Consider the following 72,089-nt stretch of genomic DNA (forward strand, 5'->3'; position numbering starts at 1 on the left):
GTGGTCTACAGATCATGCGATATGAAAAGATATTTCGCTGCTACTGTCAAGGAAACCTTGAATTCTTATTTCAGTGTGAAAATGATCTCAAACTAGGCTCTATCACCTTATACCATATCGATGTAGCAAACATAGCTCGTATCCAAAAAAATCGCTTCTGCTTCCTGCATACAGCTATCGACCACCAGACACTCATTTGTATACCACGAGAACAGACAGATCCCAAAAAAAGAAACATAATCACATTCATCATTTATATTCCTTGCAGTACTATGTATTTCCCACGAGGTCGGTCGGTCATCCACCGCAGTCAACGTCAAGAGTAATCTGCCACCGCACACATGCTGACCCGATGCATGATCGGAACACCTTCCATGGACAGCGGGCACTCTCTGTTGTACAGAGGCTGGGATGGTTCCCTTCGGCACAAAGGCGTTATTGTTTCTGGCCCCGACCTGTTTGCTTGCTTTCTGCACCCATCTCCAGACTCTGGGATTACAAGAACATAAGTATTTTCACATGGTGAAACGCGTATGTATTTAGTACAGCGATGGCGAGGCATGACAGAATCTCTGACCAGAGAGTTATTTATCGTTGCTAGTCTGCGCTTGACCGCGCGAGAGTTCAGTTGCATGTAGGGAGTCGGCAGTTGCAGTTGCGGTCGAGTTGCGAGAGAGCTCAGTTGTACGTAGCGAGTCGCGTGAGCATGTAGTAGCGCGCGAGAGACAGTCGGAGTTGCGTGTGAGGAGTCGGCGGGCGTCGACATGGGGCTCTGGTCAAGATTCAGGACGAGGTATATTTTTTAAATAAGGTAATGAAGCGGCATTGCGCTCATCTGATAATGTAATGGATTTTAAGTGTAATTAATTTGTTCAAGAATCGCCCCAATAATAATTTTGTTTTCAAACCAAGCATTTTAACAAAACAAGCATTTTATTGAAAGAAAGATTCCCATACATTTCCTTAAAGAAAAAACTTACTTAAGTTCAAAGAATTTTTGCGATGCATTTCCTCCAAGCTATGGCGAAAAATAAGAGCAGATGCAATTTTACTGAGGTAAGAACAGGGCCTAAGATCGACATTTCGGTCTATTTTCGTTTTCATTGTCACTGAGATTTCATTTTTTATTGAATTGACTTTCATTTTTGTGGGGAGCTTACACATGGCTCAGATTGCTATTTTTTATTTATTGTCATTGTCATTAAATTCCATTGCTGGGAGATTACGCTTAGCTCTATGTCCATTAGCATTTGAATAAGAATACTTATAAAATTTTGTGGGGAGGTTACAATGGTTCGCCATAAAATCATACCATTTTCGCGATACCTCTCGATATCAAGCACATGGAAATAAGCAACCGATCGCTTGCACAGTAGAATTCCGAAGATATAGACGGGATATTATTTCTCCATAATCCTTAAACCTTAGCAAGTGCAGCGAGCTGCAACGTGTTTCAACCCCTGAGTACCTAGCTTATCTCGTCTGCGAAGATCTTTACGTGAAAACTTAGAAAAATAGAGGAAACTGGTAGTTGCACTCGCGAATACCGATGTCAATGATTTAACAAATTCCTATTCATCCTTCTAATTTACAAAGTCAACTAAGGTGTAACTCATGTCTAGAGAAACAGCAAACGTCTCTTCCGGCGGTCTTTCACCACCTAGATGCACACAACACATACACCATCGATGATTTCTCGACCAAATAATGACAAGCAATGTGTAGAAGAAGTCAACTGGACAATTTACATGGGAGGAATAACTGCCCAGCGCAAACACACGCCCGTATTGAATCTTCTCGAATTTCAATGGAGAACACACATGATCACAAAGACTGCTCAGCACATATTCAATATTATTTCGGTATTCACCCGTTTAGAGGGCCACAGCGTTATATCATCTACATTCCTTAGTCCAGCCGTCTTCTCCTGTCCGGACTGCTCCCACCGTGAGCCGGAAATGTCAATCATTGCGGCCACAGGCTGCCGCCGATAGTCGATACTCGCACTCCAGGCAGAATCGTTCTAGGAAATCAGCCACATATTTCCTATCACTGTTCTTAAAATTACATACTACGATTGCAGCCGGAATCTACCGACATTCGAGAACGAGCGAAGTAACGGAAGTACTCCCCTTCATACGACTATGGCTCCAGTGTTCCACTTTAAATCCACATCTTCCCTAGGACAGGACATAGACATGTTCTTTGCACATGTCGGGACGCACAAATACTTTATAAAATCGCTGATAACAGTGCATCTATCACACATCACCTACTAAGTATAATACTTTGCCAATACATGAATACTGGTGATACCAAAAAAAAAATCTAGTGAAAATCCATGGCTAAATACGTCTCATTTGTTTTCCTTGCGAGTGGTAACAGTTTGCGATAGGAACAGAGACGTAATCGTCTTATAAGCGACCAGCTATTAAGAAAACACGATTGAAACGGCTATGTTACTGTCACAAGTGGTCTTTTTTTTACTAGTGCAGACAAGTATCGCTAACGATATCCATGTTAAAAAATATACAGGTTTTATAATTGGAGGTAAGGTATTGCTTCCGACTGAAGTGGTCTTCCATACAAACGACGTGACATTGAATATAGATGATCGTGTGACTAGGGTCTCCCGTCGGATAGACGGTTCGCCTGGTGCAAGTCTTTCGATTTGACGCCACTTCGGCGACTTGCGCGTCGAGGGGGATTAAATGATGATGATTAGGACAACACAACACCCAGTCCCTGAGAGGAGAAAATCTCCGACCCAGCCGGGAATCGGACTCGGGCGCTTAGGATTGACATTCTGTCGCATGACCACTCAGCTACCGGGGGCGGACAATATACATGGTGATCGGCGGGCTGTGTGTTAATAGGCCAAAAGCGCGGAGTGCACATTGCGGGCGGTGTCAGTTCGTAATAAAATCACCGAATTTAAAAACTGAATCGATTAAGGAGCAGGGTATCTTGCCTGTATTTTCATCTCCCTCACGCTGCCGCGAGATATTTCTCCAGTATTTGCAACACATTCTATCTAGGTGCCATGTCACAGGTACTGTGATATGCTCTTGGGTTATAGGCGACTGATGATTGTGAATTATCACGTGCAGTATATAATGTGCTATGCGACGAATCACTTTAAAAAATGCAACGCTAGATTGTTGTGGTAAGGCATGTAAAATCCCACGACGAATACTCTGGCTTTTCAGATCTATCATGTTACAGTTTCTGGTAGAAACGCTGCCTACTATTTGGAATCTAGTCTATTCATATAACCACATACCTGCGTTGGATCCTATGGAGATGTCTTTTAATGATTACAGCCACCAGCGAATGATATTCGTGGAATTCTCACACCTCTAAATGAGTCACCTTTTTCGAACCGATCTGCTACAGTTATATTTCAAGGTGGCTTTTTACATCGACCCTATGCGTCTTGTAACGGTTCCTCAATGTCTGCAAGTGGCCCACCTGTTCGTCCCAATTTAAGTCGAAACTGAGCAGAAGTCTGGGAGTGCTATACCTATCACCATTTGCAACCCGAGCAGAAACAGAGTGAGCTGAGTCAGTGTGACTGGAACGTGTTCTGACCTTTCAGTGGAGATGGGAACATGTTGTCGTAGCTCTGCCAATAACGTACAATGTGTAAGGCCAACGGGAAACGAAGCTTTCTACCACAACACACACCCTGTGTGTCTAAATAAAGGACAGTCGCACCATGGAAACTGGAGTTCTGTGGCATTGCGGAACGTTTCCAAAGGACGAGGATTTTGCTACCGCATCGCGGTGTGCCTCCAATGCTGGTACTGCAGTCCGAAGAAGATCTGCATCCCTCCGGGTGCATTCACGTCTGTCACCCGAACATTCTCTCTATCATCGTTATTTTGTATCATCCAACAAGAATAAGAAAACTAGGAATATAAAAAGTCCGCTAACATCATCTGGGGAAGAACTCAATAAGATTTTACCGCTGCCGGGTCTTCCAATATATATATATATATATATATATATATATATATATATATATATATATATATATATATATATATATATCGAAAACAAATACCGTATTCCTGTTGGTATCGAGCATATGCGCTGATCCCAATTAAATATATAGGTACTGCTCCACTCAGTTACCTGCACATAACAGTGTAAAGTTTCATCGCCTATGTTGTAGGAGGAGGACCGTATCTTTCAGACTACACTATCAGTCGCAAGAGAGGAACCCTGCATTGTTATTTGTCACATAGTCTCTTTCTTCTTCTGCTGTAACACATCCCAGCAGCGTATGACCCACTACTGTACATTGCCGTACATTCTGTCTTCTCCACCACACCGAGGTCTGCGTCACGTTCTAAGCTGACACTAACGTGTTTCGATCCATTGGTCCTCACAGAAAACTGGACAGTGCATGATGTAAATTATGTTGCTGCTGCTCCCACAATAGACACATTGGATGATTTTAAATAAAGACAGACACAAAATATGGAAACTGGAAAAGCTTTGCTGCATTGTGGGACGTTTTCAAACAACTGTCCAAAGGTAACTGGCTGCCTCTAGATTTAAACTCATTTTTCAAAGTGATGGGATAGCTGATAGCTCATTGTTCCACTTCTACTGATTCTTCTTATTGCAGTCATATATGCGATCACTCTTTCGGTGCTAGCAATACCTTGTAGGTGTTTCCCTCCAACAGCATGCCAATGGACGGATGGGGTGGAAAAGTCACCGTCGATGTAATGTAATAATAAGCATCACAGTTCACAGTACGATCAGTCTTAACAATTTTACCGTAATTTCAACACTGACCAATGGTGTGGCAGCATGCTTCCCAATTTCTGATTCATCACTAAACCACCCCTCCATTACTTTGTGAGTACCATACATTGATTGCGAATGTAGATACATGACTGTGCAGTTAAGTCCATTCATTGTTAATTCTCGAACGTATACACCAAAGTATTCCAAACAGCGATGTACATATCTTTAGCACTTCGATCATAGTCCGTTATTGGTGATCCTTCCCTATGCAGTTAGAGAACAGAGCATTCTTGCATCCTTAGGATAAAGTTAGAGATTGAAATATCTCCTCGCATTGTCTTTGAGCGACCCTCCCTACAGCACGGTCACCAATATTATTTGCAGTTGACCAAAATACACCGCTACTTTCTGTGGAAGGAACAGAACTAGCCGAGTCCGTACCTGCTGTACCACACAAATCTTACCCAACGTACCCACCCAAGTGCACAAGATTTCTCCAGATGCGCGCATGTCGAGGAGGTTAGCACCCCTTATCGGCGTATAGAAGATATGAAAGTGATGTGATGTAACAGCAGGCGGGTAAGAGGAAGAACAAACCGGTGGTTTTCTCTATGCATGATAGAGCTCCAAATGGAGAGAGTTTGAAGCGTTTTACGTAAATCAACTGCGCTAACAATTCTAAAGTATTGTTCTAGTGTCTGGGATCAGCATCAAAAAGGTATTGTTAAGAGACAACATAAAGACATGCACTCCTAGGGTTACAGAGTTCTCCAACTAAATTACACAATAATGTTAGAGCAGTGGGGTTCTAAAATGGTTCAAATGGCTCCGAGCACTAAGGGACTTAACATCTGAGGTCATCAGTCTCCTAGAACTTAGAACTACTTAAACCTAGCTAACCTAAGGACATCAGATACATCCATGCCCGAGGCAAAATTTGAACCTGCGACCGTGGCGGTCGCGCGGTTCCAGACTGAAGCGTCCGACACACCGGCCTGCAGATCGGTGGAGTTTCGGATCTGTTTGTAGTGTGGAATGTAACGCTGTTAACATACCAATCTCAGAAACACATTTCCAGCGCATTGCATACGTTCTCCTTGCACTTTTCTCCACGATAAACTCTGGTAGCAAATCGCAAAATGAAAAAACTACTGCCTTAAAACATCGGTACTTTGTGATACATGCACAACATAGCTTTACAGAGATGTACAACGCCCACTGTTCACATTCAATTAAGGTTCAGGCATCATACAAACACCAAAAAAATGTTTGCATTACCTCGGTTCCGGGAGCACAGAAAGTTGGAATAGAGATCACCATACACATCATTTCGCTCTTTTTATTGCTCATGGAAACCACACATTTCACGTTGTACCACCAAATAACGAGAGCTTCCGAGGTGGTAGTCAAAACTGTTGTACTCACCGGTACACCTCATACCCAGTAGCACGTCCTGTTGCATTGATGGATGCCTTTATTCGTCGTATCATACTATCCACAAGTTCATAAAGGCACTGTTGATCCAGATTGTCCCACTCCTCAACGACGACCCAGTGTAGATCTCTCAGAGTGGTTGGTGGGTCACGTCGTCCATAAATAGCCATTTAAACCTATCCCAGGGATGTTCAATAGGGTTCATGTCTGGAGAACATGTTGGCCAGTCCTCTCGAGCGATCCCGTCATCCTGAAGGAAATTCACAAGACGTGCACGATGAGGGCGCGAATTGTCGTTCATGAAGATGAATGCCTCGCCAATATGTTGCCGATATGGTTGCACTATCGGTCGGAGGATGGCATTCACGTATCGTATAGCCGTTACAGCACCTTCCATGACCACCAGCGGCGTACGTCGGCCCCACAATATGCCACCCCAAAACGCCAGGGAATCTCCACCGTGCTGCACTCGCTGGACAGTCAGTCTAAGGCGTTCAGCCTTACCGGGTTGCCTCGAAACATGTCTCTGACGATTGTCTTGTTGAAGACATGTACGACACTCATCGGTGAAGAGATGTGATGCCAATCCCGAATAGTCCATTCGGAATGTTGTTGGATCCATCTGTACGACGCTGCATGGTGTCGTGGTTGCATAAATGGACTTCACCATGGACGTCAGGAGTGAAGTTGCGCGTCATGCTGCCTATTACGCACACTTTGAGTCGTAAACGACATCCTGTAGCGGCACGAAAAGCATTTTTCAACATGGTGGCGTTACTGTCAGAGTTCCTCCGAGCCGTAGGTAGCGGTTATCCACTGCAGTAGTAGCTCTTGGGCGGCCTGAGCGAGTCATGTCATCGACCCAGTCTCTCTGTATCTCCTCCATGTCTGATCAACATCGGTTTGGTTCACTCCGAAACGCCTGGACATTTCTCTTGTCGACAGCCCTTCCTGGCACAAGGTAACAATGTGTACGCGTGCGAACCGCGGTATTGATCGCCTAGGCATGTTTGAACTACAGACAACACAAGCCATTTACATCCTTTCTGTTGTCCGCATCTCGTGGTCGTGCGGTAGCGTTCTCGCTTCCCGCGCCCGGGTTCCCGGGTTCGATTCCCGGCGGGGTCAGGGATCTTCTCTGCCTCGTGATGACTAGGTGTTGTGTGCTGTCCTTAGGTTAGTTAGGTTTAAGTAGTTCTAAGTTCTAGGGGACTGATGGCCATAGATGTTAAGTCCCATAGTGCTCAGAGCCACTTCCTTCCTGTTGGAGTGACTGGAATTGATCGGCTGTCGGAGCCCCTCCGTCAAACAGACGCTGCTCATGTATGGATGTTTACGTCTTTGGGCGGGTTTAGTGACATCTCTGAACAGTCAAAGGGACTGTGTTTGTGATACAATATCCACAGATAACGTCTGTCTTCAGGAGTTCTTGGATCTGGGTTGATGCCAAACTCTTTTGTTGTGTGTACTATGCTCGCATCAGTCCTATAAAACGATCGTTAATAACGGAAAATGTCCCTCACAAGGAAACAAACACATACAGCGATGATCGACATTTTAAATTACACGTCATCCCGCAACTACTTCCGTAAACAGGCTGTCTGTCAAGCAGATGTATGCATGGGGATTGCAGTACCTCACAAATACCTGTCGCAAACTTTGAATCACCGTAGTTATGAAACTGAACACTCGATTTTATGCCCAATATGTGACAGGGGAATGGAGTACTTCGCATAAATCTTAATTCGTCTAGAGGAAAGTGCCGAAACAGATTCGGCATGTTTCATAGTCATTATACATGAAATAGAAGTCCTCTAATGACTCAGACGTTTGCTGTTAACCTTCGCAAGTAGATAGTGCTCTAAGTCACGCGCAAACATCCAGTTTTATACAAGCCGAACGCAGATTATGATTGATATGGCTCTGAGGACTATGCGACTTAACTTCTGAGGTCATCAGTCGCCTAGAACTAATTAAACCTAACTAACCTAAGGACATCGCACACACGTCCATGTCCGAGGCAGGATTCGAACCTGCGACCGTAGCGGTCGCCCGGTTCCAGACTGGAGCGTCCAGAACCGCACGGCCACTACGGCCGGCGCAGATTATGCCCCACAAGTGATGCAACCCGGCAGAACAACGAAAAAAAAATGGTTAGATGACCCGCAGAGACATTTCTCTCTCTCTCTCTAGAATGCGTCATCAGTCTACCTTTAAATGACACCTCGTTACGATTCTGTCTCAACCGATCATTTCATCCAATTTCTGTCTCCCTTAAACGCAAATGCAGATAATTTTAGAGGCAAATGTTTTGTTTTGTCCAATAAAGCATCAAAGATAGCAGTCAGCTCACGTGTATCACTATTATTACAATTGAAATGAAGTAGAATATTGCCATACGTCAACTGTTTCTTAGCTGTCACCGCAGAGTTGTCATTGGCGGAGGGTACAGAGAACCACATTCTGAAGACTGTTTGTTAGGGTTTAAGACACCTAATCAGCCCTGCACGGGGTCAAATACGCGATCCATTCTGTAGTTGTATATTGCAGTAATACAACGCTCTTTAGCTAAGGACACACAGTATCCCGCAATCTGCCGGCCTGCAACACGCGTCGTTTGGCGGGCCGCGTAACACTGGTCAGGAACCGCGCATGGGCAGGCACTAATCCTAGGCACACTTCCTGTCTCTCAGGACGTATCTCAATCTTTCTTCTTTGTGACCACGTAAGGTCAGCAGAAGACCTGAAGCCACACTGTCTTCCTCCCTTAACCATCCGTGATAAACAGACATACAGAAAACAGAGCAAGTGCACTGCAACTGCGTTCAATTGCAGTGCTATACCATATTGACCAAACCAGAAAAATAATGCATTTGCGATAGGTGTTGACGACTGTACTACCACATTTACAAACAGTTCTACAGTATTGGAGAAATAACTAATGGTGGCATGAGAGATTTGCTAATACCTGCTTGATACCGCGTTCCTTAGTCGAATCATTTTCTGAATTAGGCAGTTTTATTAAGAGCTTCCACCGCAGGTGACGTGCACCCCGCGCCTTCGGCCTCATAAAATACAGCCCGGCGATCACCATCTACATTCAATGTCGCGGTATTTGTTTGGAAGACCACTTCCTTTGGAAGCAATACCATACCTCGACTTATAAAACCTGTGTCGTTGTTAACATGGATATCTTTAGCGATACTTGTCTGAGCTGGTAGAAACAAGACCACTTGTGACAATAATATAGCTGGTCGACTATAAGACAATATACTGTACTTATCAGTCGCGTGCCACACTGGACCAGTCGCAAGAAAAACAAATGAGACATATCTGTCCATCACTCACTTTCAGTGTTTGTTACTAAAAGCATTCAGTTATTGGCGAACTGTTATACTTAGTAGGGGATGTGTGATATATTCGCTGTGATTAGCGGGCTTATAAAGTATTTGGGTGTTTCGACATGTGCAAAGAAAATGGCTATGTTCTCTCATAGGGAAGGTATGGATTTGACGTGGAAAGGGAATTGAAAGTTTTTTTACGTGAAAAATTATGTCCAGTCATAAGAATGGTATTGATGTTTATATTTCCAAAGCCACAGTCGTCAGGAAGGGTAATTCCAATACTTCGCTCGTTGTCGAATGTCGTCAGATTGAGACTGCAGTCACAATATTTAATTGTAAGTACAGTGATAAAATATGTCTAGCTGATTTCCTAGGACGATTCTCTCTGGCATGCGAAAATCTCGGAATGTAGTTGACCTAGGCGGGTGAATACCAAACTAATACTTAGCGTATATTGGACAGCCTTCGTGATCACATGTGTTCTCTATGGAAATTTGAGAAGAATCAATATGGGCGTGTGTTTGCGCTGGACAGTTATCCCCTCCCATGTAAATTATCCGATTGACTGCTTCTACACATTTCCCGTCATTATTTGGTTAAGAGAACGTCGATTGTGATATGTGCTATGTGCATCTGGATGGTGAAAGACAGGTGGAAGAGACGTTTAGTGGTTCTCTACACGTAACAAACACTTTGGTTGACTTTGTAAAGTAGAAGGATGAGTTGTTATATCACTGACATCGGTATTCGGAGTGGAGAGTTTCCTCTTTTTTTCCTTTTTTTTTTTTTTTGAGTTTTCACGTAATGACAATCTCCGACGAGGTACGTTTCCAGAAACTCAGTGGTTTGCAGCACGTTCCACCTCACTGCATCTCGCTAAAGTGTTGGGATTCTAGAGAAACAATATCTACTCTTAAGCTTCGAAAATATATTGTGCAAGTGATATTGCTATGTGCTTGATATCAAGAGTATCGCATACATCGTATGATGTTCAGCCTAAGCATTTGAAAATACATGGAGCAGGATACGAATTGTTCTCACGCTGAAAAAAAAAATTATTCAAGTTTTCCTTGACAGTAAAAAAAATGTCTCTGACCACTATGGGACTTAACTTCTGAGGTCATCAATCCCCTAGAACTTAGAACTACCTAAACCTATATATCCTAGGGACGTCAGGCACATCCATGCCCGAGGCAGGATTCGAGCCTGCGATCGTAGCGACCATGCGGTTCCAGACTGGAGCGCCTAGAAGCTCTCGGCCACACCGACCGGCCCTTGATAGTAGTAAAGCAGTGTAATTGAAGAAACGTCTTTCCATATTTCATGATCTGCAGACAACTTTTGCAAGATTTACCTGTCAGATTAATAAGGCTGCTGTAGGTTTTTTTTAAACATCTATACATAATAGTTTTACCGCTGATTGTTGCATCTGCAGAAAACGGAGGACAGTGCTCCCACACCAGCAGCAACAGCCGTTTGGCCAGTCCCACACCGAATAATTCAACCTTTCCTCGACAGTAGCCGAACACTGTAATTGAGGAACTTTGGCAACAGTTTACATATATCATGATCTGTATACTACTTCCGCAGGGCTTAACTGTCAGTGCAGTGTGAGTGCTGTATGCTTTTTTCGATAAGTACAAATAAGTTTTGCCACTGAAAGTCTCGTCGGCAGATAATGGTGGACAGTGCTTCCACACCGGCAGCAGCAGTTTATCTGGTAAATTCAGTAAGTGCCAATCAGAATGCTTCATTCACAAGACATCCTTTGCGCGGGGCGTAGGAGATTCTACAGACTGGCTCCAACAGGACGGGAGAACGGTATCTACTGAAAGGTCTGTGACGTCTGAGAGTAAAGTGATGTCTTCTTTGTTTGAGTGTTCAGAGGCATGCCCAAGCATACCATCCACGTATGGTGGAATGTTGTCTCTCATCCACCATTGTGGCTTTAGAACATCTCCAGACCAGCAGTTGTAGGTCATCGGAATTTCGCCGAAAATTCCAGCATTTTTCTCGTCTGTAGGACAGTGCTTCGAATTCCTTTTGTGTAATTGTTCTGATTTTTTCGGCTGTACTTACACTTCAGTCTGTGCTTCGAGAAATAATGAAAACAACGTCCCTGACTCCAGCAGCATATATTAAACTAAACCCATTCATTGTTTCAGAAAAATGACGAACACCACAACAGCTGTGGGACTCAGAAAATTTTCTCTCTCTCTGGCAGTGCCTTCAACAAGCAGTTAAAACTGGAAACGTTGTGTGAGTCCTGTTTGCAGTTAAGGAGATATGTATTTCGACTTTTATATATCGGCGTTTTGGCGTCCAAAATCAGATATTGCAGCTGATATCGGTTTAGGGATTTGTTTCTTAGAAAAGTGTTTTAAGTATCTCTGGGGAGTTTCACAAGTGTACAGGGATCTCTTTACATTCCACGTTCGAGTGTGGCGGTATATTCCACAAAACTGACAGAAACGACTGTGCAGCGAGCTATTTTTGAAAGTGTATTTAGAGAAATATTCATTTGGGATTTAGTAACTCCTGAAGCAGCCCGTGCTGAAAGACAAGTGTATTTCCCACAAAAGCGCGCTAAGTGTTTCTGGGTTGGTTTCACAAGCTTACCACGATATTTTTAGAGGCTGTGTTCAAGTGTAGTGGAGGTGGTATTCCTCAAAATAAAACGAGTAATTCTTTCAATGTTATCGGGTCATTTGCAATGCTCTCTCTCTCTCTCTCTTACTGTGCAGTGACAAATTTCGTTCCTGTGATATTTTCAAGTTATGTGTGCTACAACATTCCGCAATACCGGATGTAATTACTCCTGAAGCAGTTTGAGTTCAATGACAAACGGCATCTGTGCACCAGGGATGAGGAGGAGGAGGAAGGCTGTGTGTATTTTCGATGCTACAGGAAGTTCGCGGCAACAGCTGCAGATATTGGGTGGCCGTACCATAGGCCGTCGCAGACTGGGAGGTCGGCGCGTGGCCTCTTTTCCAGCAGAGCTCGCGCACTGGAATTAATGTCTTCTGTCCTGCGCTTCGAAAATTGACTGGACTTTCATCGAATGATCTACAGTTATAGCACACACATTTATCAGTATGAGTTTCAAAGTGTAACTTAGCCCCATCGTTCTGCATATTCATTATTTCATAAAGCGTATTCATTTTCACCAAATATCATTGCTATCGTCACAGTCATCATGTGCATCTTTACAGCTAATATACTCCGACATCTAAAGCACAGATATCTCATTCACTGAACGCAGTAAGCAATTACGTATGTCCTCTTAGTCAAGCAGCTAGCCACAGTCCTTTTCCCAACATTTTTCCAACAGCCATCTTTGAATATTTCATGGAAGGGGAGAGGTGGGGAGGGATGGAAGTGCTTTCTGGTGGTGCTGCTGTGAACTATTTCACTTGGACTCCAGACCTCATAGTCAGGACACTGGATGGAGCTACTGTCTATGACAGCTCGGATAGTTTAAATAAGCTCAGACTGAGTTACCAGATGGGGGAGCGAAGGGGATCAAAGTGTAGAATATAAAGGCTTCTCTCCATCCTATCCAGCAACCCAGCACAGACAGTCCTTCTTCTGCCAGTATCTAGCTGAGGTTGGGTGTGGAGGCGAGGGTGACCAGAGGGAGGGAGTGGGGAGGGTTTTAGGTTAATGTAGGTAGGCCAATTGACCTGTTTTTCCGCCAAAAGTTGGACTCTGCAGCATGAGATCACTGCGACATTGCCACATCTATAACCGCCTTCTTGGATCCGCCATCCTGAATAAATTTGGCAATAATGCACAGCAGAGCTGCACCGCTGTTTCCCTTATTTTTTTTGGTCATCAGTCTACTGACTGGTTTGATGCGGCCCGCCACGAATTCCTTTCCTGTGCTAACCTCTTCATCTCAGAGTAGCACTTGCAACCTACGTTCTCAATTATTTGCTTGCCGTATTCCAATCTCTGTCTTCCTCTACAGTTTTTGCCCTCTACAGCTCCCTCTAGTACCATGGAATTCATTCCCTCTGTCTTAGCAGATGTCCTATCATCCTGTCCCTTTTCCTTACCAGAGTTTTCCACATATTCCTTTCCTCTCCGATTCTGCTTAGAACCTCCTCGTTCCTTACCTTATCAGTCCACCGAATTTTAAACATTCGTATATAGCACCACATCTCAAATGCTTAGTTTCTCTTCTGTTCCGGTTTTCCCACAGTCTTTGTTTCACTACCATACAATGCTGTACTCCAGACGTACATCCTCAGAAATTTCTTCCTCAAATTAAGGCCGGTATTTGATATTAGTAGACTTCTCTTGGCCAGAAATGCCTTTTTTGCCATAGCGAGTCTGCTTTTGATGTCTTCCTTGCTCCGTCCGTCTTTGGTTATTTTACTGCCTAGGTAGCAGAATTCCTTAACTTCATTGACTTCGTGACCATCAATCCTGATGTTAAGTTTCTCGCTGTTCTCATTTCTACTACTTCTGATTACTTTCGTCTTTCTCCGATTTACTCTCAAACCATACTGTGTATTCACTAGACTGTTCATTCCGTTCAGCAGATCATTTAATTCTTCTTCACTTTCACTCAGGATAGCAATGTCATCAGCGAATCGTATCATTGATATCCTTTCACCTTCTATTTTAATTCCGCTCCTGAACCTTTCTTTTATTTCCTCTCTGTACAGATTGAAGAGTAGGGGCGAAAGGCTACAGCCTTGTCTTACACCCTTCTTAATACGAGCAGTTCGTTCTTCATCGTCCACTCTTATTATTCCCTCTCGGTTGTTGTACATATTGTATATGACCCGTCTCTCCCTATAGCTTACCCCCTACGTTTTTCAGAATCTCGAACAGCTTGCACCATTTTATATTGTCGAACGCTTTTTCCAGGTCGACAAATCCTATGAAAGTGTCTTGATTTTTCTTTAGCCTTGCTTCCATTATTAGCCGTAACGTCAGAATTGCCTCTCTCTTCCCTTTACTTTTCCTAAAGCCGAACTGATCGTCACCTAGCGCATTCTCTATTTTCTTTTCAATTCTTCTGTATATTATTCTCGTAAGCAGCTTCGATGCATGAGCTGTTAAGCTGAATGTGCGATAATTCTAGCACTTGTCAGCTCTTGCCGCCTTTGGAATTGTGTGGATGATGCTTTTCCGAAAGTCAGATGGTATGTCGCCAGACTCATATATTCTACACACCAACGTGAATAGTCGTTTTGTTGCCACTTCCCCCAATGATTTTAGAAATTTTCATGGAATGTTATCTATCCCTTCTGCCTTATTTGACCGTAAGTCCTCCAAAGCTCTTTTAAATTCCGATTCTAATACTGGATCCCCCATCTCTTCTAAATCGACTCCTGTTTCTTCTTCTATCACATAAGACAAATCTTCACCCTCATAGAGGCTTTCAATGTATTCTTTCCACCTATCTGCTCTCTCCTCTGCATTTAACAGTGGAATTCCCGTTGCACTCTTAATGTTACCACCGTTGCTTTTAGTGTCACCAAAGGTTGTTTTGACTTTCCTGTATGTTGAGTCTGTCCTTCCGACAATCATATCTTTTTCGATGTCTTCACATTTTTCCTGCAGCCATTTCGTCTTAGCTTCCCTGCACTTCCTATTTATTTCCTCAGCGACTTGTATTTCTGTATTCCTGTTTTTCCCGGAACATGTTTGTACTTCCTCCTTTCATCTGTTTCCCTAGTACTATCGTAACTACCGAAAGAGCTGTCGGAAGTAAATAGTAACAGATATGTAACATAGCTGTTTCTATTCACTGATATGGAGGGAAACAAAATCTTTTAGACTTTTAGGACAAAAATTTTGACCCTTAGGAGGACCTCCAGAAGAGTCAGAGGCAAACAAAACGAGAGAAAAGGGTCCAAGAGCCCTGAGAAATCAGTATAGAGGCGGCCAGCACTGGGTACCGAGTCAGTCAGTACCATGAGTTAGATGTAGTCACTACCAGGAACCAATTGCAGTTCTCGGGAGCAGTACCACAGCTGAGCTTCGAAGTCACTGCCGATCGGGATGGCGCAGTGGTTAGCACACTGGACTCGCATTCGGGAGAACGACGGTTCAAACCCATCAGCGGCCGTCCGTGATTTCCCTAAATCGTTTCAGGCAAATGCCGGCATGGTTCCTTTGAGAGGACATGGCCGGTTACCTTCCCAATCCTTCCCTAATCCGAGCATGTGCTCCGTATCTAATGACATCGGTGTCGACGGGACGTTAAACACTAATCTCCTCCTTCTCGAAGTCACTATAGAGTGACACTTCGAGCCTGGCTCCATTAACAGTGACTTATTTAGACCTCAGCCAACATTATTATCCTGATTGTTGCACACGTAGGTGACACAGTCCCCCAGGCAGGTGACAGGTATTGTGCCGGGACACAAGTTGTTTCAGTACCATGCTAGAAGTCCATTACGATAACTCTTCATAGAATATGCACTATTGAATGTGAAAATTGCAGCAAGCGGTAATAAAGGCCCGAATCGCTTCAAAACCGGAGGATGAGTTGAGCAGTAAAATCTTAATAATTAATTAATGTTGCCGAGAGATGGTGTGCATGTGTGCCCAGCAGCGTAGACTGTAAGATGGGTTCAAAGCTGTCTACGTCTACATCTACACTTACATACAAGGTGCCACACTCCGCAAGTCACGGTATCCTATACCACTACCAGTCATTTCCTTTCCAGCTACACTCGCAAATACAGCGAGGGAACAAAGACTGTCTACATACCTCCGTACGAGTCCTGCTTTCTCTTACCTCGTCTTTGTGGTTCTTACGCGATATGTTGATTGGTGGCAGCAGATTCTTTCGCTGTCAGCTACAAACTACAGAACTCTAAATTGGTCAATACTGTTGCTGGACAAGAATGTCTCCTTCCCTTCACGAAATCCTATTTGAATTTCCAAAGAGTCTCTGTAATAACTGCCTGTTGTTCGAAACTACGGGTAACAAATCGTTCAGCCCGCCTCTGAATTACCTTTAATAGAACCTGGTGCGTGTACCAAGCGCTCGAGCCGTCTCAAGAATGCGTCCCACTAGTCCTACGCTTCCCTGAAATTCTCCCAATAAACTGAAGTCTACCGTTCGCCATCCCCTTTGCAACTCTTACATGTTCGTTCCGTTGCATTACGCTTTGCAACGTTACTCCCAGACGTTCAACCAATGTGACCGTATTGCACGTTAGATGTATCTTTTCCTACTCATATGTATTAACTTATATTTCTCTATGTTTATAGCTAGCTGCCATTCATTACACCAACTAGAAATTTTACCTAAGCTTTGTATCCTCCTAAAGACACCCAACATCGGCAACTACCCGTACACCACAACATCATCAGCAAACATCCATAGATTACTACTTACCCTGTCCGTCAGGTCATTTAAGTATACTGAAAAATGCACTCACAACATCATTGTTGTCTCTGACGAACACTTCAGTCCGGAACCGCGCTGTTGCTACTGTCGCAGGTTCGAATTCTGCCTCGGGTACTGATGTGTGTGATGTCCTTAGGTTAGTTAGGATTTAGTAGTTCTACGGGGACTGATGACCTCAAATGTTAAGTCCCATAGTGCTTAGTGCCATTTGAACTGTCTGACGAACATTCGCCATCGAGAATAACGTGTTGGGTTCTGCTACTTAACAAGACATCGAGCCACTCACAGACCTGGGAACCTGTTTGGTATGCTCGTACATTCGTTAACAGTCTATAGCAGGACACCGTGTCAAATGCCATTCGGAAATACAGGAATATGATATCTGTGTGTTGCCTTTCATCTATAGTTCGTATGATATTATGTGAGAAAACGGTAAGCAGTGCTTCGCTTTCTAAAACCAAGCTGATTCATCGGCACAAGCTTTCCCGTTTCAAGAAAATTTATCATATCCGAACTGAGAATATGTTCAAGAATTCTGCAACTAACCGATGTCAAGAATATTGGTCTGTAATTTTGAGGGTCCGTTCTTCCCCACTGCTATTATGCAGGAGTCACCTGCGCTTCTTTCCAATTGCTTGGTAATTTGCACTGGGTGAGAGATTCACAGAAATGTGCAAGTTAAGTAAGAGGCCAATGACGTCGAGTACTCTTCCTAATACCGAATTTCGATTACATCCTGACCTGGAGGCTTATTTGTTTTCAGGACTTTCACTTGTTTCTCTACGTCATGGAGTACTTTTACTACACCGAAGAGCTACAGAAACTGGTATACCTTCCTAACACCGTTTAGGGCCACCGCGAGCACGCAGAACTGCCGCTGTACAACGTGGCATGGACTCGACTAATGTCTGATAAAGTGCTGGAGGGAACTGACACCATGAATCCTGCAGGGCTATCCATAAATCCGTAAGAGCACGAGGAGGTGGAGATATCTTCTGAAGAGCACATTGCAAGGCACCCCAGATATGCTCAACAGTGTTCATGTCGGGGGAGTCTTGTGGCCAGAGAAAGTGTTTAAACTCAGAAGTGTGTTCCTGGATGCACTATGTAGCAATTCTAAATGTGTGAGGTGTCGCTTTGACCTGCTGGAATTGCCCAAGTCCGTTCGAATGCACAGTGGATACGACCGTATGCAGGTGATCAGACAGGATGTTTACATACGTGTCACCTGTCAGTGACGTATATAGACGTATCAGGGGTCCCATATCACTCCAACTGCACACGCCCCACCACGTTACAAAGTCTCCACCACCTTGAACATTCCCCTGCTGGCATGCAGGGTTCACGGATTCGTGAGGTTGTCTCCATACGCGTACACGTCCACCCGCTCGATACAATTTGAAACGCGATTCGTCCGAGCAGGCGAGGCGTAAGGCTTTGTGTCGTGCAGTCATCAAGGGTACATGAGTGGGTCTTCGGCTCCGAAAGCCCAAATCGGCGATGTTCCGCTGAATGGTTCGCACGGTGACACTTGTTTATGGGCCAGCAATGAAAACTGCTTCAGTCTGAGGAAGAGTTGCACTTGTCACGTTGAAAGATTCTCTTCAGTCGTCATTGGCCCCGTTATTGCAGGATCTTTCTCCGACCGCAGCGATGTCGGAGATTTGAAGTTTTACCGGATTCGTGATATTCACGGTACACTCGTGAAATGGTCGTACGGCCAAATCCTCACTACATCGCTACGTCGGAGATGCTGTATCCCATCGCTCGTGAACCGACTATAACACCACCTTCAAACTCACTTAACTCTTGATAACCTGCCATTATAGCATCAGTAACCGATCTAACAACTGTTGTCTTATGTAGGCGATGCCGACCGCAGCACTGTATTCTGCCTGTTTACATATCTCTGTATGTGGATACGCATGCCTTTGGCACTTCAGCGAATGTCTGTGCGGTGGTCAAACGACGGTGCGAACTATTTCTTAAGCCCGTAATTTTAAGCTTCGGCTTTCCTTCTGTTATCTTGTATTGTCACAACAGACTGGTTTACGAGTGACTGGGTAGAAGCCTTAGAGACAGAAGCCTTAAACCTACTTAAAGATTTTACGTAGCACCAGTGTTTTCTCGGATTCTCGGCAAGCTCTTTTGTAAAGTATGACGGTGAGAGTTGTATACTTCACGCGTTGATGTTTTGTGCTCACGAATTCCTACTAATTTTAGTGTGTCATCATTTGCACTTTCTCTTTCCAACCGGCAAAGCAGTAGCTTTTGATTACTCAGCATTTTCCGAATTTCATTGTTAAACCACTGTGGGGCTTTTGCGTCCTTAATCCATTCGGAGCAAATTCCATTTACAATCTGTCTAACCTTTGACCATAATTCGTCCTTGCCCAACATACAAGAATTAAACGATGTCGGTTCATTATCTAAGTAGGATTAACAACAGCTCATCTGTCGTTTGCAGCAGAATTACTCCCCTAGCCTTCTTGACCGATTTATTGAATTAATAACCATACTCGCTATCCTGACATAACGGTCACTTATACCTGTCTGTACTGACGCACTCGTCAAGGCCAGGCTTGTTTGAAGCTACGACATCTAAAATATTTCCACTACATGTCGACTGTCGAACTGTCTGTTCAAGAGAATTGTTGCAAAACGTTATTCAAAGTACTTCGCTAGACTGTCGGTCTGCACCCTCTATGATGAATCCATAGTCTACACTTGGTATGTTAATGACAACTGATATGGCACGGTATTGGTATTTAGCCGCTCACAATCTGTCAGAGACCAATCCAGAGAAGATTGTTTTCCACAGCAGGTTGAGGACAAGCATCTCCACGTCACTTGAGGCCAATCGAGCAAGTCAAGTAATCATAACACGACATCGAGAGGTTCAGCAGGAGTAACATTCTAATGGTATTCCACGCTCATGCCGAACGAGGAATTCTGGGCAGATAAGCGACTGGTGACTAGCCTGACACAATCCACGCAACCATGGAGCGTGTTATGTCGATGACGAAAACTGAGTAGTGAGCGAACTTAACAACTGCGAGTGAAGTAAACTCTAATCAGTACCGATCTACGTCTACACTAGCACTCCAGTTAATACTGTGAAGTGCAGTGCGCAGCTTACAACGATTTAATATTATGAATTTATTTTCCTACTCAAATTCGCATATTGTACTGAGTCGCATAATGTACTTCCCACTGTGCCAGATATTCGGGTTTTTCTCGTTCATGCACGTATGGAGCAAGTGGAGACTGAATTTTTAATCGTTTCTGTGCGTAATGTAATTTGACTAGTCTTTTCTTCGCGTTCATTACTGGAGCGATGCATGGGATACTTGTAGTATATCCGTGGATTATCACTTAAAGTTGTTTCTAGAAACTTTCCAAATACGCTTTCTTACGGTAATATGTATCTGTCTTCAAGCGTTTACCAGTTCAATTCTTTCAAATTCTCCGTGACTCCTAGTGGTCAACCAAACCTGTGAACATTTGTGCTGCTCTTTGTTGTGTACGTGGTACGACTTCCACATACTCGAGCAATGCTTTAGGACAGGTCACAACAGTGTTATGTGTGCAATCTCATTTGTGGACGGATTGCAGTACCCCACTGTCCTACCACCGAACCGCAATCTTACATCTGCTTCACCTACAACTGTGTCTGTGTGATCGTTCCATTTCATATGCGTCAACATTGTTACACGTGATGGAAATATATTGGATCTAATGGCAACAAATAGACCTGACCTCTTTGAGGCTATCCACATGGAATCTGGTATCAGTGACGATGATGCGGATGTGGCAACAATGATTACCAAAGTACAAAGGACAACTAAAACAAGCAAAAAGATATATACATCAGAAAATAGATAAAAATCAGTAGTGTCGTATCTCAATGAGGAACTTGAGACTTTCAGCACAGGTCGGCAGTATGTAGAGAAACTCTGGCTCAGGTTTAAGAGATATGTCGACCACGCACTAGAGAGATAAGTACCAAGCAGAACAGTTTATAACGGAAGTGATCCTCCATGCTGTACGGTCACTGTAAAGAAACTTCTAAAGAAACAGAGATTACGGCGTAATAGGACTAAAACAAAGAGTAGGGCTATAGATGCAGAGATGCTGAATGAAACTCGGTGGTCGTCAAGAGAGCAGTGAGTGATGACTACCGCAGCAGAATATTTCCAAGTGGCAATTAACAAAATCCAAAGAAATTCTGGTCGTATGTAAACGCTATTAGCACCACCAAAGATAGTGTCCAGTTCCTCGCAAATGAGACAGGAACTGAAACTGAGGTAGACAAACAAAAGCTGAAATGCTTAACACAGTTTTCAAATGTCCCTTTACAAAGGGAATCCAAGGGTAATTGACCCATTTCAATCCTCCTCGCACTGAAAAGATGAATAAAATAAGTATTAGTGTCACTGGTGTTGAGAAACAGATAAAAAGGTTAAAATTGAACAACGCTCCATGGCCCGATGGAGTCCATGTCACATTCTATACGGAATTTGCGGCTGAGTTAGCCTCCATCGAAGATCCCTCGAACAAAAAAACCGTCCCCGTTTCTTGAAAAAAAGGCGCAGGTCACACCCATCTACATGAGGGGTAGTAGAAGTGATCTACAAAACTACCGTCCAATATCCATGACATCGATATGTTGTAAAATCTTATAACATATTCTGAGCTCAAACATAATTAGGTATCTTAAACAGAAAGATGCCCTCAATGCCAACCAGCATGGCTTTCGAAAACATCCATAATATAAAACTCAACTTGAACTTTTTTTACATGACATACTGAAAGTTTTCGATCAAGACAACCAGGTAGATGCAGTGTTTCTGGATTTCCAAAAAGCATTTGGTTCAGTACTGCACATAGGCTTATTGTCAAAAGTACGATCATATGGGGTATGAAGTGATATTTGTGACAGTATAGAGGACTTTTTGGTAGGAAGGATGCAGCATGTTGTCTTGGATGGAGAGTCATTGTAAGATGTAGAAGTAACTTCGGGTGTGTGATGTGACCCATGCCGTTCATATTGTATATTAATGACCTTGCACATAATATTAATAGTTAAGTCAGGCTTTTTGCAGATGATTTTGTTATCTACTATCTGAGAGTACTTGCGTAAATATTTAGTCAGATCTTGATAACATTTCAAAGTGGTGCAGAGATTTGCAACTTGCTGTAAATGTTCAGAGATGTTAAATTTTGCAATTCAGAAAACGAAAAAAGGTAGTATCCCATGATTTTTAATATCAATGAGTCACTGTTGGAATCGGCCAAATCGTACAAATACCTGGCTGTAACACTATTATGGATATGAAATTGGATGATCACTTAGGTTCAGTCGCGGGTAAAGCAGATGGTAGACTTCGGTTTATTGGCAGAATTCTGCGAAAGGCAATCAGTCTACGAAAGAGACTACTTGCAAATCACTCATGCGATCGGTTCTAGAGTATTGCTCGAGTGTGTGGGATCCGTGCCTTACAGAACAACGGATATTGAACGTTTACAGAGCGGGGCAGCACGAATTGTCACAAGTTTTGTCGCAGAGATACTGAGGGTACTCAACTGGCACGCTCATGCAGACAGACGTTAACTGTCCCGAGAATGTCTGTTAACAAAGTTTCAGTACTGAATACAGTATGTTTGGGGAACGTAAGTACTAGCGAACTGAGACTTTCTGCAAAATTTTCTGTTGGATTGGGCGGTAAGTCTAGTGGTCGACAAATTCAGTTATAGTTTTATGCTGATACAGAGTTTCTATCTTGGTTGACTTCAGTTTCTCCTCTGCCGTGACAGATACACCGCCTCCATTTGTAATTCCTTATATCCATTCGATACACGCTTCACTGTATTTTAAGATCGCTTCGAACTCTGGCACTTAGCTGTGCTTCGGGTACTGACCACTTGTATTTGAACACTTTCCCCTATGGGTGCAGCAAGTGAAGTGAGTCTCTCTTGCCTTTTTGCAGCTTCAGTGAACGGACAGGACATACTTGTCGGTTAGAGAGACGGGTGGTAGCATCCTGAGTTCTCAATTATCCTCGCCTCCCTGTATAGGGCGCCTAGATACACAATTGACACCCCTTCATGGTCAGACGGACGAGAAATGATCTATCCTGTACTTCTTGTAGAGCAGGTAAGATCCACAGGCGAGGGTAATACTTGAGATACCTTCCATACCTCAGTACATGCCTCTCGGTGGCGCTGCCAACAAACCTATTCGCAGCAGCTTCTGACAGGTTCACAGGAGTCAGTCCGATTTTCAACTGCTTACGAAGAGCAACTGACTTATCCTGTGTACAAGAAGAGTCTGTACATAAATTTCATATAAAATTTATTGTTTCCCTGAAACGTTTATAAGATTGCTGTCATTGACATTTCTAACGCGACAAGATATGTTAGTTACCTACTGTAATTGTAAATCGCAAAACATCAACTTACTATGAAAAAAATTGCACACAACATTTTCTAAAAGGTTTTTGCATGCTTCGGTAACTTTTATTTATTTCTCAAATATGCAACAAAATTAGGTAATGATTGGTTTTGAACGAGAGTATTATTCCCTCTTTAGATACGATAATTTCTATTACTTTCATGATCCCTACACGTTATGTAGGTTAGTAGCGGCATAATAGGACCATAAATGTCGCCCAATCATCTTCAGATACAGGATTTCTACATTTAGCTAGCTAGGTTTGCATTATTATGACACTTTCGTATGTTCAGTGCCAAACTTTTGAAACCTCACTTGCTCGTCGATGAATTCGGGCGGTTGGTCCGAGGACATCTCTGTGCGGCGTAGTCGACTGGGCCCACAGGCGGTCTCTGCGCAGTGTTGGAGTCTGTCTGGAGCTTTCCAATCGGTACGAGCATCGTCGCTCGCCGACCCAGGACATGAAGGGTGAGTAGTTTTGAGGATTACGTTGTTGGTTCCGGCGTTGCTGTTGTGGAGGTTTTCCTGTGAGCAACAACAGGTTAAGTGTTCGAGATAGCCGCCGTCAGGTGGAATTGATTAAATTAATTTATCCACAGTTAAGTGCACAAGCGGAATTTTCTGCCTTGTGGCCGTTACTGTTCTGGTTACCTGCCCTGGACGCTGACGTAATTTTTAGGCATTGTCTTTTCCTAACCAGTTGTTGCTGCCAAACATGGTGTGTAGTTTTGGCTGCTCAGTTCACATACGCGTTTGTTTGGGGATAGTGATAGTTGAAACTTTTTGGGGCCATGAATTCTCGTTTACTCCGTCGTGGCAAGTAAGCGGCTGGTCGGTCATATCGTGACTGTCCCTTGGTTATGTTCCGACGAATCGAGTAAAGGAAGGCAGACCGATCCCCTGGAGGTTCCTGTGTGCTGTTCCCTTAATTATTCTTTGGCAGTGTTAATGTTGTTGTTATTTATTTTAAATTGTACCCGTGGTCTAGGGGTAGCGTCTTTGATTCATAATCAAAATGTCTTCGGTCCCGCATTCGATCCCCGCCACTGCCTAAATTTTGATAAATAATCAGCATTGGCGGCCGAAGACTTCCGGCATAAGAAGTCGGCCTCATTCTGCCAACGGCATTGTCAAAGAGGGCGGAGGAGCGGATAGAGGTTCAGGGCACTCTCTTGTCCTAGGGGTGGGAAATTGCCCCTAAAGGCGGAAGAATCAGCAATGATCAACGTCATGAGGATGCAGAAGGCAATGGAAACCACTGCATTAAAGACACGTAACGTGTATCCACAGGACATGTGGCCTGTAATTGATGAAGTGTCATGATGATCTCTCCATTGGCAAGAGATTCCGGAATAGTCCCCCATTCGGATCTCCGGGAGGGGACTGCCAAGGGGGAGGTTACCTTGGGAAAAAGATTGAATAATCTACGAAAGTATAACGTTCTACGAGTCGGGGCGTGGAATGTCAGAAGCTTGAACGTGGTAGGGAAACTAGAAAATCTGAAAAGGGAAATGCAAAGACTCAATCTAGATATAGTAGGGGTCAGTGAAGTGAAGTGGAAGAAAGACAAGGATTTCTCGTCAGATGAGTATCGAGTAATATCAACAGCAGCAGAAAATAGTATAAGAAGTCAGCCTCATTCTGCCAGCGGCCTTGTCAAAGAGGGCGGAGGAGCGGATAGAGGTTCAGGGCACTCTCTTGTCCTAGGGGTGGGAAATTGCCCCTAAAAGCGGAAGAATCAGCAATGATCAACGACATGAGGATGCAGAAGGCAATGGAAACCACTGCATTAAAGACACGTAACGTGTATCCACAGAACATGTGGCCTGTAATTGAAGAAGTGTCATGATGATCTCTCCATTGGCAAGAGATTCCGGAATAGTCCCCCATTCGGATCTCCGGGAGGGGACTGCCCAGGGGGAGGTTACCTTGGGAAAAAGATTGAATAATCTACGAAAGGATAACGTTCTACGAGTCGGGGCGTGGAATGTCAGAAGCTTGAACGTGGTAGGGATACTAGAAAATCTGAAACGGGAAATGCAAAGACTCAATCTAGATATAGTAGGGGTCAGTGAAGTGAAGTGGAAGAAAGACAAGGATTTCTCGTCAGATGAGTATCGAGTAATATCAACAGCAGCAGAAAATGGTATAACAGGTGTAGGATTCGTTATGAATAGGAAGGGAGGGCAGAGGGTGTGTTACTGTGAACAGTTCAGTGACCGGGTTGTTCTAATCAGAATCGACAGCAGACCAACACCGACAACGATAGTTCAGGTATACATGCCGACGTCGCAAGCTGAAGATGAACAGATACAGAAAGTGTATGAGGATATTGAAAGGTTAATGTAGTATGTAAAGGGGGACGAAAATCTAATAGTCATGGGCGACTGGAATGCAGTTGTAGGGGAAGGAGTTGAAGAATAGGTTACAGGAGAAAATGGGCTTGGGACAAGGAATGAAAGAGGAGAAAGGCTAATTGAGTTCTGTAACAAGTTTCATCTAGTAATAGCAAATACCCTGTTCAAGAATCACAAGAGGAAGAGGTATACTTGGAAAAGGCCGGGAGATACGGGAAGATTTCAATTAGATTACATCATGGTCAGACAAAGATTCCGAAATCAGATACTGGATTGTAAGGCGTACCCAGGAGCAGATATAGACTCAGATCACAATATAGTAGTGATGAAGAGTAGGCTGAAGTTCAAGACATTAGTCAGGAAGAATCAATACCCAAAGAAGTGGGATACGGAAGTACTAAGGAATGACGAGATACGTTTGAAGTTCTCTAACGCTAAAGATACAGCAATAAGGAATAGCGCAGTAGGCAGTACAGTTGAAGAGGAATGGACATCTCTAAAAAGGGCCATCACAGAAGTTGGGAAGGAAAACACAGGTACAAGGAAGGTAGCTGCGAAGAAACCATGGGTAACAGAAGAAATACTTCAGTTGATTGATGAAAGGAGGAAGTACAAACATGTTCCGGGAAAATCAGGAATACAGAAATACAAGTCGCTGAGGAATGAAATAAATAGGAAGTGCAGGGAAGCTAAGACGAAATGGCTGCAGGAAAAATGTGAAGACATCGAAAAAGATATGATTGTCGGAAGGACAGACTCAGCATACAGGAAAGTCAAAACAACCATTAGTGGCATTAAAAGCAACGGTGGTAACATTAAGAGTGCAACGGGAATTCCACTGTTAAATGCAGAGGAAATAAATGGAAATGTCGTGTGGCTAAGGCCTCCCGTCGGGTAGACCGTTCGCCTGATGCAGGTCTTTCGATTTGACGCCACTTCGGCGACCTGCGCGTCGATGAGGATGAAATGATGATGATTAGGACAACACAACACCCAGTCCCTGAGCGAAGAAAATTTCCGACCCAGCCGGTAATCGAACCCGGGCCCTTAGGATTGTTAGTCTGTCACGCTGACCACTCAGCTACCAGGGCGGACAAGTGCAGAGGAGAGAGCTGATAGGTGGAAAGAATACATTGAAATCCTCTATGAGGGTAAAGATTTGTCTGATCTGATAGAAGAAGAAACAGGAGTCGATTTAGAAGAGATAGGGGATCCAGTATTAGAATCGGATTTTAAAAGAGCTTTGGAGGACTTACGGTCAAATAAGGCAGAAGGGATAAACAACATTCCATCAGAATTTCTAAAATCATTGGGGGAAGTGGCAACGAAACGACTATTCACGTTGTGTAGAATATATGAGTCTGGCGATATACCGTCTGACTTTCGGAAAAGCATCATCCACACAATTCCGAAGAAGGAAAGAGCTGGCAAGTGCGAGAATTATCGCACAATCAGCTTAACAGCTCATGCATCGAAGCTGCTTACAAGAATAATATACAGATGAATGGAAAAGAAAATTGCGAATGCGCTAGGTGACGATCAGTTTGGCTTTAGGAAAAGTAAAGGGACGAGAGAGGCAATTCTGACGTTACGGCTAATAATGGAAGCAAGGCTAAAGAAAAATCAAGACACTTTCATAGGATTTGTCGACCTGGAAAAAGCGTTCGACAATATAAAATGGTGCAAGCTGTTCGAGATTCTGAAAAAAGTAGGGGTAAGCTATAGGGAGAGATGGGTCATATACAATATGTACAACAACCAAGAGGGAATAATAAGAGTGGACGATCACGAACGAAGTGCTCGTATTAAGAGGGGTGTAAGACAAGGCTATAGCCTTTCGCCCCTACTCTTCAATCTGTACATCGAGGAAGCAATGATGGAAATAAAAGAAAGATTCAGGAGTGGAATTAGAATACAAGGTGAAAGGATATCAATGATACGATTCGCTGATGACATTGCTATCCTGAGTGAAAGTGAAGAAGAATTAAATGATCTGCTGAACGGAATGAACAGTCTAATGAGTGCACAGTATGGTTTGAGAGTAAATAGGAGAAAGACGAAGGTAATGAGAGGTAGTAGAAATCATAACAGCGAGAAACTTAACATCAGGATTGATGGTCACGAAGTCAATGAAGTTAAGGAATTCTGCTACGTAGGCAGTAAAATAACCAATGACGGACGGAGCAAGGAAGACATCAAAAGCAGACTCGCTATGGCAAAAAAAGGCATTTCTGGCCAAGAGAAGTCTACTAATATCAAATACCGGCCTTAATTTGAGGAAGAAATTTCTGAGGATGTACGTCTGGAGTACAGCATTGTATGGTAATGAAACATGGACTGTGGGAAAACCGGACCAGAAGATAATCGAAGCATTTGAGATGTGGTGCTATAGACGAATGTTGAAAATTAGGTGGACAGATAAGGTTCGGAATGAGGAGGTTCTACGCAGAATCGGAGAGGAAAGGAATATGTGGAAAACACTGATAAGGAGAAGGGACAGGATGATAGGACATCTGCTTAGACATGAGAGAATGACTTCCATGGTACTAGAGGGAGCTGTAGAGGGCAAAAACTGTAGAGGAAGACAGAGATTGGAATACGTCAAGCAAATAATTGAGGACGTAGGTTGCAAGTGCTGCTCTGAGATGAAGAGGTTAGCACAGGAAAGGAATTTGTGGCGGGCCGCATCAAACCAGTCAGCAGACTTATGACAAAAAAAAAAAAAATAATTTTAAAAGGTTTTTTGGGGCTTTACTGTATTTTATGTTTTCAATTGGGCAAAGTTAAATTTGGGCCTTCATCCCTGGAAACATGTTGTCAGAGTTTCCTTGAAGTCCAAACATTATTGCCTTCTGCTCTTGAAAGGTTATTGTAATTTTCTCTGAAAGATTTTACAAGCTATTGTGGGACTTCCTCCGTTGGTGTTGCAAAAGGAAATTTGTAAACTTAATGTATAGTTTTACCGATTGTTGCAACATATTTATTTCTTTAATTTTAACTTTGCGGCCCTCAGCCATCTTATTGCGTTTGTTTATCTCTATCTGTGCACCTTGCGGGCCATCAGACCTTTTAGCATCTTAAAACATAGTGGTCTTCTGCCTTCAGTATGCCGGCCGGTTTGGCCGTGCGGTTCTAGGCGTTTCAGTCTGGAACCGCGTGACCGCTACGGTCGCAGGTTCGAATCCTGCCTCGGGCATGGATGTTTGTGATGTCCTTAGGTTAGTTAAGTTGAGTAGTTCTAAGTTCTAGGGAACTGATGACCACAGATGTTAAGTCCCATAGTGCTCAGAGCCATTTTTTTGACTTTAGTAATCATCATAGTATATATGGAATTTTGAAGATTTAATCCGACGGCCTTCAGCCGCTCCGCATGCTGATCTCATGTACGTATACGATTTACCCTATTACTAAATTTAACTGTGTGTCATGTCATTTCCAAATTGAACTTATTCTAAACCATATGTTTGGAGGCCTTTAGCCACGAAGCAAATTTAATTCTTTTAAAAGTGTATTTGTGAACTAAATTATAATAAATTACAATTGTGAAAAGAATCCGACCCCATTTCCCTTGACCCTTTCCACAACTCTAATTACCTGTTACTCCTGCGTGATTTAGCGGCGTTTCAATAAGAACCAACGGAACTGCTAAAGATAGTCTTTTACGGAAGGTAGAGAAATGAGTAATCCAATAATGCGATATTCACTTACAGAGAAACGTGCGATAGTAATTAGACAACCAAGTCTCATTTATCACTACGATAAGTTTACGTGCCGAACTGTCAGAGCTGACAAAAATATTTCACTCTACAGAGTATCTATAAGGGGTAAGAAATGGTACTTCCCTATTATTGCACCCTTCGTCGTTGTAGCTGAGTACAATGCATGGCAGCTCTACAGAGAGGATGGTGATAAATTATATCACATGGCATTTCGTCGAAGAATCTTCACTGCAATTCTGGAATCGAACTGCCGTGTTGCTACGCAGTGAGGAAGACCATATAAAATGGCAAAAATTTATTACAGATATGACAAGCTGAAATATTATGTTACAGACTTGTCACTACAACCTGTTGAAGGAAAGAAGAAGCAATTCTACTGTCGTGAATATCAAAAAAAAATTACAACGTAGTACTTTAAATGTAGTGTACCACTTCATGTATCATGTTTCATACTGTTCCACAAAAAATTTAAGATTTTGGTTTGCCGTATAGTGTCACTGCATTCAGTCAGTGTGTATTCAGCTAAAGTCCTTCCAGAAGGATGGGCCGTTTTTCAGAATCCTTGAATATAAAAATTGTAAAACTATTATATACATGTAAGTTTCATTGTAATTGAGTAATTAAATAAAGTTATTATTAAATCGCGAACAAAATATAATTCAGCCCTGTTTGGGTTACATACTTGGTCCTAGGCGTAGTATAGCATTCTGTCCTATTTTCTGTTTCCACCCTATAGCAACATTCGTTTTTCGTTTTTTGGAAGTGATAGCGGGCCGGGGTGGCCGCGCGGTTCTAGGCGCTACAGTCTGGAGCTGCGCTACCGCTACGGTCGCTGGTTCGAATCCTGCCTCGGGCATGGATGTGTGTGATGTCCTTAGGTTAGTTAGGTATCAGTAGTTCTAAGTTCTAGGGGACTGATGGCCTCAGAAGTCAAGTCCCATAGTGCTCAGAGCCATTTGAACCATTTTTTGGAAGTAATAAATTCAAGCCGGGTACACTACAGCTATGTCAAACGCAGAACTGCATGTGGAAGGTTGCTTGATTTTGTGTGCGCAACGACCTGATTGGCTAACGTCAATGACAGTTAACTCGAAATCGGCATATTGTATCGAAACTTTTGCTTAACAATTATTTTTGAGCACAACCCACCCAGAATCGCCCTTACAAGCATTTCAGACTGTCTTGGACGTCCCTGTGAGGACCTGAACATATCTCTTAGGTTAGGAATGCCTTGATGATCATAACGGACAACTATATCGCAGCAAGAGTATCCGTGCGGTCATGCTGTCCTCCTAGGTACCAACAGTCATCGGCGTCATGGTGGTAATTAACAAAGTCAGAAGTGTCACATTGAAATGGAAGTCATTAAAATATTCACAAGCTCATACGTAAGAACCTTATTTATTTAATGACCTGGAGCGATCTCTGGAACGTACAGAAAACGGCAATCCAAAATCTTATATTTGTTACTTAATAAATAAATTGCCAGCCAAAGTACCAAACTAATGTTTAAGTAGTCCCTTAGAATTTGGGCACCACAGTTACATTCGGGTCTCTCACTGTAACGTACTGCAATAAAACCATTCCGCACACTTAATAGCAGTTCGCAATCTGCAGGATGTTACAAAAAGGTACGGCCAAACTTTCAGGAAACATTCCTCACACACAAAGCAAGAAAATATGTTATGTGGACATGTGGCCGGGAACGCTTAATTTCCATGTTAGAGCTCAATTTAGTTTCGTCAGTATGTACTCGATTCACCGCCAGTTGGCCTATTTGAAGGAAAGTAATGTTGACTTCGGTGCTTGTGTTGACATGCGACTCATTGCTCTACAGTACTAGCATCAAGCACATCAGTACGTAGCATCAACAGGTTAGTGTTCATCACGAACGTGGTTTTGCAGTCAGTGCAATGTTTACAAATGCGGAGTTGGCAGATGCTCATTTGATGTACGGATTAGCACGGGGCAATAGCCGTGGCGCGGTATGTTTGTATCGAGACAGATTTCCAGAACGAAGGTGACCCGACAGGGAGACTTTCGAAGCAATTGATCGACGACTTAGGGAGCACGGAACATTCCATCCCATGATTCGCGACTGGGGAAGACCTAGAACGACGAGGACACCTGCAATGAACGAGGCAATTCTTTGTGCTAATGTCAGCGTCAGAGAAGTTGCTGCTGTACAAGGTAACGTTGACCACGTCACAGTATGGAGAATGGTACGGGAGAACCAGTTGTTTCCGTACCATGTACAGCGTGTGCAGGCACTATCAGCAGCTGATTGGCCTCCACGGGTACAGTTCTGCGGATGGTTCATCCAACAATGTATCAATCTTCATTTCAGTGCAAATGTTCTCTTTACGGATGAGGCTTCATTCCAACGTGATCAAATTGTAAATTTTCACAATCAACATGTGTGGGCTGACGAGAATCCGCACGCAATTGTGCAATCACGTCATCAACACAGATTTTCTGTGAACGTTTGGGCAAGCATTGTTGGTGATGTCTTGATTGGGCCCCATGTCCTTCCACCTAAGTTCAATGGAGCACGTTATCGTGATTTCATACGGGATACTCTACCTGTGCTGCAAGAACATGTGCCTTTACAAGTATGACACAACATGTGGTTCATGCACGATGGAGCTCCTGCACAATTCAGTCGAAGTGTTCGTACGCTTCTCAACAACAGATTCGGTGACCGATGGATTGGTAGAGGCGGACCAATTCCATGGCCTCCACGCTCTCTTGACCTCAACCCTCTTGACTTTTATTTATGGGGGCCTTTGAAAGCTCTTGTCTACGCAACCCCGGTACCAAATGTAGAGACTCTTCGTGCTCGTATTGTGGACGGCTGTGATACAATACGCCATTGTCCTGGGCTGCATCAGCGCATCAGGGATTCCATGCGACGGGGGGTGGATATATGTATCCTCGTTAACGGAGGACATTTTGAACATTTCCTGTAACAAAGTGTCTGAAATCACGCTGGTACGTTCTGTTGCTGTGTGTTTCCATTCCATGATTAATGAAGAGAAGTAATAAAATGAGCTCTAACATGGAAAGTAAGCGTTTCCGGACACATGTCCACGTAACATATTTCTTTCTTTGTGTGTGAGGAATGTTTCCTGAAAGTTTGGCCGTACATTTTTGTAACACCCTGTACAGCACTTCACTTCAAATTCATGCGGAGCAACAACTTCTATGCAAGTAAACACCCCACTTTTGTGTGGGAGCTACTGCTGAGAACGCAACCAGAAGCCAACCGTCGATTTCATTAATGGTACTAAAATTTTGTGGCAGTCACGCCGCTTTTCATTAAAATTTCTCCCTAGTCGCTTTCCACGGAGACCTCTCGGAAAACAGAGGCGCTCTGCGGCCGCAGGCGCACACCCAGAACTCATTAGAATGCACACGCGGCTGACCTCGGAGGACCGCGTCCGCCCAGCCACAGTTGGTGCGGCGCACACCGACCGTAAAGGAATTTGCGAGTCCTCCGCAAGAGCTCAAGTACGAATTTGCGTTCACGGAGTAGCTGCGCGGCGCTTTTGGCAATGCACTCCTGCAAACCTTCATTCAAAAAACCATGAGAAATTTTTCTCGCTACTCGTTAAACAGCGAACGCTAATTCCTGCAACTAACTGAAAAACAGATGAAGTTATTTTTACAGAAAAATAGTACCTGCAAATATTTACACAGGGGCTTTTTCTTGTAACAGAACTCACCGAATTCAGCTACTGCTTGAAATACTTCGGTTGGTAAATGGAAACTTTAACAGAGGTTAGTGAAAAATTTAAATTAGACTCAAAGAACCGGTGTTTAAGAAGTGTAGTAGGAGTAATCCATCGAACTACAGACCTACATCATTGACGTCGGTTTGCAGTTTTGGAGCATATACTGTATTCAAACATTATGAATCACCTCGACGGGAACGATCTATTGATACGTAATCAGCATTGTTTCAGAAAACATCGTTCTTGTGCAACGCAGCTAGCTCTTCCTTCGCACGAAGTAATGGCCGCTATCGACAGGGGATCTCAAGTTGATTCCGTATTTCTAGATTTCAGGAAAGCTTTTGACACCGTTCCTCACAAGCGGCTTCTAATCAAGCTGCGGGCCTATGGGGTACCGTCTCAGTTGTGCGACTGGATTCGTGATTTCCTGTCAGGAAGGTCGCAGTTCGTAGTAATAGACGGCAAATCATCGAGTAAAACTGAAGTGATATCAGGTGTTCCTCTGCTGTTCTCGATCTATATAAATGACCTGGGTGACAATCTGAGCAGTTCTCTTAGGTTGTTCGCAGATGATGCTGTAATTTACCGTCTAGTAAGGTCATCCGAAGACCAGTATCAGTTGCAAAGCGATTTAGAAAAGATTGCTGCATGGTGTGACAGGTGGCAGTTGACGCTAAATAACGAAAAGTGTGAGGCGATCCACATGAGTACCAAAAGAAATCCGCTGGAATTCGATTACTGGATAAATAGTACAATTCTCAAGGCTGTCAATTCAAGTAAGTACCTGGGTGTTAAAATTACGAACAACTTCAGTTGGAAAGACCACATAGATAATATTGTGGGGAAGGCGAGCCAAAGGTTGCGTTTCATTGGCAGGACACTTAGAAGATGCAACAAGTCCACTAAAGAGACAGCTTACACTATTACTCTACACTCGTTCGTCCTCTGTTAGAGTATTGCTGCGCGGTGTGGGATCCTTACCAGGTGGAATTGACGGAGGACATCTAAAGGGTGCAAAAAAGGGCAGCTCGTTTTGTATTATCACGTAATAGGGGAGAGATTGTGGCAGATATGATAGACGAGTTGGGATGGAAGTCATTAAAGCAAAGACGCTTTTCGTCGCGGCGAGATCTATTTACGAAATTTCAGTCACCAACTTTCTCTTCCGAATGCGAAAATATTTTGTTGAGGCCAACCTACAGAGGTAGGAATGATCATCAAAATAAAATAAGAGATATCAGAGCTCGAACAGAAATGTTTAGTTGTTCGTTTTTTCCGCGCGCTGTTCGGGAGTGGAATGGTAGAGAGATAGTATGATTGTGGTTCGATGAACCCTCTGCCAAGCACTTAAATGTGAATTGCAGAGTAATCATGTAGATGTAGATGTATATGTACCTGTGTTATAAGTAGTTGATATTTTCCATATTGAACACGGCTTAAGCAAATCTATTACTAAAACTGTTTCCTTAATACAAGACGGCTCAGGAACCATACAAACAAAACAATTTGACGTCTTTCACGTGTAAGCTCTGTTGCAGCGGGGCGTGTTGTAACATTCAGTCCATATACTTCGATAGGTTTCTTGTTGTCTGTCCCTTGACTCTGCGTTGGTAGATACTCACTAGTGTTGCCAGATGTTTTTTTAACCCTGTAAGGTACGAATGTTCAGTTGCGCAAAAAAAACGATATTTAATTTTTTAGTCGCCATACATGACAAACAAAATTACTTTTGTGATTTGTTGATCTTTACTATGTTTTAACATGGCTATGTTTGATTTTACATATTTAAAAAAATAAATGCAGTTATAGTCATAGTTTAAAATGGTCATCAATTCACTTTTTATCAAATTCGCGGTACATTTATTTCGTATATTAGTTCACTTTAATTCCATTTGTGAATAAAACCTTTTTGTGAAGCAGATGGAACTGGGCGTAGTAAAGATGAACGACAAGACTTGAAAAATGTAAGGGAATTACATTCTTGGAAAATCCTTCCGTGATTTTCTTCCTTTTCTCAATCACGCCCTTATTTTTGTCAGCAAAGACTTTACTACGTACAGGCTTCTTTTAATTAATTAAGATTCTTTGTACAAGGAGACCATGTTCAGGTGATCGATCCGTAAAAGTTCCACAGCTTTTTGAAAATGATCGCTATTTATTGGTGCTTTTCGGTTTAACATCATCTTGGAAAGGATGTTTTTTTTCCTGAGAAACCATAGCGTGGTAACAAATATCCTACAAAATTGGTGTAGAACTGTAGATCATCGTTCGAATAGATTCCTTGCTTATTTAACCAATTATTTCCTTTGTATTACTAGCGAAAAATATCGTTTTTTATTCTTTGCTCAACCTTTTCGCAAATCCCGAATATTTAAATCATGCATCTCAACAACTAGCCACTATCAGGTGGAAGTTGATGACTGAAGTGGTGGTACCAAAGTTTTCAGACAGTCAGCGTAACCAGTTATGTTGGCCACTCATGCAGTGTATATAGGGATCGTGTCAACTCCTTTTGCCTCACCTACTGCCTGAAAATGGCGCATAAAAGCGCTGAAACTGTTGGCTACAAAATAAATGAAGTCATGAAGACGGCTTTAGGCGTTTCAATATCTCAGAATGCTAAACGGAATTATTCATCAAGAGCCGGCCGAAGTGGCCGTGCGGTTAAAGGCGCTGCAGTCTGGAACCGCAAGACCGCTACGGTCGCAGGTTCGAATCCTGCCTCGGGCATGGATGTTTGTGATGTCCTTAGGTTAGTTAGGTTTAACTAGTTCTAAGTTCTAGGGGACTAATGACCTCAGCAGTTGAGTCCCATAGTGCTCAGAGCCATTTTATTTGAACCATTCATCAAGACTTCCTGTCAAAAGGATGGACATACAAAACTAGCATAGAATCCGATTCAATCTTCTTCATCGTTGTTTCAAACGAAGACGTTACATTATGCATAAACGACAAATACGCCAAGTTTTTCCCTTCTTCTTCAAATGTGATTATCTTTTCTAATACACAAGGATATTTACTGGGGAATTTCAGGAAGTGAAACTATAGTGCAGGCCATAATTTTATAATTTTAATTCTTTCCGACAGCAGGACCAAGAGAAAAAATTCTCGTGGCATCATGTTTTGTTGTTTCTTCGCATTGTATCTCATTCGCTTCAAGTTGGGGTTGCAAGTCCGCTCTTCCTTTCGCAGATTTAATGAAGTGATTGCATATTTTCAGTATCAAATGTTCTAGACCCACCTCCATTTTATCATTACTGTATTTTGCAGCGTTGTAGAGAATACCAACGGGGCAACTAGCTTTGACAATTTTATCACTTGCAGCTAAAAGAAGGGTATAAATGGAATGGTCTCTACCGATGTTTACTTTAGTGTTTTCAGCGCCGAAGACCATTTTTCTCCAGTGTATGTATTAACAACTTGTAAACTTCATATGTGCATTCATCTTTACATTCTAGAAATTCCAGTAGACGGTTAACCACACCAGTATCATCGTCAGAGAATCGTGAGGAAATTGGAAATCTTTATCTATTTTTTTATTACTTGCATCTGTCGCTATACAGAAGTATAGATTTTTTATATTGTATTTAAAATGTTTTCAATAGATTCTTTTGCCAATACATAGGATACAATAGCTTCTGCTTTTCTTCTTCTGCATCGAAAAACTTCCAGTGCTTTTTGAATCTCTGCAACAGATGCGAGTTCTATAACAGTAATCTTCTCGACATCCGAGGCATATGGTTCAGGGTTCGAGAAATATTTGATGCTCAGCTCCTAACAACAGTCGTATGAATTTTAGTAGATGCATTTTGTTATACATCAGCAAACCCTAAAAGAGCACAAGGGAAATGTTTAGTGTGCAGGCGACAGTACGCCTTCTACAAGTCTTCTTTTACTCGCCATATTCAGGAATAACTATTTTTCCAGTTCGGATTATACATAATAAGTCTTTTGGCTTTCTCATAAGGTACTCCGCCACTTACAGACGAAATATCACTGTCATTGTCACTTAAATCACTCATTTAGTCCGTAGTTTTAGAAATAATGTAAGGTGGCTATAATTTCGCCCTTTACAAGCACTCATCTACATACTTTGCCGTGATTGACAACCGGAATTAGGTACCATTTGATAAGTTGTACATCGTATTTATGAATATGTAAGAAAACTCACATTGTAACGTACACCTTGTAATTAGTTGTTAACGCTTATTGCATGAAAGGTGACGGAGTGTCTTTATAATCAAAAGGGTGTAATGAATGATTGCCTATACTAGTAGAGGTACCAACGCCAATGGAAATGAAACGGCAGGCCTAACTCAAGCCCTAGGTTGAAAAGCCCTCACAGGTGTGATGGTCCTGCTTGACACAGGAAGTAACCAAGACGGATGGTCGGGGCAACTGTGCGCTGAAGCACAATATAGCGGCGGCCGATCGGTGTGTGTAGCTGGGACGGAAGGATAATCGGATAATACTTCGGAAACTCTGAAAATCTTTAACGCAGCAGAGAGGAACGAGTAAGCGTTACCTCGGAAATCACGCAGGCTGCGTTATTTTCGAAGATTTTTACTCTGAGAAGCGTACCATTGTATGTATTCCTAATTAACGCTGGATCACAAAAGACTAAAATATAGTTGGTCGGGGTTCGGAAGAATCTGTAGAGAGGGAGAATATTCCGTGGTTTCGAGAATATGATTCGCTTTCAGCAGTTACGAGGGAGGGGAGCCGAGCTTTGCTGGGAAGCCAGCAGTGGAGAGAAAGGTCTTCCGTTTAGAGCGCCCGTGCTTTACGGTCGCTCAGTATCAGCTTTTGTTGGTACAGTTGGACTTCTTGTCTTTGCTCTCAGGAAACTTTACAGTTATAACGGTGAGGCACTGTACTGTTGTGAACTTACACGATTCAGGACTTAGCCTCCGGGTATGGAGTCATCGTTGAGTACAAAGCGTTCAGTGATTGAGAGCACTCCTTCTGTCTATACTCACGTAGAGACGTTACCTGAACTCCGTCCTTGTGGCTTGGAGTTCACGTTTGTCGTCTGTAGAACACAGAGAGGAGAAGGCAGTATTAGATTATACTAGTCAAAGGACCGTCTTCTGCCGTCCTAGTATTTCAAGGAGTTCATTTTATAAACAATTTTAATATATAAAGGGGTTTTAATCTACAATAAATCTAAATGCCTAAACAGCATTTATCATTTTGTAGTTACTAGTTCCCTTAAACATTCATTTATGTTTATGTTGTAATTTATGTGTTAAAGAGCAAAAAAGAGGAGATAATATCACCTTTAAGAGATCCTAAGATCTGCTTCAGTGGATAGTCAGACACGGCCAAATTTTCAGTTTAGAGTTAAGTAGTTTCCGTTGCACACATTCGTTTTACAAACGCCTGGAGTAGCATTTTCAAATAATTCACTAGCATAACACGTTCAATGCTCTAGCAGTTCTCACAGAGCAATGAACGAAGTTTCAAATAAGAATAACATTCAATAATGGAATTAAAAATTACTTCTAGTATTGTTAACATATTGACATAGCATTTAAACGAGTTAGCAACTGACCGAAAATATTAAACTCCAAATTGTAGAAAGAAAGTGAGATGGGTAATAAACCGAAGAATGAAAAACCAACAGAGGCAAACAGAGACGAACGACGTCATGCGAGAAAGTGGGAATCGGTGAACATGGGCCCAGCTGGGCACTGTTATAGACCGATAGCCGAGCTAGTCGTATCTTCATGCAGTATGTGCGTAGAAAAAGGTAGTTGCTGCTTTAGTGCGGAACATTTCGCAATAAGAATCGAATAAGCTCGAAATACCGGCCAGAGGCAAGACGTTTAACATCATGCCAGAAATACTGAGCGTTCCGGATAATACGGACGTCTAGCAGTAATAATACTTACTCAGCCTATGAAAAAGAAACAACGACCAAATACATACCACGCAAAGGCTGCATAACTGAAGCCCGGAAACAGCATATGTAAGTTCATAAGATTTCTGGAATTCTGGATTTGCTTGCTTGAAATGCTTTTTAAATTGCAGCCAACGAGGCTTTATTGAGTCTAAAACGTGTTTTAAACAGCTATGAAGTCCGTATTTAACGTCCAACTGACATTAATGCCAGTTAATGACTGATTTTACAACAAATTCTCCACACGAAAGCAGCCACAAATTTACGAACCCAACTCGAACGTTATTAACATTCCATCAGTCAGTGACGCACAGCTAGTCAGGAGTCGTTCTGTATGCTTATTAACGTGAAGTGCTCGCCATGATGTCTCGTGATGTTCGCGAAACACGCCATGCAGAGTTTGTAGTACTACTAGAAAGTTTACACTCAAGTAACGTCCAAACTACTTCATCCAAAATGTTCAGACTTCCATCAAATTGTCCAAAACTGAAATCGCTTTATACTTACGAAACGAGAACTAGCAAAATGAAAGATTTCCTTCATCTTGATACAAATTTGTGCAGCGCGTTTAACACGGATCGGTACAATAAGATGGTTGACAAGCGACTCAAAAGACACATAAAATAATCATACGATAAGAATTTGCGTTGCCCTTTTCACAGTAAGATAACGTTACTGAAAGCTTCGTGAAACATCCACTTCAAAATGCATGCGTTTGTTAACCTCTTCGAAGTCGAGCTATAGTGTAAGCAATAAGAGTACTTCGGTGAGAGTAAGTAATGTAGGCTCCTTGTTATGGGACAAAATTACAGGTCTGCCGTGAAGTTCCCACATCATTAAAATTATTAACGACAGAACATTAGGGTTCGCTCTGTAGCGTTTAACAGCTCTCAGCGCTTTTTCAATTATGAAAGAATTTCATTCTGTGCCCCAATCGTCCCTTTAGAGCATTAAGGTAATGTTCAAGTTCTGTCCATGTATGGATCAGCGCTGCAACATCAAAGGGTTGTAATAGATTCATTGACTCACACCCGGAATTTAGTAACGCCATTGATTGGTGGTGTGTACACGCGATCCTTGATGTACGCCTGCAAAAAGATGTTTAAACACATAACACTGGAAAAGTGGAGGGAGCATGCGATGGGGCCAGAAAGTGTGTCATTTAACACATGCCATACATTCAAACTATAATGTGGGAGTGCACCATCGTGCTGGAGGACGACGGACGGCTGCAGCTCTTGCATATGTCGTAGCAGGAAATGTTTGCGTATGTCGACGTAAACTTTTCCCGATATGATTCAATCTGCGAAGAAAAATGGGCCTGTGATCGTATCGTGCATTAGAATACACCAGTCATTAAACTACAGGCAATCACGGATGTGTTCGTGGCAGTTATGTGGGTTTCTAGAGCCCCAAATCCTATTATTGTGGCGATCCACATGTCCAGAAATGTTAGACGTCGTGGAAAACAGGCATTTTTCTAGTAATAAGTGTCAGCATCGATGGAGGCCAGCATGCTATATGTCAATGCACAACGCAGAAGCCCATCTTATGGCATTTGCACTCTGTACACAAAAGGCGCAACCGTCCATATTAAACTTTATGAACAGTTGATCTTTCTTCCAACATTTCGTGTAATACATGGCGAATTGAAATATAGGGGCTGTGCTGAAATGCTGCTTGCACTCTGCACATGATTAGGATGCAGACGGCTCTTCAACCTTAGTAAATGGTACCCAGTAATTAAATCCTGGAAGTTGCATCCCTCGCGTTGGAAAATTATTTCAAGCCCAATTTACTAATCCAACACCACGTTTTTCAGTTTTCCAAACTTGGTAAATTAATCAAAATCTAATTAAATAAGGAATTCGCTTGGAATTTTTAATAATAAAATCGCTAAATGCGTTTGTTAACATCTGCAATTCTACAACTTTTTCATTGTGGTAATTTTTATTTCAATCTAATTCTTCATATGAATTACTGTTAATCTATAAGTTAAATCTATAACATCACTCATCTAAACATTCAACTGGTTTTTCTGAATATTCTTTTACTAAACCTGCTTTTGCATCTGAATAATCTGAAGAATTGATGGTACTTGGTATAGTTTTGGGATATAGAAAATAGCATTTTCTTTTATCTGTTTATTGCATTTTTTTACGTCTTCTTCATTTTATTTTATTTCGGATAGTCTCCGAATATAATGCTCCTGAATGTTAGAATATACCTGCATAATCTGAAAAATCGAAAATATTACATTTTTCACCCATGTCATCCATAGTAATTTGTTTTTTAGTTCAAAGACTCAGTAACCCTTAACTGCTCTAGTGGGGTCTCGGAGAACCCAAGACTATAGGATACAATACATAGTACGTGAACGGGCCAACAGATGGCACCTGTGTTCTTGGTAATCCTCAGTGAAGTGCTGCCTTTTAACGCGGAGTGTTGAATGCGGTGTTTCCAGTATTATTGTGTGAGATAAAGAAAAAGAGATCTCAGAATACCCCATCAGAGTATTAACGTAAGTTGCTTTTGACTATATCAATTAGTGTTTTACGCGACTGAAATCTTAGAGTACTTCGAAAACAGCACACTTTCCATGATAACGTTAATTGTTAAGGTTATGTGAGTATGAATGCATTATTTTTCAGAATGGCATCATCGAAGTCATTAACAGATGACGAGTTGGAAATAATAGTGAATGATCCTGCGTTTTTGCAATCTGATGAGCAAACCACAGCAGATGAGGATGAATTTATACTAAGTGATCATGATTCCGCCTCTGAAGCTACATCAGAAAGTAGTTGTGAAGAATCAGATGAAGAGGTGTGCATTAGACCTTCCGCTGACAAATATTTTTTTGGAAAAAAGCGGTGCTACAAGTGGTCAAAAGAAGCTCCTCCTAAAACTCGTACCTGTGCTCACAATATAGTTAGTCATCTTCCAGGTGGTAAACGTGAAGCAAAAACGATTTATTCAACTGACATATTATCTGCTTGGGAACTGTTCATTAGTGAAGATTTATTGCAACTAATACTCATCAATACAAATGTCAAGATACATGACATGTCAAACAAATACAGAGCTCCTAAGCCAGCGTTCATAAAGCCGCTAGATATAATAGAACTGAAAGCATTTCTGGGTCTGCTTTATTTATCTGGAGTAATGAAATCCAATCACGAAAATGTAGCTGCAGTTTTTGCTAATGGCGGAACTGGTCGTGATGTGTTTCGAGCCACTATGAGCGTTCAGAGATTTTTATTCAGTTTGCCTTGTTTGCGATTCGATTGTGCTGCTACAAGAGATGCTAGGAAGGCTGATGACAGACTTGCAGCTATTAGAGATGTGTGGGAACTCTTTATAGACATATGTCAAAAGTATTATACTCCAGGAGCGTATGTGACAATCGGTGAAATGTTAGTACCCTTTCGTGGTAGGTGCAAATTTCGCATATATATGCCCAAGAAGGCAGCCAAATACGGCCTCAAAGTTATGTGCCTTTGTGACTCACGAACATTCTATTTATGCAATGAATTTGTTTACACAGGAAAAGGGACAAATAAAAGTACATTATCAATCCCAACACAGGATGTTTTGAAATCAATAACACCAATTGAGGGAAGCAATATACATGTGACAGTAGACAATTGGCTCATGTCACTTGAACTCTGTGATCAACTAGAAGCCAAAATGTTGACTGTCTTAGGCAGTCTAAAGCAAAATAAACCGTAGATCCCAGAAGAATTCAAACCAGACAGAAAGCGCCCAGTAGAATCTGCATTATTTGGGCATAACGAAGGAAAGACAATTTGTTCTTATGTTCCTCGGAAAAGTCGAGCTGTTGTGTTGCTTTCATTTATGCATCACGATCAGAAAATTTGTACTCAACAGAAAAAACCTGAAATGATCAATGATTACAATGCCACAAAAGGAGGAGTGGACGCACTGGACCAAATGTGCACCAACTATTCGTTATCATGGTGAACACGCAGATGGCCAATGTCTGTATTTTATGCCATTCTAAACATAGTAGGAGTCAATGCTGCTGTCTTGCTTCAGTGCACCAAACAACTTGATGAAACAAATGATTTAAAAAGAAGAGAATTGCTACAAAAGCTTGGAATGGATTTAGTAAAGCCCCATATACAACGTCGAGATGTCCGACCCCTTTCTCGTGAACTGAGAGATGTTGTTTTTAAACTTGGTGGTGCTCCTCTTACCTCAACGTCTTCAGAGCCAGAACCCATGAGGAAAGCATGTGAGCAAGAAATGTGGACAAGAAAACCAAAGTAGTGTGTGAAAAATGCTCAAAACATGTTTGCCCCAACCACAGATTTTAAGTGTGCCAAAATTGTTTGTAATCATATCTCAAATATGTAAAAATGTTTATAATATTCAGCGATATAAGTGCAATTCAACATAAAATTTCCTTAAATTACAGTTTCGTTTTTATTATTTGGGTACTCCGAGACCCCACCAGAGTATTAGTGTATGAGCATTTCACTAGAGTAGTTAAGGGTTAATCCATATGTGCCTTCGAATTATTTTCCGCCACTTTTTAATTTATTGCCATCGAAACCAACTGGAAAACGCCCAACATAATAATTTGTTGCGTTAAATTATGTTTGTTCAAAATATATACACTGGTACTTAGTGGTGCTAGAGACACACATGCTATCGGGATTACAGGCTGTCCATAAAGTCTTACTACCATTTTAAAAACTTATAAGCTAGAAACTATTAGAAAGAAAGAAACATAGTTTGTTGTAAAACGTGCAGCAGCTGTCACACCTGTTGTTGTAGATTTGCTCTGGAGTGTATCAGAATAGCGACAGGACAGTAAAAGGAGCAATTTATTATCTGATACGAAAAATCCAACTATCTCACATTGGTACTGCCATTACGGGTGATCACCACAGGGATACGCAGACATAATGTGGTACATCAAAAACTTCAAAGAACAATCAGCATCAAAGACATTCATGGAAGTGGACGTCCGTCTGCATCTTAATCATGTGCAGAGTGCAAGCTGCGTTTCAGCACAGCCCGAGAAGTCAATTTGCCACGTATCACACGAAACGTAGGAAGCAGGATCAACTGTTCCTAAAGTTTGATATGAGCGGTAGTGCCTTTCTGCGTACAAAGTGCAAATGCCAAAAGATGGGCTTCTGCGGTATGCATTCGCGTATACCATGCTGGCCTGTTTTCCGCGACGTCTAACATTTCTGGACATGTGGATCGCCACAACAATACGATCTGGGGCTCCAGAAACCCACATAGCTGCCACAAACACATCCGTAATCGCCCGTAGCTTAACGACTGGTGTATTGCAATGCACGATACGATCACGGGCCCATTTTTCTTCACAGAGAGAACCATACCGCGAAAAGTTTACCTCGACATGCGCTGTCATTTCCTGCTACGACATATCCAGGAGCTGCAGCCGTCCGTCGTTTTCCAGCATGATGGTGCACTCCCACACTGGAGTTTGAATGTGCGGCATGTGTTAAATGACATACTTTCTTGTCCCGTAGCCGGTTCCCTGCACTTTTCCAGTGTTATGTGTGTAGACGTCTTTTTGTAGGCTTACATCAAGGATCGCGTGTACACACCACCAATCAATGACGTTACTAAACTTCGGGTATGAGTCAATGGACCTATTAGAACGATTGGATTTTGCAGTAGCTAAACAATATATGGACAGAACACGATCATCACCTTAATGCTCTACAAGCGAAGATTGGAGCACAGAATGAAATTCTGGCACAATATAAAATAAACTCTGAGAGCTACTAAACGCTTTAGAGCAAACCACGATTTTCTGTCATTAATAATTCAAATGATAGGGAGACTTCATGGACGATGCATTTATTTGTCCCATAATTTACCCTCGTCGAAACACACTTAATGCTTACACTGCAGCTAGACTTCGGAGTGTTTAACAAACAGATGAGTTTAGAAAAAAAAATGGCTCAAATGTATCTGAGCACTATGGGACTTAACATCTGAGGTCATTAGTCCCCTAGAACTCAGAATTACTTAAACCTAACTAACCTGAGGACATCACACACATCCATGCCCGAGGCAGGATTCGAACCTGCGACCGTAGCGGTCGCACGGTTCCAGACTGAAGCGCCTAGATCCGCTCGGCCACTTCGGCCGGCGAAGAGCTTAGAAATGGATGTTTCACGTAGCTTTCAGTAATGTTATCTTACTGTGAAAAGGGCAACGCAAATTCTCAACTATGATTATTTTAAAATCATATAGTTCGCAACATAATATATGTAAGCATTTTCTAAACGGTAGCACGTAAGTTAATAATTTTGCACAACAGAATACAAAATCCTGTTTTGTCTATTTTGAATAGTTAACACTGCGACTGTGATGAAGAAAGATTTCCTGAAATAACTCCAGCCAGTCGCCTTTTGTGATTCTTCAGTATTTATTTATTATAACCGCTTCCGAATTCCCTTGTTATTCATCATCCAACTGTTAACATTTACTGTATGTCTGGAGCATTTTGGTGGTCTAGTACCTCATGTAATATATGTTTTCCAGTGATGTTAAATTTATAGCACTAGACAAACTTTGCCACCGACAGCAATCTCCCACGTGCTTTGCAGAATGCAAATAAACCAAAGAACGTGACGAAAGTTGTGTCAATTAATATGTGTTGAGGTCGAGACTTTCTTTGCTGAACTTTCGCATTGCATATTATTGATGGTGAGAGAATATAGCGACTTATATTCCACTCGTTGCACAAATGTAACATTTATTCAGTTTGAAAAACTGACATGTGCTAAATACCATGTCTAAGAAGACTACAAAACTGTATTTATTTCAATTTTCTAATTGGAGAGCGCCAGTGAGCTCTTTGTATAGAATTTCATAGTTGACAAATTAGGTACAAAACTGAGAACCAATCAAACAGCATGAACAAAGTGGTTTTCAACAGCAGAAGATACCAAATATAACTCTATAGCTTTCCTTCATAACCTCTTATATGACATTATTGCCTAAACCAGACAAAGTCAAAATAAGTTTCCACATTAACAACAAAATGCAAAACAAAATAGTTCATAACATTACAAAAGGCAACTCACGTTTTCACTTCTCTCGTATATATAAATGAAGTTGTGACAGTTTCTCCTGCTACTACGTTGGGCAAACAGGAAGGAACTTTGAAATCCGATACGAAAAGTGCACTACCCCAGTCTGTTCAAGAAATTTAAATAAATCCGACTTTGCAGACCACCTAGTAGAAAATATTCAGTTGCACACATCAAAACCAGAAGTTCACACTCTTCACACCATAGGGAAAGGAATAAAGATGGACCTCCTGGAATATTAGAGATTTTCAAACATAACAATAAATCATCCCGCATTATCTTAAATAACAAACTGATTTAGCAGATAATGCTTTTCTTATAAATTTTAAATAATCTTTAAACTTGAGAAACTAAACAGTCACTCTAAAGTTAAGTACCCAGGAAAGGCGCACACACACACAAAACCCTCTCCTCCCCATCCATCCCAAAAGTCCACATCAATTTCATTAAAAGACACCACATGCTAAGCTCTGGTGTTTGATTCATAAGCAATGATCAATTTGTACTAAGCAAATAGACGTGTCAATCGTAATTTCAGTACTGAAGTTGTAGATGAAATATTATCACAAACTCATGGTTTGATAAAAGTTGTAAATAACACAAGCCAGCTTTGCAATTAGAATACATGTAAATTTTATACACTGATAAGCCAAAACATTATAACTATCTCCTTAATATCTTGTTTGTCCGTCTTCTGGATCGAAATGCATCACAGATTCTGTGTATCAGGGGTGCAACAGTTGTGGAGGCATGCGGAATTAGATTTCTATGCACAGGCCATTTGATTCGAGTATATAACGGACCGCTGCTTTGCATACGCGGTGACTGCGCCCGATAGCGACCAAGGTGGGTTCACCAAAATTTACGTCAGGAGAATCTGATCTCCGAGACATAAACGTGAGTTCATTATTAAGCTCCTCACATCATTTTGCAACAGTTTTGACTCCCAGACACGGACAAATTTACTGCTGAAAAAGGGCATCGCCGTCAAAGCAAACATTAAGCATGAAGGGATTCAGGTGGTCCGCAACTGTGAGCATGTCTTCAATTAGTACCACATTTCCCATGCAAGCGCAGGAGTATGTGGACTGTAGCATAATACTGCTCCCATCAGCCTGTGTCCGTGCCATGGTGGAAGTTTCGAGCAGCAGCTGACCTCACTGACGGTGTTTGTGGAGACGACCATTGACCTAGTGTAGTACAAACGGGCCACCCGATGAGAAGATACGTGATACGCCCGCTAAACCCGCTGGGCAGAACAGGTAATAGGATTGTGGAAAGGGCCAGGGGTTGAAGTCAGTTTCTGCTTCTAATTGTAATTTACTGTAATTTAGCAACTCTTTCACGGCTGAAAGCCTCCCACTAGAAAATTTAACAAGATATAAATACAATTAAGATAGCAATAAAATAATGTAAAGAAACAACATATGCAAGGATCAGTACCAATGGCTGAGGGCCACAATCAAACTGCAAGATTTCAAAATATATTCCATGATCTTTGAAGGCAGAAGGCCGCAGTGTTTAAGCTTGAAAGATAAATTTAAAAATAAATTTTGCGAAATTTTAAGAAACAAACAATAACCATAAGCCTACAATTTAATATAGCTGACAGGAGTCAATTAAACACCGGTGGCACTCAGAAGGCATCCAGGGAGGTCGGTCTGCCCTCGTTCACTTAGGTGAGACAGGTGGTGAGCCCAACTATACTTGATCCGTCGGAACCCAACCAGGGGACAGCCACGGACCGACCGACAACACGACTTGCTCCAGCCGAATGCACCGCGCGGATATAACTTCCCTCGTCCGCAACAACCGACCGACTGCTTGCTGGTCCGTCCACGACTGCTGCTCCGTCGCGACTGCACTGCTGGTGCGTCTCCCACTCACTTACACGACGGCGGAAATATTGGCTCGGAGCCAACCATGCAGAGGAAACACGCCCACCGGCTAACCGACCTCCCTGCACCAGGAAGGGACCGACTCGAATTCCAAAAGATGATAATTGAAGGGGCCCAGAAGGGCTCAGAGAACCAGTTACATGTCAACCGATGAGACGACCGACCACTCAGAGCTGGTAGCCGACAACATTGAAAATAACTTGTCAAAGGAAATTACGCCAACTACACACACACTCTGACAAACACTTGTACGAAGACCTGAACGATATGCAACAGTCACTAAGCACACAAATGTGGATTCGATGCACACGCACACAGGCGACTCACGGACGATCGGCGGGCCAAAGGGCGTCGTCCGGCAGGACAATCGACTGACGATCCACCAAGACCGTGGCCCGGCTCAGGTGGTGCGTGGCGGCAACGGACGGGCGAGCCACGTCGACGCAGGTCTCGTTGCTACTCCAATCCGACTGCACTAGCGCCGCATTGGAGATACCCGAGTCATAACGATCGGCGAGCCAAAACGCGTCGTCCGGTGGGGCGACCGACCGACGATCCACCAAGACCGTGCCCCGGCTCAAGTAATGCATGGCGGCAATGGTCGGGCGAGCCATGTCGACGCAGACCTCACAGCTGCAACCCGACTGCAGTAGTGTCGCATTGCAACTCCCCAACTGGCACGTCCAGACGGCGCTCCAGCCATGTTCCAACTGACTGGCAGTCCCGAACTCCCGACGCGAACTGCCAATCCGAACTCGGTTACGACAGGGAACGACGGCGAAGTGAATGCAGTCCAGCAAAGATACTACGAGAGGGAATATATCGATAGGCGCTGCTAACGCCGCACACGGTCAAGCAAAGCAGCAACTCAGTGACAGTAGTAATTTTAGATTAACATAGTGAGGTGGAAGTACGTTATAAACTGGGTGTGAAATACATAACGGATGGTACACGAGCCACACACGGCTCAGTACGTTTCCATTGATCGACGGCCGAATCACGATGGTGCCATGCCCATTGGCAATAGTTGCTGACGATGTCGTTGGTTCAACATGTGAACACATAGGGGTGTGCTGCTGCTGAGCCCCATGATGAATTACAGTATGTAGGATGAACGACATGTTCCGAAACACTTGTACGTGCACCAGCATCGTGTTCTTTCTGCACAGATGCCACAGATCCCCATCTATCCTACTCTACGGACCAGCCAAGCCTCCGAACCCCGTGTTCTGTGAAGAGTCATGGACGTCCAACTATTTAGTACCTAGTGTTACCTTCACTGCCCATCTACCTCTTCCGGTAAATGCTCACGACAGGAGCACGTGAACTTCAGACCATCTGCGCTAGGGTGATATCTCGTCCGATTCTGCTCCGCTTACCATACTTTTGCCATCGCGTCGTGTGCCCACAACGTCACCAGGCGGCATTCAACGTTGCGGTGGGAAGTGATCATTGTGTTTCGGCTTATCAGTAAAACATATTCTTTGAACTTAATAAAAGTCAAGTTCTTTGGTTTATTTACATTTTGTAGAGGGTCCCGAGTATGAAACCTGTGGCAAATTTTGCGTAGTGCTATAAACTTAACGTTTTTGGAAGACATACTTTATATTTTTCCAGAGTTATGTGTCCATCAGGCATAAACCAACGGCTGCTAATAACCGTAAGTACTCGATCACGCAACATAAATAATACTCGCCACATTCAGAGCTTACTTGTTTAATTTTTATTTATTGCCAGTTACACGCCCATAACGCTTCAGAGCATCTCATGGTTAACAGCTACGTGACTCGAAACTGGTCCAGTAGCACAAAAATTGAAAATTCAGTAAAGACGACTGATTGCGTTTCTTCCTGCAAACAAGAATTTGTTATTAAATACTTACGTTGTACAGAACTTTGTAAATCGGAGTTGGCCTCATAGCATATGAAACGGTATTTGGAAAAGTTACTGCTTATCCCGCAAGACTATATCTGCATAAACTAAGACAGGAAACTGCGGGAGACATTAAATTATCCATCGACACTAACTTTTACCGTGCTTCGAGTTGTATACTGTCGGTTTATGGGTAGCCATAGAAGTTCCCATGGCGGGGATATCTCGCTCTTCATTATTCAGATGCGTCGCATCGAATTGATTATAAGCCAGTAGCAAAAGCTATGTTGCGTTCTCTGTATCTGCAGATACAGTGCATTTACAATCGAGTGATGTGTTTCTCGTCCAGAGTGCGGCAGTGAGCCTCCTCCAGCCCAAGGATGAATGTAGATGTTTGTAAAAGATATAGGTTTGTAAAACTGAATGCTTCTACTGAAAATAACAGCTTTGTAGTCCTACGACATTTGCCTTACTCATGTTAAAGGTATAGTGCTGTGCAATCAGACGAATCTTTCTAAAACGCCCAGTACTTTATCGGTGATTAAAAAACAATAATTAATTTTTTGTGTGGGCACTTTTTGCACAGATTTAAAGTATTCTCTCGCCCAAGGTTTCCATCACGTTCCATTTTGGCAAGTATTAACGTCAGTAGTAGAATTTATTTTTTATTGAAGCTAACTCTCCGATGTGAATGCTTGAGGCGACTCGTCATCAGTAAAGTCATCTAATGCCATCTTTACCTATAGAAACTGGGGGTGTTCAATAATGCAACACATTTTTCTGGAAACAGCTTGATTTTGTTCAGGATTACAATAGCTCGTATTATTCCCCACTCTATTGCCTACAAAGCTCCATTTTTCAACATGCTGGTCGACATGGTACCGCTCTGCTGCTGCTTCACTAACCTCCTCGTCATACAAGTACTGCTTCTCATGGAGTGCAGCGCTTATTGGTTCAATCAAAGTGTGAGATTCGGGCTGTAGGTGGGCCGTGGTGGCCGAGCAGTTCTATGCGCTTCAGTCCGGAACCGCGCTGCTACTACGGTTGCTGGCTCGAATCCTGCCTCGGGCATAGATGTGTGTGATGTTCTTAGGTTGGTTAGGTTTACGTAGTTCTAAGTTCTAGGTGACTGATGACCTCAGGTGTTAAGTGCCATAGTGCTCAGAGCCATTTGAACCATTTTTTTCGGGCTGTGGGGTGGATGAGGAAGAATAGTTCAATGAAGTTTCGTGACCTCCTGTAGCGTGTGTAGACTCGTGTGAGGCCTTGCGTCGTCATGGAGAAGGAGAAGTTCGTTTGCATTCAGGTGGCGATGAACAGAATGAAGTAGTTTGTTCAATTTCCTGACGGTGGCACAATATACTTCCTAGTTGACCGTTGCATCATGAGAGAGGGCATGAAACAGAATGTTCCCTTCAGAGTCCCAAACGCCCGTCGCCATGAATTTACTGCCTGAGGATAAGGCTTTGAATTTTTTCTTCAGAGGATAGGTAATGTGGCGCCACTCCATAAGCTGCCTGCTTTTTACGTTAGCTAGCTATGAATCTACGATTCTTCGCTTGTGACAATGTTCGACGAAAAGTAGTCGGGATCAGCGTCATAATGCGCAAACAATTCCGCACAGATGGCCCTTCGTTGCTCTTTATAGTCTGATATCCGGCGGCGACCAACCGAGAGGGTATACACCATTGAATAGCCCAACTGCTGGACGATGTGTCGGCAATGCAAGAGAGAGTGAGGTTTTTATTGTAATCCAACGATCACCTCGACAGAGAGTGGCAGCAGTAGCAACAGTTGAGTGCGGCCGGTTGGCCGCCGGAGGTAGGAAAGGTTTGCGCGACCTTGAATCGATGATGGCAGATTCAACATCCAACGATTCGCCGTTCTTTTAGTCTCTGCTAGGTGTCCGTCTACTTTCTGCAAGCACCTATTAATATGTGCGATTCTCTGGTTTTAACCCTAAATAAAGTCAATGATCTCTGCTTGGAGTGTATCTTCCTTGTAGGCGTCACTTTGAAGCCGTCATGGCCGGCCGCGGTGGTCTAGCGGTTCTAGGCGCTCAGTCCGGAGCCGCGCGACTGCTACGGTCGCAGGTTCGAATCCTGCCTCGGGCATGGATGTGTGTGATGTCCTTAGGTTAGTTAGGTTTAAGTAGTTCTAAGTTCTAGGGGACAGATGACCATAGATGTTAAGTGCCATAGTGCTCAGAGCCATTTGATTTGAAGCCGTCATGTACTGAAACTTCCTGTATCTATAGGGGCTGAAGCGGGAATACTCCACAATATTCCACAGCAAATTCCGCATTTTTTCAACCAAAATTGGCCGAGAAACAAATGGGTGGCTTTATGTACTGAACGCCCCTTGTATTTAGCCTCTACAGAAAATATTGTTTTACCGGGACATTCTTGTCGTAGAAACCTCAATTACCTGAGATAACTGTCTGAAAATAGAACTTCACTAGCAACGAGTGTTGTTATGGTTAGCAACTGCGGACGATTGTTTTCGGGGCACAAATATTCGCGTAAGTGTCTAGCGAGAATTACATAAATACTGATGGGACAAAACATCATAACCACATATTTAGTAGCGTGTTGACTCAGCTTTGGAACGCAATAGAGCAGTGATTCTGACTTGGATTTGAGGAGACCGTGGTAGGTTTCCAGTGGTATGTGGCACCAGATGTCTACGAACATGTCACGCAATTCTTTTACTTTAAGGACCACAGTTTTTTATCGTTGCGAATGTGGTGCCGCAGGCACTTGGAATGTGTTCTGTCGGAAATGATATGGCAGACATGGTGAGCGTCAATCTACGGTTGTTGTTCTGAGGATGCTGTGGTGTAAGGGAAGGTGTCATCTTTGAGTGTCTTACGAGCATACAAGAAGACTAAGACAAAATTTCTAGTTCTGTATATAGAGAAATATATACATATAGAGAAATGTAATTCAGTGCAGATGAGTAGGAAAATCAAACCCGTAATGTTGAATACAATGCTGGATCCGAACATTAAAGGACTGTGTTTTAATAATCACCTGCATTAACTTACGTTTTTCTACATTTAGAGCAATTTGCTACTTATCACACCGACAGAAATTGTCTACGTCATACTATATCCCCCATTTGAGAGGAAAAAAATATGAGACTGCAAAATATATAGCCCTATATTAATGCTTTTCTGAAAAACAGGAGAACGTTTCTCGTGGAAAAAGTGCCTAAAATGTCATTTGAACACTTATACATTTACATTACTTTATTTCAATTACTGTTTGCAGGAGTAATTACTGACAATCATTTATAACTGCTGTAGGGCTCCACTCTGTCGTAAATACTCCATATTTTCTGGGTCATGACATATTTGTTTGGTGCTTTAGTTACAGTTAGTGGCTGTTGAGCTATTTCATGTAATTGAGGCCAAGCCACATGATGATGAAATGAAAAAGAGCGCGTTTGTTTTGTTGTTTTAAGGTAACGCGCAACGAATGCAGCAGAGTGTAATGGAAGGGTGTTTGCGAACCCGCAATGGACATTTAATTACTGTATAATTACTGCGTCATTCCTCAATTGTCATTGAACGGTAGGTGTTGCAGTGATCTCGAAATTAAAGGCACAGGCAAATAACTTAGCAGCTGGGACGAATAATGAAAGCTATTTTTCTCCATTGTGTCGGAGTACGACATATCAGATTCTAGTGGTCTGCGGAGAGGATGGAAACACGAATGAAACACACAAAAATGGGGAATAAGAGGTTAAAAACAGAATTAAAGGAATAGTTATTACACAGTTTTGAATAAAAACTGTATAAAATACTGATATTAGTAAAATATGAATTTAACAATGATAAAATGCTCTACAGTTGTAAAAGTTAATTTCCAAAATGGAAAGCACAATTCGGATTCAGATTACATATTGCGTCTTCAGGTATTTATTACAATACTGGCCATTAAAATTACTACACCACGAAGATGACGTGCTAGAGACGCGAAATTTAACCGACAGGAGGAAGATGCTGTGATATGCAAATTATTAGCTTTTCAAAGCATCCACACAAGGCTGGCGCCGGTGGCGGCACCTACAACGTGCTGACATGAGGAAAGTTTCCAACCGATTTCTCATACACAAACAGCAGTTGACCGGCGTTGCCTGGTGAAACGTTGTTGTGATGCCTTGTGTAAGGAGGAGAAATGCGTACCATCACGTTTCCGACTTTGATAAAGTTCGGATTGTAGCCTATGGCGATTGCGATTTGTCGTATCGCGACATTGCTGGTCGCGTTCGTCGGGATCCAATGACTGTTAGCAGAATATGGAATCGGTGGGTTCAGGAGGGTAATACGGAACGCCGTGCTGGATCCCAACGGCCTCGTATCACTAGCAGTCGAGATGACAGGCATCTTATCCGCATGGCTGTAACGGATCGTGCAGCTACATCTCGATGCCTTAGCCAACAGTTGGGGACGTTTGCAAGACAGCAACCATCTGCACAAACAGTTCGACGACGTTTGCAGCAGCATGGACTATTAGCTCGGAGACCATGGCTGCGGTTACCCTTGACGCTGCATCACAGACAGGAGCGCCTGCGATGGTTTACTCAACGAGGAACCTGGGTGGACGCATGGCAAAACGTCATTTTTTCGGATGAATCCAGGTTCTGTTTACAGCATCATGATGGTCGCATCCGAGTTTGGCGAGATCGCGGTGAACGCACATTGGAGGCGTGTATTCGTCATCGCCATACTGGCGTATCACCCAGCGTGATGGTATGGAGTGCCATTGGTTACACATCTCGGTCACCTCTTGTTCGCGTTGACGGCACTTTGAACAGTGGACGTTACATTTCAGTTGTGTTACGACCCGTGGCTCTACCCTTCATTCGATCCCGACGAAACCCAACATTTCAGCAGGATAATGCACGACAGCATGTTGCAGGTCCTGTACGGTCCTTTCTGGATACAGAAAATGTTCGACTGCTGCCCTGGCCAGCACATTTTCCAGATCTCTCACCAATTGAAACCGTCTGGTCAGTGGTGGCCGAGCAACTGGCTCTTCACAATACGCCAGTCACTACTCTTGATGAACCGTGATATCGTGTTGAAGCTGCATGGGCAGCTGCACCTGTACACGCCATCCAAACTCTGTTTGACTCAATGCCCAGGTGTGTCAAGACCGTTATTACGGCCAGAGGTGGTTGTTCTGGGTAATGATTTATCAGGATCTATGCACCCAAATTGCGTGAAAATGTAATCACATGTCTGTTCTAGTATAATATATTTGTCCGATGAATACCCGTTTATCATCTGCATTTCTTCTTGGTGCAGTAATTTTAGTGACTAGTAGCGTAAAATGTGTGTAAATAGTGCACTAATAGTAAAAATAAAACTATTATAACATACTTTTGTGCTCCGTAGGAGCAATTTTCCCGATGATCCTTTCTTTTCCCGGCTACAGACAGGCAACTCACTCACATGGAAGTAACTTTTTGGGTCACCAAAATTTTGGTAGTTTACTTGTGTGAATAAAATAACAAAATTACTTTTACGTCTCAGACCTGTTTGACGTATACACGATGTTTGCATGTACTACGTCTTCGCCTCGCACCGGATTATAAGTGCGTATTTTTCGTGTACAAGTTATTAGATTCACAGTATCTAGGGCCGCCGGAGTGGCCGTGCGGTTCTAGGCGCTACAGTCTGGAGCCGAGCGACCGCTACGGTCGCAGGTTCGAATCCTGCCTCGGGCATGGATGTGTCTGTTGTCCTTAGGTTAGCTGGGTTTAATTAGTTCTAAGTTCTAGGCGACTGATGACCTCAGATGTTAAGTCGCATAGTGCTCAGAGCCAAATCACAGAATCTCGGAACCTAATAAAGACATCAAGAAAATTTGGATTTGCTGCCATTGTATTCATTCCGTATTTGCACTTAAAATTATTGGATATAGGTCCATATTTTATGCGATACACAGATTTTTCTTGTTACCCAAACGTGTTTCGGCAACTCTGTGCCGTCATCATTGTGTTTTGTTCATCGGAAAAATGGATTGTACATTATATGGTTTTGCAGGATCAAATGTATGGTGTGCTGTACGGACAGCTTGTCATGTTTAGTTTTGATTGATCCTTCTTCTTTCGCGTTCTGTCAGCCCTTCGAACGCATATTGCAAGTACTTTATGTGATTTCGGATAGACAAACTCCGTTGTACTTCACAAATTGCGTTATACTCTACGTCGCTGTGCGTCCTAAGGTAGTTGTTGTTAGGACACGCAACAACATCCAGTACACTGCATTTTGTGAAGTAAAATGGCGTTTGTGGGAAAAGGATCGATCTCGGCAAAACATGACAAGTTATCAGAACAACACACCATACATGTGGTCCTGCAAACCCATATGTTGTAAAATCCAGTTTGTCAATAAACAGAACGCAATGATGATGGTAAGAGGTGGCCAAACAAGTTTAGGTAACAAGAAAAAATAATGTTTCTCATAAAAGGCGGAACCTGTATGCAGTAAAATTTCCAAGGTTGTCGAGATCTAGATCTTAAGACAACGTCGTAAAAAGATCAGCAATTTGCTGTGTATAGCTGTCTTGAAACCGGCTGCTCGGTTTTGATACCCAAAGGCCATACGTTTGTGGTGTAACTCGATAACGAATAAATATTTTTGAAAATGGGAAGAGGACACTTCTAGATTAATGCCTAGAGGGTATAACGACGAAATTTGAGTAACTTGCTACTGACGCCAAAAAATTTGTGGAAAACGCTTTCTCAGGTTTTCTCAGAAACCGCCCAAGAACTAAATGAAGCCTCCATTTACAAAGTATGGCACATTGTAGACCCTATGTAATGTAAAAAGGACCAACCGATTTCTCCCATCTGCCTAAGCTAAAGGTGGTATGTAGTATTCAAACTTTGACCTTATACTGTACGATACGTACAGTGAGAAGATCCTGCTGTTAGGTATACGGATTGGCCCATACCAAAAACCATTTGACTTTTTTTTTGTCATCAGTCTTCTGACTGGTTTGATGCGGCCCGCCACAAATTCCTCTCCTGTGCTAACCTCTTCATCTCAGAGTAGCACGTGCAACCTACGTCCTCAATTATTTGCTGGATATATTCCAATCTGTGTCCTCCTCTACAGTTTTTGCCCTCTACAACTCCCTCTACTACCATGGAAGTCATTCCCTCATGTCCTAACAGATGTCCTGTCATTCCGTCCCTTCTCCTTATCAGAGTTTTCCACATATTCCTTCCTCTCCGATTCTGCGCAGAATCTCCTCATTCCTTACCTTATCAGTCCACCTAATTTTCAACATTCGTCTGTAGCACCACATTTAAAGTGCTTCGATTCTCTTCTGTTCAGTTTTCTCACAGTCCATGTTTCACTACCATTCAACGCTGTACTCCAGACGTACATTCTCAGAAATTTCTTCCTCAAATTGAGGTCGATATTTGATACTAGTAGACTTCTCTTGGCCAGGAATGCCTTTTTTGCCATAGCTAGTCTGCTTTTGATGTCCACCTTCCTCCGTACGTAACTGATTATTTTACTGTCTAAGTAGCAGAATTCCTTAACTTCATCTACTTTGTGACCATTAATACTGATGTTAAGTTTCTCGCTCTTCTCATTTCCACTACTTCTCATTACCTTCCTCTTTCTTCGATTTATCCATTCTGTGTACTCATTAGGCTGTTCATTCCGTTCAGCAGATCATGTAGTTATTCTTCACTTTCACTCGGGATAGGTATGTCATCACCGAAACGTTTCATTGATATCCTTCCACACTGAATTTTAATTCCACTCTTGAACCTTTCTTTTATGTGCATCACTGCTTCCTCAATGTACAGATTGAACAGTAGGGGCGAAAGGCCACATACTTGTCTTACACCCTTTTCAATTCGAGCACTTCGTTCTTCGTCGTCCACTTGTATTATTAACCCTACTCATCACCAACAGAACACGAGGAATGACCGAAAGAATCCGGTTTTCATGTGCACGTTTTGGAATATATTCTTAGTGCAGCTGCATCATACGAACCGATTTATCGTTGACAAATCCTCTGAAAGTTTCTTGATATTTCTTAAGTTATTTTCGAAATATGAAGTACGGTGTCATAATTTCATCTCTGGAATTTTTAACTTTCCTAATGCCGATCTTATCGTCAACTAAGATATTTTAAATATTCCTTTCTGTTATTCCGTCCATTTCTTTGCAATCACTTCACCGAATAAGTTCGTAAGTTGACAGAGCGAGATTTCTCATACTGACCTGCCATTCAGATCGTCTGGATTGTGTGGCTGAAATTTCTCCGAATGCCTAAATGATTGTCTTCTGGCTGGCACTTTTAATCACCGAAAATAAAATTTTACTCAGCCACACATTCCTTTGGTAAAGGCAGTCTTTTTCCGCAGATTAATTTTCCATCTTCAGGAATTTGACTTTAGGTGCTTGCAGGTAATCGCGACCAAATAGCATCGTATGGATTTCAAGACACCAACTGTAAGTACTGCGACCGACGTCCGGCGCGTCACGCCGCATCGTCTTCCACGATAATAACTGCACAGATTCTGACTGCCGCATTCTGTATGGTACTGCAATATCACTTCCTGCACGGCTAAGGTCACAAAACAGTAGCCGTGATCAATGAAATCTCGACAGCAGAACGACCGTGAAACAATCTGTAACCCCTCGACTGATCATCCGTTCCTGACCTCTATCTTTTGCTTGTAGGGAGATCCGCCACAATGTATACCATAGATTGCTTAGCTGTAGCGAGATCACCCACAACGTATATCACAGATCGCTCAAGACATCTGTTGTGTCACATAGAGTTCAACTGGTCTTCCCAACCAGTTTTTAGACCTACCAGGTAAAAGATCCGGTTTACTGCTGCTTTCATTTGTACTCTTAATAAAAACTTCGGTAAAACTGACATTGAGTAAATCCTCAAACAGACCACAAACGCTTGTGGGTCCCTGTAACGCCGGAAATGCATGTCCTCCATGTCCTCCTATTTCCCTCTATTGTACTGTAATTTTTTTCCTTATTTTGTTACCTGAAGATATGACATTTCTGTGTCTTTATATATTGTAATTGGTTTACTATATATATGTCGATGTATAATTGGTTTGTTTTGTAAATACTATTTGTATTTTTACACTGGGTCTTGTCTAGGGAAAACTGTGCTATCGAACGATCACATCGATAGGTCGTGTGGAGAACCAAAGTACTTAGGATCTTTGGTAGTGTTAACTCCCACTTGGAGCGCGCGCAGAGCGGAGTCTGACTGGAGTAGGGCGGTGGAGCAGGTGTGTTGAGTGACGCTCCCTCGAGTTGCCGCGCTTCTGGGGTTTGGCAGCATGTAGTTACGCTCGACTTGCTATGATAGTTTCTGGCACGGTGTCGCGGGCGGGAAACATTAGCAGGCACACATCAAGAGTCCGTTTCGCCTGGTGACCGTGTCGAGAAGAAGGCGCGCCAACATCCAGCTTCTGCAACAGCGACGGCCGACAATGAGTGACTGTCACCACCTCCTCGATCGACGACTTCAAACCTTCAATCAACCAACAAGGAAGACTGGTAGCACGTAAGGTTTTAGAACTGTATGGCCGACCTCAGCTTTTCAAACTATTCCATTAGCATCACTAAAATACAGCAACTTAACACGAAATTTTGTTGCTCATTGTCCCAACTGCATTACCAAGCAGGGTCCCTTCCTTTTCCGAAATGACCTCTAGTATCGTTGAAATTCAAACACCAGCATTAAAGTAACGCCGGCCGAAGTGGCCGTGCGGTTAAAGGCGCTGCAGCCTGGAACCGCAAGACCGCTACGGTCGCAGGTTCGAATCCTGCCTCGGGCATGGATGTTTGTGATGTCCTTAGGTTAGTTAGGTTTGACTAGTTCTAAGTTCTAGGGGACTAATGACCTCAGCAGTTGAGTCCCATAGTGCTCAGAGCCATTTGAACCATTAAAGTAACATCATTCGATTTCACTGCTTTAATTTCAATGTTCAGTTAAGTTAGTCATAGCTGGCTACAATGTTTAGATTACACAAGCACAAATTAAGAGAGCGAGTTTTGTTACCACATTTTGGCTTACCTGTGACTGCAGCCCAGCTTGGTACGTACTATATTTTACTATTGTTAGTTGTTCAGAATCATTCAATTCAAGTTCAAAGTTAAATCTCTTATTTCTAAATTGCGTAGATTCAAGTAGCTTTTGAAATGATTTTGAGGTAGCCCAAGACTAACCTTGTTTTACTGAATTTCGTAGTGCTTCAGAAATAGAGTTCACTATTAACTTCAGTCACTAAATTAACTTTCAATTTTCCGGTTTGATTAATTCTTATGCTAAATTAAGTCAGAGTGTAGCGAAATTTATTACTTCTGACAAACATTCAGTTTTCACACAACGCGTGTCAACTTCAGTTGCCACGCATTTAGTGCTAATTATATGTGCAATAACCTTTCTTTTTCAGTTATTATAGTAGTTGTCCACGGTAGTGGCGACCGTAATTTTCCCCAAATCTCAATATCTAATTAACGCCAGTTAATTGTTAACGTAGCGACCGCACATTTACTTTATTTATTAACTTTATGCCTCTTCAAAATTAATTTCCACCAGTTCCATTTGCCTTTTTCCTTTCATTTAGATGCAAACCTTTTCTCCCTCTTTACCGACAGATTTCCATTAGGTACACGCGGTTTAATTTTTATTGTCATTAAGGTCGATAAGTGAGGGGGAGGTTACAACCTTACAAACCTGTCCCGTCTGGACTCAGCCCTGAAGAGTATTTCTGAGAGAAAACACGTCTGTAATGTTGTTGCAATAGCACTGTCCAGGTTTGTTGCCAATGGAGAGATTAAATTTTCTAAAAAGTGTTACTAATGCACATCTCTTGTATATAGTCAATGACTTTTGCTGGAAACCAATCAGAGAAAGCTTAGACTTTCTTCCGGGCATCAGTCCAGTGAAAACTGTGCAGGTACTGCTGTGAATCTTGGATATTAACAATGACTAAATAAAGTTTTCAATATGATATTAATACGTGATTAAATAAAAGTATTCGGCTTAAAACCTAATGATACGCGTTCCACTTCAATCCACGTCAGTTTTCAATAACGTGAAATTCAGTTCTTCCGTGATGTTTAACATGCAGGTTGAAACGCACCAAAGCTGAACATCTCGAGGCATTGCGCCAGTCTCCGCAGTCTGTTCATGGTCGTTTCTATATATCTTTGTTAACAATGTAAGCAATTGCTCAGGTATCTGAGTTTACTAATTATGTGATATTGTTGCTCCTGCAGAGCAGGCAATAAGTCGAAACAGGTCACTGTGAATTGTATACCAATGCGCGAGCAAGACGAACGTTTATGAATAAAGTAACAAACAGGATAGTGCAATTGTTTACAGATTTTATATCTTCAATTGACGAATAATCTGCCTCAGGCAGACTATTTTCTGAATTAACCTTAATTTCACCAGCGCTGTTAGTTATTACGTTCACTACATATCCGTTGCTTAAAACTTCCGAAATGGCGTCCGAATCTCCCTCGTGCACTGGAATGGGCAACGCCCGTGTGAGACTCAGGCATCATTTCAAAAGTGTTAAAATACGAGCGGCGTTCAGTAACTGTTGTAGCACACATTTTTCTCCGCCAATTTCGGTTGAAAAAACTGGGAATTTGCTGCGGGATATTGTGGAATATTCCCACTTCAGCCCCTATAGTTTCATCAAGTTCTGGCGCTATACGTAGCCTTCAAAATGGCGTCTGTAACAGAGGTGCGTTCCAAGCTGAGCACCATCGTTGGGTTTGTTTTGACGAGAAACCAGAGCATCGCAGATTAGGCGCTTGCGGATTGTCTATGGACACGTGGCAGTGAAGACAAGCACGGTGTGTCGTTAAGCAAGGCGTGTGTCATGGCAACGAGGTCGCGCAAACCTGTCCGATCCTCATGTATGACGCAAGGTCGCACACAGCTGTGACTCTTGCAATGATGAAACGTGCGGAAACTCCCATTCGAGCTGATCGACGAATCGCCACCAGAAATTCGCTGCACAACGGGGCGTCTCTGTTCGTAGCGCTGACACACTCGTCCACCAGTTGTGGTAATCTGAGATGTGAGCTCAATGAGTACCTCGCCGACTAACAGAATATTACAATGCACAACAAAGGACCTTCTGTGCGGAATTGCTTGCGCTTTAGAAGGCTAATCGTGATAATATTTCGTCGAACAATGGCACGGGCAATGAAGCGTGTCCATTACTTCTAACCGGAAATAAAACGATAGTCCATGGCAAAGGCGCCACGCCACATCGCCTCCGCACAGAAAGTTCAAAGCCACAGCCTCAGCCGGTGAAGTCATGGCGACGGCCTTCGGGGACTCTGAAGGCGCTATTCTGTTTGATGTCCTCCCTCATGGTGCAGCGACCAGCTAGGAAATGTATTGTGCTACCCTTGGGAAAATGAAAATCTATATCACCCTGTTCGCCACCACAAAAATGCAAACGAATGTCTCCTTCTCCATAACAACGCAGGGCCTCACAGAAGTCTGCTCACACGAGAGGGTTTGCCGCTGTGGCTGAGTGATTCTAGGCGCTGCAGTCCGGAGCCGCGCTGCTGCTACGGTCGTAGGTTCGAATCCTCCCTCGGGCGTGGAAGTGTGTGATGTCGTTAGGTTAGTTCGGTTTAAGTAGTTCTAAGTTCTAGGGGACTGATGACCTCAGATGTTAAATCCAATAGCGGTCAGAGCCATTTGAACCATTTTCACCTACGAAGATTTAAGAAAAACTCACTGGATTGTTTTTCTGCATCTATCCTACAGCCCTAATCTCGCAACTTCCGACTTCCATCTTTTTGGCCCAATGAATGATGCACACCGCGGGAAGCAGTACGTGGATGATGGGGAAGTTATTTATGCTGCAAGACGTTGGCTCCGACATCGCCCAGTGTATGCCATGCTGGCATACAGGTTCTCCTAGTAACGTGGCGTAAGGTCCTTGCATTGAACGGAGATTATGTTAAAAATAGGTTTTTGTAGATAAAAGAGTGGAGAATAATATGATGCAATTGAATCCTGAGTAAAACCAATCTGCTTTCGGATAAAGAATGTGTTGCATTACTTATTGAACACCCCTCGTAAAAAAACTGCCCTCACAAAGTCGTGTGCTTATAGGTGTCATCGATCTACAATACATACGTAAGATAATCAACATATTTTACAAGCATGATTATCATGCTCACTGAGCAGTAATGACAGTCTTATTAGTAACTGCATTGGTTACAGTGTAACTTTTAGACTTAACGCTCAAGAATGTGTAACATTTTAGTTTTGTACCGTAATTAGGTATTAATTCAGCATAATACTCCGAATGTAGAATGGAAGGTTCTAATTGCGACTGCTGCGTAATCTTTAAGCTTTATGCCATGTAAATTGTTAAATGAACATAATATAGCTGTGCAAGTTTTTGAATAGGAAACGTACCTATACAACACACTGAATGTAAAATGGTACAACATTTTCTAAAATCTATATTCTACATAAAATAGAAAATTTCACCTAGCATCTGTTACCGATAGCCTTTTAACAGTCAAGAATTTGTTTCTGACTTTCATATCGAACGACCATCTACAATTACTGATGCTAATGTGAATCTACAGAGAGATTTTTGGATGATCGCTGTCTCTCTAAACACGCGGAACAATGTTTTTTTGTGACGGCCCAGCTGTGCCACTTGAGATGCAATGTAGCACTGGACCGCAAATAAATCACGCTGCTTCTGCCTATAGCTCTGTTAAACGAATCTTCATTGTAAATAAAGAAACCACGCATCCTTGTGAACAGGAAAGTAATCAAAAACGCTTCTGGTCGTTAAACGGAAATGTGGAACTGTAGGGTAGAGTGACTAAAAACCTGTGTCAGTTTAAAATTACATTGTAGGTCAGAGAACACGAAGTTAAACTATTTCATTTACACTTTAATGAAGCCTGTAAGTCTGTTTTTGACGCTGGCAGTAATAATCACATTTATGTGATTATGAACAATAAAAGTGTGTCTCTTCCATAAATCATTTTAACAAATACTTATTCCGGCTTTCGGTACATGGGAAAGAGTGATGTAATGATTTCCTGAGTCCATGCATGAAGCAGCTGCCACACATTTTTATGTTAACGAAGAACCGAATTTCTATATAAGGACTGGTAGAATGAAAAATCTTCCCCAGCCAGATCATTCAAACATTTACAGACGCAGGAAAGGCAAAAGCTCCAACAGATGTAACCTTATCGAGAGTACTCCGAGATAGAGAAAACGGCTTCCCGAATGTGAGTATCGACACTGTCTGTGCCAATAGTAGAAGCCGACATGAAATCTCGTGCCCGACAAGAGCAAGAAAGACAGTATGTTAACGTCGTTTAAACATACTGCAATACCTCTGGTAGCCCGAAGATACTTCTTACATTCATGTACCCAGAAACAAAACTTTCTGTGGAAACGATTACAAAAACCACCGACACGTCCCCTTATACGGGCACCTTACAGCCACTGCCTTCATGAACTAAAGGGCGTAGCACATCCCTGATGAAGTCACGCATTGAGATGGCAATCTACATCTACATCTACATCTATACTCCGCGAGCCACCTTACGGTGTGTGGCGGAGGATACTTATTGTACCACTATCTGATCCCCCCTTCCCTGTTCCATTCACGAATTGTGCGTGGGAAGAACGACTGCTTGTAAGTCTCCGTATTTGCTCTAATTTCTCGGATCTTTTCGTTGTGATCATTACGCGAGATATATGTGGGCGGTAGTAATATGTTGCCCATCTCTTCCCGGAATGTGCTCTCTCGTAATTTCGATAATAAACCTCTCCGTACTGCATAACGCCGTGTCCGCCACTGGAGCTTGTTCAGCATCTCCGTAACGCTCTCGCGCTGACTAAATGTCCCCATGACGAATCGCGCTGCTTTTCGCTGGATCATGTCTATCTCTTCTATTAATCCAACCTGGTAAGGGTCCCGTACTGATGAGCAATACTCAAGAATCGGACGAACAAGCGTTTTGTAAGCTACTTCTTTCGTCGATGAGTCACATTTTCTTAGAATTCTTCCTATGAATCTCAACCTGGCGCCTGCTTTTCCCACTATTTGTTTTATGTGATCATTCCACTTCAGATCGCTCCGGATAGTAACTCCTAAGTATTTTACGGTCGTTACCGCTTCCAATGATTTACCACCTATGGCATAGTCGTACTGGAATGGATTTCTGCCCCTATGTATGCGCATATTACATTTATCTACGTTTAGGGAAAGCTGCCAGCTGTCGCACCATGCATTAATCCTCTGCAGGTCCTCCTGGAGTACGTACGAGTCTTCTGATGTTGCTACTTTCTTGTAGACAACCGTGTCATCTGCAAATAGCCTCACGGAGCTACCGATGTTGTCAACTAAGTCATTTATGTATATTGTAAACAATAAAGGTCCTATCACGCTTCCCTGCGGTACTCCCAAAATTACCTCTACATCTGCAGATTTTCAACCGTTAAGAATGACATGTTGTGTTCTTTCTTCTAGGAAATCCTGAATCCAATCACAAACCTGGTCCGATATTCCGTAAGCTCGTATTTTTTTCACTAAACGTAAGTGCGGAACCGTATCAAATGCCTTCCTGAAGTCCAGGAATACGGCATCAATCTGCTCGCCAGTGTCTACGGCACTGTGAATTTCTTGGGCAAATAGGGCGAGCTGAGTTTCACATGATCTCTGTTTGCGGAATCCATGTTGGTTATGATGAAGGAGATTTGTATTATCTAAGAACGTCATAATACGAGAACACAAAACATGTTCCATTATTCTACAACAGATTGACGTAAGCGTAATAGGCCTATAATTATTCGCATCTGATTTATGACCCTTCTTGAAAATGGGAACGACCTGCGCTTTCTTCCAGTCGCTAGGTACTTTACGTTCTTCCAGCGATCTACGATAAATTGCTGATAGAAAGGGGGCAAGTTCTTTAGCATAATCACTGTAGAATCTTAAGGGTATCTCGTCTGGTCCGGATGCTTTTCCGCTACTAAGTGATAGCAGTTGTTTTTCAATTCCGATATCGTTTATTTCAATATTTTCCATTTTGGCGTCCGTGCGACGGCTGAAGTCAGGGACCGTGTTACGATTTTCCGCAGTGAAACAGTTTCGGAACACTGAATTCAGTATTTCTGCCTTTCTTCGGTCGTCCTCTGTTTCGGTGCCATTGTGGTCAACGAGTGACTGAATAGGGGATTTAGATCCGCTTACCGATTTTACATATGACCAAAACTTTTTAGGGTTCTTGTTTAGATTGTTTGCCAATGTTTTATGTTCGAATTCGTTGAATGCTTCTCTCATTGCTCTCTTTACGCTCTTTTTCGCTTCGTTCAGCTTTTCCTTATCAGCTATGATTCGACTACTCTTAAACCTATGATGAAGCTTTCTTTGTTTCCGTAGTACCTTTCGTACATGATTGTTATACCACGGTGGATCTTTCCCCTCGCTTTGGACCTTAGTCGGTACGAACTTATCTAAGGCGTACTGGACGATGTTTCAGAATTTTTTCCATTTTTGTTCCACATCCTCTTCCTCAGAAATGAACGTTTGATGGTGGTCACTCAGATATTCTGCGATTTGTGCCCTATCACTCTTGTTAAGCAAATATATTTTCCTTCCTTTCTTGGCATTTCTTATTACACTTGTAGTCATTGATGCAACCACTGACTTATGATCACTGATACCCTCTTCTACATTCACGGAGTCGAAAAGTTCCGGTCTATTTGTTGCTATGAGGTCTAAAACGTTAGCTTCACGAGTTGGTTCTCTAACTATCTGCTCGAAGTAATTCTCGGACAAGGCAGTCAGGATAATGTCACAAGAGTCTCTGTCCCTGGCTCCAGTTCTGATTGTGTGACTATCCCATTCTATACCTGGTAGATTGAAGTCTCCCCCAATTACAATAGTATGATCACGAAACTTCTTCACGACGTTCTGCAGGTTCTCTCTGAGGCGCTCAACTACTACGGTTGCTGATGCAGGTGGTCTATAGAAGCATCCGACTATCATATCTGACCCACCTTTGATACTTAACTTAACCCAGATTATTTCACATTCGCATTCGCTAATAACTTCACTGGATATTATTGAATTCTTTACTGCTATAAATACTCCTCCACCATTGGCGTTTATCCTATCCTTGCGGTATATATTCCATTCTGTGTCTAGGATTTCGTTACTGTTCACTTCCGGTTTTAACCAACTTTCCGTTCCTAATACTATATGCGCACTATTTCCTTCAATAAGAGATACTAATTCAGGAACCTTGCCCTGGATACTCCTGCAGTTTACCAATATTACGTTAACTTTTCCTGTTTTTGGTATCTGAGGACGGACGTTCTTTATCAACGATGATAATGTCCTCTCTGGTAAGCCGTCAGGTATTTTATCGTTTCGCCCAAGGGGGGGTCCCTCTAACCTAAAAAACCCCCGTGTGCACGCCACACGTACTCTGCTACCCTAGTAGCTGCTTCCGGTGTGTAGTGCACGCCTGACCTGTCTAGGGGGGCCCTACAGTTCTCCACCCAATAACGGAGGTCGATGAATTTGCAACCATTATAGTCGCAGAGTCGTCTGAGCCTCTGGTTTAGACCCTCCACACGGCTCCAAACCAGAGGACCACGATCGACTCTGGGCACTATGCTGCAGATATTAAGCTCAGCTTGCACTCCGCGTGCGATGCTGGTTGTCTTCACCAAATCAGCCAGCCGCCGGAAGGAACCAAGGATGGCCTCAGAACCCAAGCGGCAGGCGTCATTCGTTCCGACATGTGCTACTATCTGCAGCCGGTCACACCCAGTGCGTTCAATAGCTGCCGGAAGGGCCTCCTCCACATTACGGACGAGACCCCCCGGCAAGCACACCGAGTGCACACTGGCATTCTTCCCCGACCTACCCGCTATTTTCCTAAGGGGCTCCATAACCCGCCTAACGTTGGAGCTCCCTATAACTAATAGGCCCGCCCTCTGTGACTGTCGGGACCTTGCCGGAGAATCGGCCACTGGCCCAACAGGCGAGGCATCCTGTGGTGGCTCGGAAACGATGTCATCACCACTAGGAAGCACCCCGTACCTGTTGGAAAGGGGTAAGGCAGCTGCCACGCGGCCAGATCCCACCTTCGCCTTTCGGCCAGGCACGCGCGAGCCCACCACTGTCCGCCATTCACCCTGGAGTGATGGCTGACCGGTAAGATGCTCACTGCCGGAAGACGCAGCGACATCAGGGGTTCCATGCGATTCCAAGGCCACCGAAGTAGGCATAGGTCTCACCACAGTTGCCCCAACGCCACTACGAGCCGACGCCTGCGCCTCGAGCTCGATGAGCCTAACAGACAAAGCCTCCACCTGCCCCCGAAGAGTGGCCAATTCTCCTTGCGTCCGCTCACAACAACCACAGTCCCTACACATGACTATGTTTACCCTACTCTATACGGTGACAAATTCCCAAGATAATCTTCTGATGAGCTACTCTGATAATCAAGAAACACTCACTGAAATACGAGACGCGAAAACTACGCTAGGTTTTCCCAGAAAAACTATTTAAAAGCTAAGCGCAGCGCCCGCATCTCGTGGTCGTGCGGTAGCGTTCTCGCTTCCCACGCCCGGGTTCCCGGGTTCGATTCCCGGCGGGGTCAGGGATTTTCTCTGCCTCGTGATGGCTGGGTGTTGTGTGCTGTCCTTAGGTTAGTTAGGTTTAAGTAGTTCTAAGTTCTAGGGGACTTATGACCACAGCAGTTGAGTCCCATAGTGCTCAGAGCCAGAGAGCCAGCTAAGCGCAGCAAATAAGTACAAAAACGCTTTATACAAACAGTACTCGCTGCTGCTGGTGCTCTCGCTCTGGCTGTCACAAGTCAACTGCTGATTCAAGTGACTAGTGGCTAACGGCCGCGAAACAAACAAAAGACGGTTTTAGGGCGCTTTCTGTTCTAAACGATCAAGAAAACACTAAGAAATCTAACACGAAAACTACGTAAAGTTTTATCAAGAACTGTTAGTTACTATGCAGAGCAGATAAACACAAATAGAATCCCTTCCTTAGTGGAAGGTCGTAAACAAAATGGAAATAAACGCTTTATACAAACAGTACTCGCTGCTGCTGGTGCTCTCGCTCTGGCTGTCACAAGACAATGTGGCAGCACATTCGTAACAAGACGTAAGTTTAATTCGACTTGTGTGATTGTATTTTCTGACATGAAATATTATATTAAGCCCGACTTACATGGTTTTTCAATCACATTATTTTAAATTACTGTTAAATGATTTACATTGGAAAGTGGCAATAGGAATGTACAATGAGAGACGTTATACGGCACTCAGATTTTCATATATAGGATACATATCTATTACATTAAACTACTTGGTAATTAGTTTACGTGTTAGCATACGATTTACTGTTGCATTCATATGCATACAAACATGTGAACATTAAAAAGATATTGTTAAATGCACAGTATAAAATATGGTATACTATTTACTGAACAGTTGTTAGGACATCATATAAAACACAGACATGTCAGAAACGTAATATTCATAAAAAGCTAATAAGCATTTATTTTTATCGTTATACGACAAATTTATGCGAAATTATTTCTGTCTGTCTTTATAATACATGTACACTCCCGGTACGGGGTACGGCAACAAACGTTTTGGCAGCATTTCCACGTAAATAGAATTAAAAAGACGCAGTAGATATGTATACTTAGAGCTCGCGTAGAACTAACAAACTGTAAGCATAAAGTAAAGATTTACCGCATGATTCAATAAATAAGCTACGTTTCATATCTGTGTTGGTACCCTCATCTGTGTAATAATGCTAATAAACACTTGTTACTTGTCCTTAAGCTATTTGTGGACTCCTGGCTATGTGCACTGAAAAACATTGAGAGAGAACAAATACATATGTAAATCATTAGCATGGAGCAAAATTACTTTATAAATCGAATATTATTCGAGCGATAGCTACTACAGAACGTAATAAAGAATAAAACTACCTTCAGTACCAAAATCAATATCTGTTTGTACCTCAATAAGACGTTTTGGAAGCTAAATGGTTGAAATCGCTCTAAGCACTATGGGACTTAACGTCTGAGGTCATCAGTCCCCTAGACTTAGAACTACTTAAACCTAACTATGCTAAGGACATCACACACATCCATGTACGAGGCAGGATTCGAACCTGCGACCGCAACAGCCATGTGGTTCCGGACTGAAGCGCCTAGAACTGCTCGGCCATAGCGGCCGGCCTTTTGGAAGCTAGGCCTCTCATAATTACTTGCTATTATGCCCAGCTGTTCTAATTCCCAGAAAAATTTGATCTTCAGGAAAATGTAAGATGCAAACTCCTGTGAGCCTAGTTACTACCATAATTTTCCTCGGATATTATTTTATCGACATGTTCGTTTATCCTTCATTAAAAGAAAATGATAGAAACTGGTACACATCCCAATATTTTATAATTAGATTTGCAGGTAGCTTGTATGGACACTGATGTTCACGTATATAACAGCCGGTACGTCCATCTCTGAAATGGATAATAAGGCGACGCATCATGACATGGAAGCAGTGAGACTTTGGTAGGGGGCTGGAGGGCGTTAGAACCACATCTGCATACACAAGTCACCTAATTCCCGTAAATTCCGGGGAGGAGGGAAGTTGAGCTCTGACGCCACTTCCACATACGTCCCAGATGTGTTCAATCGTGTTCAGATCTGGAGAGTTGGAGGGGGCGGCAACACATCAACTGTAACTCGCCAATGTGTTCCTCGAACCACTCCATTACACTCCGGGCCTTGTGACATGGCACATTTTCTTGTTGAAAGATGCCACTGTCGTCGGGAAAAACGAACGTCATGAAAGGCTTACATGATCTGCAGTCAGTATACAATACGGCTCGGCCGTCATTGTGCGTTGCGGGAGCTCCACTGGACCCATCGGTACCCACGTGAATGTTCCCCAGTGCGTAATGGAGCCGCCGCCAGCATGTCTCCGTTCCACAGTACAGGTGTCGAGGATCTGTTCCCCTGGAAGACGACCGATTCGCTTCCTCTTATTGGCATAATGAAGAAGGTAACGGGGTTCATCAGACGATGCAAACGGTCTGCTACTGCGCCATCGTCCGGTGCCGATGGTTACGTCCCCATTTTAGTCGTAGATGCTAATGTCGTGATGTTAATATGGTCACATGTGTGGGTTATCGGCTGTGGAGCCCAATCGTTAGAAATGTTCGGCAAACTGTTTGTTCAGACACACTTGTAACTTACTCGGCCCAGTATTAAAACCGCCTTTAGTTCCGCCAAAGTTCGCTCCGTGTCCAGTTTTATCCGTCTGCCCAGCCTACCACATCCGACGTCTATAATGAGGGATGGCCGCCCAACCCCACGACGTCTTGACATGGTTTCACCTTGGTTCCGCCACAGTTGAAGACACTCACCACGGCACTCCTCGAACGCCCCACAAGTCGTGCAGTTCCGAAAGTCTCGCGCCGAGTCTCCGGACCATCACAATCTGCCCTCGGTAAATTTAGCTGTATGGCATGACTTCCCTACTCTACACACTGACAGCACGCTCACTGATGTTACATGCACCGAGCCTGTGTCTGGTGTCTGACTAGCAGTCACTCCTCGCCAGGTGACGGTGCTATCGCCTGGACGCGTTTATATCGATAGTATGTCGCTGGTCATAACTTTGTGGCTGATCAATGTATCATACAAATGGAAAAAAATACTATCCTTCATAGAAATGCTTGGTATTCAGCACAATCCAGCCTACCCGGCTAGCCGAGCGGTCTAACGACCAGCTTCCCGAGCGGGAAGGCGTGTTGGTACCAGACACGAACCCGCCCAGCGGATTAGTGGCGAGATCCGGTGTGCCGGGGAGCCTGTGGATGGTTTTTAAGGCGTCCATCTGTCTGGCGAATGCATGTTCGCTCCCCTTATTCCGCTTCAGCTACACTATGTCGGCGATTGCTGTGCGAACACTGTCTCCACGTACACGTACACCATAATTATTCTACCACGCAAACATTTGGTCATTTGGGGATCTACTCGTCTG

The sequence above is a fragment of the Schistocerca americana genome, chromosome 1, assembly GCF_021461395.2.
Source record: "Schistocerca americana isolate TAMUIC-IGC-003095 chromosome 1, iqSchAmer2.1, whole genome shotgun sequence".
Lineage (NCBI taxonomy): Eukaryota > Metazoa > Arthropoda > Insecta > Orthoptera > Acrididae > Schistocerca > Schistocerca americana.